At 37.2% G+C, this 68,875-nt stretch overlaps 8 protein-coding genes across 15 annotated transcripts; 5 read left to right on the forward strand and 3 right to left on the reverse strand.

Annotated features, from left to right (window-relative positions):
* The first annotated feature begins 13,058 nt into the window (after positions 1-13,058).
* Positions 13,059-18,546, forward strand: LOC124196735 (kinesin-like protein KIF14). Its single transcript, XM_046591916.1, has 10 exons — positions 13,059-14,414; positions 14,477-14,636; positions 14,733-14,937; positions 15,018-15,147; positions 15,210-15,575; positions 15,756-16,076; positions 16,135-16,473; positions 16,530-17,255; positions 17,325-18,104; positions 18,167-18,546. The coding sequence occupies exons 1-10, from the start codon at positions 13,449-13,451 to the stop codon at positions 18,326-18,328; spliced, it is 4,155 nt and encodes a 1,384-aa protein (XP_046447872.1). The 5' UTR covers positions 13,059-13,448; the 3' UTR covers positions 18,329-18,546.
* Positions 18,547-19,714: 1,168 nt separating this feature from the next.
* LOC124197392 (vacuolar protein sorting-associated protein 33A-like) lies at positions 19,715-22,100 on the reverse strand. 2 transcript variants are annotated; one of them, XM_046592834.1, is made up of 12 exons: positions 22,012-22,100; positions 21,869-21,946; positions 21,591-21,787; positions 21,420-21,526; positions 21,227-21,360; positions 20,974-21,167; positions 20,825-20,912; positions 20,657-20,761; positions 20,295-20,589; positions 20,096-20,222; positions 19,874-20,034; positions 19,715-19,789 (listed from the first exon to the last, which is right to left on the reverse strand). In XM_046592834.1, exons 6-11 carry the CDS (start codon positions 21,081-21,083, stop codon positions 19,968-19,970), a joined length of 792 nt encoding a protein of 263 aa, XP_046448790.1. In that variant the 5' UTR covers positions 21,084-21,167; positions 21,227-21,360; positions 21,420-21,526; positions 21,591-21,787; positions 21,869-21,946; positions 22,012-22,100; the 3' UTR covers positions 19,715-19,789; positions 19,874-19,967. The 2 variants fall into 2 exon arrangements, with proteins under 2 accessions (XP_046448790.1, XP_046448788.1); XM_046592832.1 differs by having other exon boundaries at positions 19,865-20,034; positions 22,012-22,099.
* A 513-nt stretch (positions 22,101-22,613) lies between these two features.
* On the forward strand, positions 22,614-26,342 carry LOC124197393 (protein lin-9 homolog). Of its 2 annotated transcripts, none has more exons than XM_046592835.1 (12): positions 22,614-22,683; positions 23,002-23,219; positions 23,291-23,462; positions 23,519-23,655; positions 23,714-23,925; positions 24,081-24,216; positions 24,302-24,472; positions 24,808-24,921; positions 24,986-25,333; positions 25,393-25,599; positions 25,665-25,856; positions 26,044-26,342. In XM_046592835.1, the coding sequence occupies exons 1-12, from the start codon at positions 22,665-22,667 to the stop codon at positions 26,296-26,298; spliced, it is 2,181 nt and encodes a 726-aa protein (XP_046448791.1). In that variant the 5' UTR covers positions 22,614-22,664; the 3' UTR covers positions 26,299-26,342. The 2 variants fall into 2 exon arrangements, with proteins under 2 accessions (XP_046448791.1, XP_046448792.1); XM_046592836.1 differs by having other exon boundaries at positions 25,393-25,578.
* Positions 26,343-28,425: 2,083 nt separating this feature from the next.
* On the forward strand, positions 28,426-30,019 carry LOC124197476 (centromere protein K-like). Its single transcript, XM_046592969.1, has 6 exons — positions 28,426-28,800; positions 28,874-29,143; positions 29,216-29,342; positions 29,404-29,569; positions 29,637-29,708; positions 29,781-30,019. The coding sequence occupies exons 2-6, from the start codon at positions 28,906-28,908 to the stop codon at positions 29,955-29,957; spliced, it is 780 nt and encodes a 259-aa protein (XP_046448925.1). The 5' UTR covers positions 28,426-28,800; positions 28,874-28,905; the 3' UTR covers positions 29,958-30,019.
* A 447-nt stretch (positions 30,020-30,466) lies between these two features.
* On the reverse strand, positions 30,467-32,513 carry LOC124197475 (cytosolic Fe-S cluster assembly factor nubp1-like). Its single transcript, XM_046592968.1, has 10 exons — positions 32,356-32,513; positions 32,077-32,127; positions 31,915-32,015; positions 31,760-31,849; positions 31,626-31,695; positions 31,518-31,549; positions 31,358-31,448; positions 31,007-31,250; positions 30,734-30,942; positions 30,467-30,662 (listed from the first exon to the last, which is right to left on the reverse strand). The coding sequence occupies exons 1-10, from the start codon at positions 32,375-32,377 to the stop codon at positions 30,637-30,639; spliced, it is 936 nt and encodes a 311-aa protein (XP_046448924.1). The 5' UTR covers positions 32,378-32,513; the 3' UTR covers positions 30,467-30,636.
* A 12,994-nt stretch (positions 32,514-45,507) lies between these two features.
* On the forward strand, positions 45,508-46,293 carry LOC124198376. Its single transcript, XM_046594207.1, has 4 exons — positions 45,508-45,519; positions 45,576-45,741; positions 45,805-45,929; positions 45,997-46,293. Exons 1-4 carry the CDS (start codon positions 45,508-45,510, stop codon positions 46,291-46,293), a joined length of 600 nt encoding a protein of 199 aa, XP_046450163.1.
* A 5,601-nt stretch (positions 46,294-51,894) lies between these two features.
* On the forward strand, positions 51,895-53,035 carry LOC124198476 (copper transport protein ctr6-like). Of its 5 annotated transcripts, none has more exons than XM_046594324.1 (4): positions 51,895-52,060; positions 52,203-52,328; positions 52,393-52,532; positions 52,607-53,035. In XM_046594324.1, the coding sequence occupies exons 2-4, from the start codon at positions 52,247-52,249 to the stop codon at positions 52,946-52,948; spliced, it is 564 nt and encodes a 187-aa protein (XP_046450280.1). In that variant the 5' UTR covers positions 51,895-52,060; positions 52,203-52,246; the 3' UTR covers positions 52,949-53,035. The 5 variants fall into 5 exon arrangements, with proteins under 5 accessions (XP_046450280.1, XP_046450282.1, XP_046450283.1 ...); XM_046594326.1 differs by having other exon boundaries at positions 52,447-52,532; XM_046594327.1 differs by having other exon boundaries at positions 52,462-52,532.
* Positions 52,972-55,849, reverse strand: LOC124198473 (AP-3 complex subunit mu-1-like). 2 transcript variants are annotated; one of them, XM_046594321.1, is made up of 10 exons: positions 55,539-55,849; positions 55,305-55,422; positions 55,114-55,226; positions 54,851-54,972; positions 54,650-54,777; positions 54,555-54,581; positions 54,461-54,488; positions 54,115-54,397; positions 53,846-54,055; positions 52,972-53,202 (listed from the first exon to the last, which is right to left on the reverse strand). In XM_046594321.1, exons 1-10 carry the CDS (start codon positions 55,650-55,652, stop codon positions 53,068-53,070), a joined length of 1,278 nt encoding a protein of 425 aa, XP_046450277.1. In that variant the 5' UTR covers positions 55,653-55,849; the 3' UTR covers positions 52,972-53,067. The 2 variants fall into 2 exon arrangements, with proteins under 2 accessions (XP_046450277.1, XP_046450276.1); XM_046594320.1 differs by lacking the exon at positions 54,461-54,488 and having other exon boundaries at positions 54,115-54,428; positions 55,539-55,848.
* Positions 55,850-68,875: the final 13,026 nt, after the last annotated feature.

The raw sequence follows: 68,875 nt of genomic DNA on the forward strand, positions 1-68,875 counted from the left end.
AGGATTGATATGAGATGAGAACCAACTGCGACATATTTTGACATAGGCAACGAATGGTCAAGTAGTTGTATTCAATAAAAAGAGAAAAAATCGAGACAAGGAACAACAGCATGCTAGCAAAAAAATCCACGGCGTCGTCTACCTAGCGCTTGCTGGCAGGTAAAAAACAATTAAGTCACTGCCTAGTTGTATTCAAATACTGCTTGATTCTCGCACTTTCTGTCCTGCACATACATCATTACCTCCTCATAAACACATTTTTTCAACTATCATGCTCCTTACTCACTTTTACCCTTTGCGCACTATCAAGATGGTCTACGGTATGAAGAAAGCCTATTTACCGCCATTGAAACTATTTCTTCTGACCCTAAAAATATTATCATGATTCCATGGGCGTCACCAATCCACTGTGTGCCAAGCATCGCTATAAAACTTAAGTTTCACTTTCATTTGCTTGATTTACCCCATCCTTTTATGCTTCCCTAAAAAAATTTGGTAGCCATTGACAAAAGTTTGGATTTAAAAAAGGATGAAAGTTTTAATGTAGGTTATGGCCAAATACTCCGAACTTGAAAAAATGAAAGAAATTAATTGGAATTTCCATGATATGCTTTAAAGAATATTTGCGTTTCTTGCTCAGTTTAGGAGCAATAATTTAGAAATTTACAGAGCCTTTGGTTTAATAGCCCACCTCATGGGTGATTGTTGTAACGGATTCAACTATTGATCTATTCTCCATATCGCTTATTTTTCCTTTCTACAATTTTTATCCTTTTCCATGCAATTTTTTACTTTTTTTATATTTCGGTTTTTCAAGTGAAATTGCTTTTATCACATTTGAAACTTATATTTAACCATTAAACACAAATTGTATACAAACGATTTCTGTTTCATCTTTTTTCAAACTCCATAAGCGTTCCTGTAAGTGATGTAATATAACCCATAAGTGATTGCGCGCAGGTAAAGTACAAAATTTTAGACATTTAGATTTCAGGAAAAATAAACATTTTCAATCTAAATATTAGAAGAAAGAAGCACAACACCGTCATCATAAAGGGTAATAATTTAAAAATACACTTAGGTACCTTTACATAATATGCACGTGAGTAATATCAGATGTGAGAAGACTAAAACGATTCTAAATCCAATCCACATTTCCGTTCTGTTGGCTTTTTCTGTTCTGAAGAGACTCCTAGTCTCATCAATAGAATAAGAAGATGAGTGAAATTTACTAAGAAAATATTAGTCTCTTATGGCTTCCATTGCAATTTACCTTGACATCTGGCAAGGGGAGGAAAATTGTATTCTTGGTCTCTTCCTTCCAACGATCATGATGCTTTAGTCAAAATTGTCAGAGCTAGTATTGGAGATCTTTTTTTGATGTTTTTTTTTTATTCTGACGATTATGTTTTAGCGGCCTTCTCACACCCAGCGTTTAAGTTTGCCTGACTAAAAGGTGACGCTGAAAATATCGAGCTCGACAAAAACTTTCTGTCCGAATCGCGACATCAAGAAAATCCGCCGTCTAACAATGAACTGTTCTTTTGAGGAGTATGATTCTCCGACGACAGACAAAATCTACCTCTTGGCCTATTTATGCGACAAGGATAAAACTCTCTTGTCAAACTAAATATCCTGAACACTCCTAAAGGGCTTTACTTTTAACTCAAACTCGATAAAAAAATTTTTGTGAAAAAGTAGCTAGCAGAAAACAAATTTCCATATATGATTCATAGCTAATATGACATATCTAGGGCAGTAACCCGGGTCATGAAATCCCTGGCCGCTGCCCGGTTTGAAAGAGAAAACCTAAAAAACGTAAACCCAATCAAGGTATTTTTAACGAGGCGGGTGCCAGGACGGTTTTCGGTCCAACCCGAGTGGCTTCGCCTAGGGTGTCCCATTTTACACTTTTCGTCGAATTTTTTATCGCGCTTCATAATTTGGGTTGCATTTTTAGTCAAAAAACGCATTCCACTAGTTATTTTTCCAATAAAATAATATTTAGGTTCCCCACAACGCAAAAACCCGTTTTTGGACTGTTTTTTTCTTTGTGTTTTGGGTTTCATAACTCCCGAACATTTAAAATTTTTAATACGGACTGAAGTAATTTATGTTCATTGGCTAATTTTAAATACATGTCCCAAGTCCCCGATTCAGTCAAGAATTTCCAAACATAAACCATCAAGATATTTCGGTTAGTAAACGTACTTTAAAAAAATTTCTTGATACTAACAACATATACGGACACCTTAAGGACCAGCAAATGCTTGATAAAGGTGAAATCTGTGATGAACTACGAGCTATAGCTGAATCCGTTGGTGAGTGGGGCAATAAACTGTTGGAAGAAGACGTTTTTACCCGCGAGTATATCAGGGAATTGCTGAAGCTTACTTTAGTGTATCTTCGCGTGGTTGTGTACCCTTTCAAATTTCGAAAACCAGGTGTGTTCTAGGAAGAATTATGATTGAAATGATGTGCTGTTTTATAAACTACTGTAGCTTAATCTCGTTTGCTCTCTTTTTTAAATAAAGGCTCCCACCATCGCGCTAGGTTTATGGCGTATGCTATATACTATTTGAAGATGCAGCTTCTATCCAATTCATTCGTCTGTTGATGAGGTGTGAGGCGTCAAAAAGATGGCGAATTTCATAGCTTTGTCTTATACAGAAGCATTTTTAAAGTCCCGCCTTGCATCTGCTGCCCCATCATCCGATCTAAAGTTTCCGTCATTGATGAAAATATCCGCCAGGGAAAATAAGTCGGCTGCAGAACTTTGTGTTAAATCTGTTTTGAACCATTTGTGGTATTTGTCAGAAGAATTAGTGGTTTTTGCAATATTTGAGTACGATCTACCTTCGGCACTTAGACTAGACATGGTTCCAAGGCTTCTGTGTATTCTCCGCCCAACTCGTTACATATCGCAAAAGCCTAAATTCCCGAAATTTGATCCATTGCTAATTGATTTCCCAAGGCAACTCATTACTTTTCTAGGACCAAGAAGCTGGTTGCTTTTTTATTTGCTGGAGCTTAAAGAAGAACAATTAGATTGGATGCATTCTACATCAGTTGATAACTGGGAAAAATGACCGGATATAAAACAACGGAAAAAAATCGTTCGCTCTCTCAAAGTCGTTAACCACACTTCCGGCTTACTACTACATCTGGCAGCCCAACCACCTCAATCACTACCTACCCGGTACTCATCATCTGGCCGGATTCAACTGATGGGAAAGTTTTAAAACCCTGCATGCTCACTGCCATATCTGCATGAACAACCTACTTTATTGCTGATTTCTGGCGGAGCTTACCCAGTTATTCTCTCATACATCTGCATATGCTAATTCCGATTTCTGCATCACGCTGCGGCTCGAGTTTTCAACTTTCTTCACTAGGTAGCCTCCATCCAGCACTCCAACAACGTCACTAGATGGCAGCTGCCGATGAGGCATGCCAGAATGACGCTTGGCATCGAGGAATAAAAGAAATAATGATCCCTGGAATGAATAGCTCTATCTGGATTGACGTTTATAGCCACTTTAACTATCGGAGTCTCTCGATGCTCCCTACATCTACATCATATCATCATATTTTATTACTCGGGCAAGCAAAATTTTAAGAACTTAGCTACATACTGATCATCTGGGTGCCAGCCGTCTCTTCGTTTACAGCTCTCTCCGACCACACCGATTCTACTACACCGACTCTACTACACCGACTCTACTACACCAACTCTACTTCACCGACTCTACGACACCGACTCGGGGCAGCCTCTGGTTTGTCCGCCCTATGGTGGGTGGTCAGCCTCTCGACGAACTACTCCGCCGGCGCCATTTTGGCCGATTGCTCCAACTAAACACCCGGATATTTCACCCAGCTACTTCACGGTGCTCCTTCTCTCAGCTGCTACACCGAAGAGATGGAAAAGGCTTGCGGGAACGAGGCATGCACCAACACTTTCTCCAGCTTCATCAACAGAAAGAAATTCTGCTCGGCTGCCTGCTACCCTTCATTCATCGCTATTGCAGCTGCCAAGCGTCTGGGCCGTGGCCAGAAATCAGTCATTCCAGCTCCAGCCTTTAGCCTACCAGCTGCCTCACCAATCTTCGCTGAGTCTCCTCCCAGCTCTCCAGCTGTCCTAAAAACGGTTTTTTTCATTGTGGGGACCCTAAATATTATTTTATTGGAAAAATAACTAATGGAATGCACATTTTGACTAAAAATACAACCCAAATCATGTAGTGCGATCAAAAATTCGACAAAAAGTGTAAAATGGGACACCCAGGGCTTCGACTTCTAGTAGTCGCATAGAGAATATCGTTATGCAATATGCCAACGACTGAAAGAAATACGAAAATAGAACAGCTTAACAAATTTCCGCCAAAAAGTAGAATTAATGGTAGAAAAGGACCTCCAGGAGTATCAAGAAGGCAGTATTGTTGTGGCACTCATAGAAAATTGAAGAGTTTATTTGTATCAATTTTCGTTTGTACTAAAATACAAATATAATTTGTAAATGTCAAGCAATAAACATTTTGCAATCCTTTTTGAAAAATCCATTGATAAATTTAGAAACCTGATTCCTAAATGAAACCTGATTTAGGTGACCTGATTTTTTTCCAACACAGTCTTCACCAATGAACTGATACTGATCCGGTTCCGTGTTGGTCAAAAACAGATTTTTAAGGGGTGTAGAACGGATTGGTTTCCGTTCTCGGAAGATGGGGTCGCACAAATGCAATAGCATAGATTACAAGAGGGAAAAAAAGAAAAAAAAAGAGAAGAAAAAGTTTTCCCGAAGTTAAACGACAAAGTTCATCAGTTTCCCCAGATCTCATCCAAAAAAGGAATAAACAAAAAGAAAAAGAATGAAAAGCACCCCTAAAAACTGATCTATTGAAAAAAAAATCCCCAGACAATGGTCACGGTAATTTAGAGCCTCATAGGATAACTGTCTTGTATAACAATCTAAATATTTCCTCGAATAATTACAACGTCACCTATTCAGAGTCAGCAAGAACAATATCTTAATCAAATTCAAACTGATTTCAATACTGATGCTGACGGGAGTATACCTTCGGGAGAAGAAGTAAAGAAACATGAGAGGCGTATCGGACAAATTTATGTTGATTGGGATGTGCACTGGGAGGAAGTTGTCTATGGCCTATATTTATTTTGATTGATGTTTACAAATTTAATTATTTTAAGAGGTTGCAGTTCCGTGCTTCGTTCTTCCGCATTGTGAGACTTGGTCGACCATTCGCATTAACTTTACATTGCAATTAAAGGCCCGATAAACCTTCCCATGTGCTCTAATGCTCGTGCCATACCAAATACTACCGCATTTTTCTCTTTTCTTAATCCACATTTCGTTCTTTTTAAATTTTTTTGTTTTCTAACCCCACCCACACTCGCGCTTGCTAAAACAAAAGAATTAACTAAGATACAAAAAAATAGAATTTTTACATGCCGCTGCAATGATATTTAGTATCAAGAATAATTGCAGCGGTATTAAAAAAATTCCCGCCGTTTGGGAGGGTCGGATATTTATGGAGACGGGTGTATTAACTGTAATGTGTTGCAACCCTGCACCCATGTTGTCTTATAGTGAAGGTCTCACCTCTAGATTGACTCAGTTTAAATACATTGGCGTGTGTTCAACAGCCTGTTTGTTTGTCACTTCATTACACTAACACGTACATTTGTTTAGCGGACACTTCAAATCGCTATACGAGGATGCGGTAATCGTCAGTGATGCTAAAAAGAACGAGTATGAGGAAGAGATCAACAAACTAAAACCACAAGTTAGTTTTTCTTGTGTCTTTTGATTGAATTGTCTTTTTCTTTAGAAAGGATTCGATAACTGTTTAAACTCCACATATGAATCAGGCAAATAAAATGCTCTGCAAGTCACCGCACTTAGGAAGAAACTGGTTTAGGACTTGCATGTTGTCGGCACGGGATTGTACTGCTGACGGCCAACCTTAAAACCGGAGAAAATTACCGCGTTGTAAACTTTTTCAGCGCTTTCTTTTTTTTGCGACGCACAGCAGACGATATACGACACACGAGATCAGTATATTAAGTCTGTGATTTTATGTGGAAGTGAAACCCTGATGTATGTGTAATTGTGTTTTTTTTTTCATTCGGTGGTCGTCGGAATGGTCGAATCATGATGTGAAAAAGCGTTCTCGGTTTCACGGACATAGATAGAAGTGACTGTTTTTAAAATTCATATTCGATTTAGCGTAAAAAGTTGAAGAAAGACTTTTTTTTTTATTATCGAAGGTAGTTGTATAGCATAATATTCGCCAGCGTGAAAAATCGTTTGGCGTGAATTACATCCACATGCACTTAAAATATACAGTTTTTGAATTAATATTTAAATTCAACTGAAAAAATTGAGTAAGAGCATTATTTCAATTATTTTCGGGGAGAGTTTGTCGTTTGCGACGAAAAAAATTCGAAAAAAGGTCGCCTAGATAAGGAAAGCGAATTGCGTCGTTTTGTTTGTTCTTTTAAATTCGTCGAAAACCAATACCGAAAACCAATACCGCAGGCTACCGCCAAAAACAATGAAATTAATGCTCGATATTCAAATTTGTAAGCTGGATTTAAATATGAATTCAAACACAATTCTATTTTATACGCATGTCCGTGTAATTCATGCTCAACGCTTTTTCACGCTGACCAACATTACGCTATGCAAACTAACTTCAATAATATTATAATTTATTTTTTATGCTGAATTCAAATATGATTAATTAACGACGAACAATTTTTTTTTATTTTTTCACGCAAACACATGCAATGCTATACAGTCTACCGCAGATAATAATTAAACTAGTACGCTGTATTCAACTTTTCATAGGGAACCCAAATATGAATTTAAAAAACAGTCTATTGCTAATCCATGTCAACAACGGTAGCGGAAATTTTATCTCGCTTCAACAAGTTTCTTTCAGTCGCATATAGACGACTGCCTTAATCTTATACATTAAATTCTATTTTAATGAAAGAAATTGTTGGTTACCAGACACAAGTTTATTAGTGATATACTCCCACATCAATGAAAACTTCTACACAGTCAATGCAGTCATGGTGTCAGGTTCAGAGACATCACGATTGGAATCTAAGTCGGAGTCTTGGTGAGAGTCACTGTTGGAGTCTTGATGATATTAACATCGGAGTCTTGGTCACAATCACGGTCTGAGTCACGGTAAAGTTCGAAGGTAAAGTTCAAGCTCCCGTAATGTAAATTTTGAAGAGTGAGACCGCTCTTGCAACTTTCCCTTTAATGCTTTTAAGTTCCAAGGTAATTATAACATATTATTTCCCTCTTGACATTGAATATATCGTGGATATTGTAAAAAAAACCTTGAAAGAAATAATATTTCAGCTAATCTTATTTGAAAAAAATAATTGTATACTTTCTTTCCTGATGACTGCTGCCAGCTCTGAACTATCGCTGTGCTGAATAGAAATGTCCTCTTTAAGTCTTAAGTGCATTTGGGCAAGTGTTTCGAGATAATTTTTCATTTCATGTTTGGTTTGTGATATTTCCTCTTTCCATCGTTTTGACATCATCCAAGTGTCAATTCAATTTTAATTGGCTGTCAGGATTACTACAATAAACCACACACATTTCAACGTTAGAAAATATATTATTACTTTGGATTACGAAAGAATACTTTCTGCGGTTTAATTCCAAGGAAAAGACCCCGTTGAATACATTACTTTCGTAATTTGATATTTTGATTGCTTATTAATCAACGTCAACAGAGAAGTAGCTTTAGTGTTGGCCTCTTGCATTTTAAAATCGCACATTTACATGAGCACATATACAAAGGATCGAAAATTTTGAAACTTGCATTTATTATATTTACCTCCATATTTCCTCATCATTTTGCGAACCCATCCATGTGTCAAATAAAACCCTTCTAGGTTGGCTTCCCGTTCGGCTTTAAAAGAATTTGGAATTTTCTTTTACTTTTTTTTTATTGGCGTTGTCATCAACCAATTTCTCTTCAGTGACGGACGCCACACTTAACTCTGAATTCTTTACATCTGACATACTTACATTACATACATACATACACACATATATGTATACATATATCATATGCATATACATATATACATTACATCTGTATCCTTCATCTATTAAATAATTTTTGTTTTATTTTTTGAAGTGGTGGAAATTAGAATTCTACTACCTTCTTCTCTTTTTTTGCTTTGAAAGAGCTTACATAGTATGCCGTGAAGGCCCACCTCAGTAAGCCCACTCTTTGATAGAAGCGGAACAGTAAGTTTTTTCCTTGTCTCAACTTGATTCAAATTAGCCTGCAATCAAATGAGAATTATTGAAATTGAATTATTGATTTGCCGATGAATTTTGATTTGATTAAACCTTTTAAGCAATTTTGTGTTTAGTATGGTACCAATGAGTAAGATAGGATGGTGTAAAGAGCGTGAATGTTCTTGTCGGCGATCAAGGCCAGTATCCTTAACTTACAGAGTCTTCCATTGAAGATTCATAAACTTTCCTACACAATGGATTGTAACATTTGAAGGACGCTGCACTTAAATCAAATCTGCCTTTGGGATCTAATCAATTGAAAAATGTTAACGGTCGCATTAAATTACGTCTTAGTCTAATTATATGGACCCGAAGGAAGGCTCAATTCCAAGAGTCAGTTTTAGTTTTAAAAATTTGATTACCTAAAAGTGTGACAGTAACTATCATGAATTTATTCTTCAAAGGCTCAATTGTCAACGAGTTTATGCTTAGATAAGATTGGCATTGCGGAGGAACAAATAAGCACGGAACTGCAACCTCTGAAAATAATTAAATTTGTAAACATCAATCAAAATATATATAGGCCATCAACAAATTCCTCCCAGTGCACATCCCAATCAACAGCAATTTGGCCGATACGCCTCTCATGTTTCTTTACTTCTTCTCCCGAAGGTACACCCCCGTCAGCATCGATACTGAAATCAGTTTGAATTTGATTCAGATATTGTTCTAACGGACTCGTCCTAATTAGTCGAGGAAATATTTAGATTTTCATACAAGACAGTTATCCTATTAGGCTGAAAATTACCGTGAAAGTTGTTGGCTACTTCAACATCTTCTCTATCCATTGTCTGGTGTTTTTATTTTTCAATAGAACAGCCTTTCTCATTCTTTTTCTTTTTGATGATTCCTTTTTTTTGTTGTGATCTGGGGGAACAGATGAACTTTGTCGTTTAACTTTGAGAAAACTTTTTTTCTCTTTTTTTTTCTTTTTTCCCTCTTATAATCTTTTTACTTTTGCAAATATAACTCTTTTTTAAATCTTTCAACAGATCATTTTTCTTTTGCGACATTTTCTTTGTTTGCTATTCAATAACACAATCACATTCTGGACGGAAACAGGTCCGTTTGCTGATTTGTACAACACGCTGATTAACGCGCGTTAACAATCTGTTAACTGATAAGAATCCGATTTCGAAAAAGGGAGGGGAATTGGGGGATAGCAAAATGTTATTGCCTTCGTGCGACCCCAGCGTCAGAGAACGGAAACCAATTCGTTCTACACCCCTCAAAACATCCGTTTTTGACCAACACGGAATCGGATAAGTATCAGTTCCCTGGCGAAGACTGTGTTGTTTTCCCAGGGTCGTGACCGTGCCGGTATATTTTTTGTGTCCCGTGGGGCTCTTTTTAATTTTTGCCCATCCCGGTCAAATCCGTGTTTTTTTTAAATCTTTTCATCCCTTGTAAGAAAAACTGCCCATTTAGCTCCGGGTTACAGTCTTAGACATGTAATGGAGTAAAGTTATGATTTTAAGTTATTCAGCTTTAGCCGTCGCCGCTAACACAACCAAACGAAATTTGTATGAGTTTGGGTGAACTATAGCGGAATCAAAATAGAAAAATAGCTTTATTTAAAGCTGAATAGCTTATAGTCTGATCAGAACAGCCAAAAATGTCGTCATCCGCCAGGAAGGCAAGGGAAGAGTGATAAAAAATGGCGACTATGCTGGTTGGGAAATTGGCCAAATCAGCCCTTTACTAGATTGCTTATAACTCAGCCAATCAAATACGGAAAAATAATTCCTTTTTGATTTGCATTTAGGGGTGGCCGAGTAATTTTTGGGAGAATTTTTTGTGGGGGGGGGGGGGGGGTTCGGGTTTCCCAAAAAGCGATATCGAAGACCCCCCTCCCCCAAATTGTCAAAATTTGAAAAAACCCAAACTTTAACAGAAAATATCTTGCGAACGGCAGAGAATATTTGACTTCTGAAAACACAGGCGAATTCGGAGTAGAAAACTGGATAGGCCTGTATTTTTCCAAATTTTTACGTTCCATAGCGAAATGGGAAAAAAGGGTTCCGGGATTTTTGTGCGCTTGAGTAGTGGATTGCTTGTTAAAAGGTCAAGATTGAACTACAAAAATACATGTAGTTTCAAATTGATTTTAATGTTAGTAAAAATTAAAATTTGGAGGAAGGGGTTTAGGAGAAGATTAAAAAAGTTAGTAGAAATAATGTTCATGAAAAAAGTGTGTTGCAATTTGTTTGAGGTCAAAGTACTATTCTGACCAGACAACTAACCATGATAAAACATATTGGCAAAGTAATTTTACAGTCTTAAACATTATTATCTTCATTATTTTTGTAGACAAATAAAAAAATTTTAAGACCAGTACATCTCTAGGAATAATGAATTTACGGAGGGACCGTCCGCCATAAGGTCCCTTGTAAACTTGTAAGCTTTTGGTGTCTTGACGAAATGTTAAGCATAGCTTGTCCATCACGATTTATTTTATTACAAGAACGTCGTTCATCAAATAACATTCAACCTTGGCAATATGATGAATAAGAGCATAAGGAACATTTAATAGATGTAAAAATAATTTGATTTCCGTAAATTTATTTCATTATAATACTTTTTGCAAATTTTACATTATATATTGTATTTTTTAAACAGTAAACGCAAACATTTTCGAAGATGTTTTTTACTATACAGTCATGCGTGGGTGCTAATTTCCTGAGCAAGCAAATTGCTCTATATGTTTTTATTTTAAATTAACGGACGGTATAGCTGAGGAAGCTTACTGTTCCTCTAATTTTTTTCGTTCTGGTGGGAAAGTTGAAAGAGGGAAAGGGAGGGAAGAAGAGAATGGAAAAGCGCAAAAAAAATCTAAAAAGGGGGAAAGGTGTGCTTTTTAGTATACCTTCCGTAAATTTTATATAAAAACATACAGAGCAATTTTCCTGCTCAAGAAATTTACACTCATGACTATATAAACTATAAACACAAATAACAAAGTTCATGAAGAAAATGTGATGATGCGACGTGCTATCCGTTAACAATTATCTTGACTCTTTGTTTTTTCTTTGGCGCGAAAGAAAATAAAGGGATAGGAGCGGAAAAAAGGGGAATAATAAAATTTCGTTTTTCAACTTGAAATGAAACCAAGAAAATATCAATAAAAAAATTGAAAATCAGACCTGAAATAAAGCTAACGCAGGCAAAAAAAAGGCCAAAGTGGCCTAATTGCATAAGGTCCTCTCGGCTTTCCAAAGTATTTTAAAACAGGCCAAAAGTACTTCAGAAAACAAAAACAAAAATCTGTACACACAAAATTTGTTTAAAAACTGTAGTACTGAAAGGACTGCAAAAACAGCGTTTTTGCATAAGGTCCTCTGCTTCCAAAGACTTTCGGTAGGTACTGTACGTCTGTAGGGGAGACTGGAGTAAGACGGGGCGGTTTTCGTTTGCCCCCTACAGTACCTACCGGCGAAGTTGGTACTGCGTACCAACTTCGCCCGTTTATACATGGCGTCTTATGGCACTACGCAACTTTATTTTTTATTTTTTTATTAGCAACCTAGTTGCTGTAGTGTTAAGATTTTTGGAGAGGGGGGTCACTACATAACTGTTAACACGAAAAAAATACGCCCCCCCCCCCTTTATGTACATTTCCCTACCCCCTGGAACTGGCGCCATGCGTAACCGCCGAGCAAAACTTTGGGCAGTTGCCGTGCTTTTCTTATGGCGCTACCAAAAAAGGGCCCTGTTTTAAAAAAATCATAAAAAAATAACCGCTATACCTACGCACTTCTAGCTTTTACTAAAAGATGAAGACCAAGTTTACCTACATTTTAAGTAATTCAATAAATTTTTTTGTTAAAGTTTAGGGGTGTAACAAAAATAAAAAGAAAAAAACGGCAAAATTTTCCCCGAATGATGAGTCTCTCTAGTGGTAGGCATAGCAACTTCTTGTTCAGAGACGAGAAATTTAGCGTAACAATTCAGTTTCTTTTTTAACTCATAGATGTCAATGCTCTCATGTTATAAAAAAAGGGGAGGAGTTAGGGGAGGAGCAATGGGCGTAGCTACATCATCCACAAGAGTCTTCAAAGCCCCATCACAGATAAAGACCACTGGTTGATTCTCTCCATAATAGAATTAAGCAATTAACATGGGCAACTGTCGCCAACATTCTTGCTACCCTTCCTCCGATTTCTCCCACCCCCAAAATATAATTAGTAAAAAGTAAACTAGGTTATATGGGCTTTAAAACTAGAGTATTTGGGGATTTTAAGGCTTTTTCGTTATTATACAGCATTAATTTTAAGATGGCGCATACTGCCATAAGCGCCGTGTTAAACACGGCGGAAAAATGTCGACGCGGAAACCGATACTAAATTCATTTAAAAATAGTAAATCTACATAAAAAACGTTTAAATTTTAAAAACACATTTATTAACATATCAGCTTTGATTTTTGTACTAAAAACTATAAAATATTTTCAATTAGACCACCATTTCCCATTTTCAAATTTTCAATTGTAAATTTATATTTCATCCCACCGTCCGATTTCGTCCGTTTTTTTTCACTTTCTTAAAAAGTAAGTATAAATAGTGCTCATTTAAAAAATTTCTAATTCTCTATGACCCCATGTCAAAATAAGATACAAGTTGGGCAACAATCTTTTCTATACCCCTGATCCAATCCAAGTCTCCCCATTTTAGCAATTTGGGAAAATGGCATCCCTGTACATTAAAATCAAACCCGTGTGAGCGCCAAACAGCAGAAGACGCCAATCTCGTCAACGGTTTTTTCAAAGTTTCAACTAGTGCTGGTTTCAATCAGTTTCTCTCTCTTTCAACTGTAGTGCAAGAGTGCAAGACTGAGCGTGAAATCGTTCAACTGGAAAATTGGTACTATAGGCGTAACTACCCGTATTTTCACAAGAAGATATTTTAAAACAGTGTTTAAGGAATCATATAGAAACTTCAAAAATTTAATTAATAGTGAAAATCTCGTGAATATTCTATTTCCAAAGTGACAGTCGTCTATAATGCGTGATTGTCAACGTGTTCCCACTGCCAGAAGTAAACAAATTTGGACAAAGAACTAAGTGGCAAGAATCTCAAATAGATATTTAAAAATGAAAGGTTCAGCATCTTCTGCAGGGTCAAGATCAAATCAGAACCCACGATGTACTACCACATCATCTTCTTCAACAAAGACACCACTTGAAGGCCACCTCAAACCAAAAACACCTGCATTAATAACACCAAGCCCTAAAATAGAAAGAATGGAACGAAGAGAAAAATCTAATGCTCTAGAAAATGTACAAAGAGATCTCTCTACAAGGTGTGGAGTCCAACAGTCAAACAAATTGAAAGTTCCATTTACCATGAATGAAAGACACTCTACTGGAAGTCCCAAACTAAGCACACCTATTAGGTCTGGTCCACGAAGCTCTGAAATATCTATGTCAACAATTGTGAGAACACCTGAAGTTTTTTCTACAGTACGTTTTGAAACCCCAAAAAGAAATCTTGCTAGTGAACAGGGTGGCTCTGGAGTTGAAACCAGCAATTTAGTAGTTGCTGTAAGAGTTCGTCCTCAAACTGATAAAGAGAAAACTGAAATAGAAATGAAACCTGTAATTAGTGTAAAGGGAAATGAAATGAGTGTGCTGACAGATTATGGGCAAACACACTCTTTTACTTACGATCACTGCTTTTTGTCAAATGCCGCTTTTCATGACAAACAACATGATCAAGACAAAGTTTATGAAAGCTTGGCAAGGCCATTACTTTCTCAAGCCTTCAAAGGATTCAATACCTCGTTATTTGCCTATGGACAAACAGGTTCTGGGAAGAGTTTCAGTGTGATGGGCAATATTGGCAGTAAAAATGAATTGCATGTGGAGAGTGGAATTGTACCACGTTTTTGCCGCGACCTTTTCCAAAAAATTGAACCACTTACGAGGAATCCCGCTGATAACTTTTCAATTGAAATTCAAATAAGCTATTTCGAAATTTATAAAGAGAAAATTCAAGACCTTTTGTGTCCTGCAAGTAAATTAGGAGGAAGCTTGCGCGTTCGTGAACACCCACAAAATGTAAGAAAATTATTTTTCTGTATTCGTCTCAAAAATTTTTAAATGCAACTATTTTTGTACAGGGTCCATATGTAGTTGATCTTTCGAAGCATGCAGTTAATTCGTTTGAAGAAATACAGCGTTGGCTTGTGGTTGGAAACCGGCAACGCGCAACTGCAGCAACATCTGCAAATGAACATAGTTCACGTTCTCATGCTATATTTACCATCACATTAGCACAAAGTAAGATATATTTATTTGAAGGAAGTCTAAATATACTTCTGATTTTACAGGACGATCATTAAAGCAATTGGTTAATTGCAAAATTCTTTTATGTAGGTCAAGAAGAAAAGTTAGATGGTAAATCGCACCAAGTTCGGAAGCAGAGCCGCATAAATTTTATTGATTTAGCTGGAAGTGAAAGGGTAGCTTCTTGTCAGTCCGTTGGTGATCGCCGAGAAGAAGGATTAACTATCAATCAATCGTTGTTGACTTTGGGACGAGTTATCACTGCTTTAGCCGAACAAAATTTCGTACCCTACAGGTTAAAATTATTCAAAATTTATATTGAATTCCATCTAAAATTTTTCTGTGGAACTAATTTTCTATCATATTTTAAAACAGGGAGTCGGTATTGACTTGGCTTTTGAAGGAAAGTTTGGGCGGTGATTCAAAAACAGTAATGCTGGCCACTGTTAGTCCATGCGCAGCTCACATAGAAGAAACGTTAGCAACCTTGCGTTACGCTTGTCAGGTTAGCAACATTTTTGGTAACTTATGTCTCTGAAAAAATGTTTAAATTGGAAAACAATGTAGGCTCGTAAGATAGTCAACACTGCAAGAATTTGCGAGGATCCCAATTCCGTTCATATTCGTCACCTACGTGATCAGATTAAGCTGATGGAAAATCGTTTACATGAGGCCAATGCTCGTTCGTCGGATGAGACAGCTGTAGCGGGTAGCAGCGCCAACGAGTCTTCCTCGCGTGTTCAACAACTTGAAACTGAAATTCAGTGTCTGAAGAGTCGTTTGGCAGATGTCGAATGTCAAAAAGATATTTCTTGGCAAGAAAAGGTGACTCAAGCTGAAATGAAGCGAGCTGAAGCGGAAGAAGCTCTAGCGAACTTTGGTATTTCCAGTGTAAAAGATCCTAAAAAACCCTGTCTAGTCAACGTAAATCAGGTGAGCATCAGTAATAAATTTTAACTGCACTATTATAAACTGTAGGCTTACTTCAGTTTTTTTTTTCTCTAATTCATCCTATAACGATTACATTATATAACGAAATTGCAACCTTGATATTTTTAGATATTTGTATAAAATAAATCGCGTGTCATTTTTAATGGAATGCCTTTTTCGTAGGATCCGTTGCTGTCTGGAACTCTTTTCTTCCCCTTGAAACCGGGGCAAAATTGGGTGGGTCCTCCAGTTTGTTCGGTTGAGCTACCAGCTATCCAGTTAACCGGTGTAATGATTGAAGATCAACATTGCTGCATTGAGCTCTCTGGAGATAACCTTAGACTGACTGCAAACGCGGAAACGTATGTAAATGGACAGCTGGTTACTTCAACTGGAGTAGATCTTCGCCATGGGGATCGAATTATTATTGGTGGAACCCATTATTTTCATTTGCACAACCCAAATGATTCCCAGTTTCAGGGGAAGAAAATGAATAACAATAAGGTAATTTCTTTGATCAATACTAAATATATTTGAGTGCTTACACATTTTACCCCAATAGGTTTCCGATTTTGAAAATGCGCACGAAGAACTGAGAAACTGTCAAGAAAAACGCTTGCAAGTAGCTATCAAAGAAGCCCAAGAAAAGGCAAGGGTTTTGTTGATAGCCGAAATGGAAGAGCTCCGCCAAGAAGCGGCTTTAGAAATCTCTTTGCAACGCCATAGTTATGAAGACGAGATCGCGTCCCTTAATCGGGTGTTGCAAGAACGGCAATCCAATGATATTCCTTCGCCACTCCTCGCTTCACCTTCTACATCGAAGTCTACGAACTTGGAAGAAATTGAATCGCTCCTTCGAGATACACAAAGAAAACTAGCTCAACCAACAAAAAACTCTGAAGTATAACCCATTTTTTGTGTGTTCTAACAATCCTCATAATCTTGTTTTAACTCCAGGAATCCTCGTTTGTGATTCAATCCATGTTAAATGAGACCAATGCCATTTGTCGACGATTTCAACAGCCTTATGCTTTCGTTCGGAAAGAGGCGCTTACGGAAGACCTACAGCCATTGATATGCGTTCAAGATCGGGATCGCCAGCTAGTAATGCACTGGAATGTCGATACACTGCGGCAACGTTTGGAAGCGCTGCGAGAAGCCGTCGATGAGACAGGGGATTTTCCCGTTGATGCTATTTTCGAGAGAGGCGATGTGTGGCAGTTGGAAGACGGCACTTCTGCACTATTCGTCCCTGCCATCAAAGAAAAACTGGATAAACTGCTTAAACGTCACGACAGCAGTATGAGCGTTCTTGATGATAGCCGATTCAGTTTCGATTCTTCTAGACGCTCCAGCTTACTTTTCTCAAGATCCCCAACGATCAACACTGGGACAGCTGACACATGTAAAGAACTGATTCACAAGTTGGGTGACGGCGACTTGAATTCCACATTTTGTGTTGCTGCTTCTTCCCTTCAGCGTGTGCTGGATATTCCTGATCGCACGTACACTTTTGTCATTCCACTCACTGTCCACGCCCACACACTTTTAGCCATTTACCCAGCATTAGTCAGCTTTTTCGTTCACAAAAGAGACGTACCATCAAGTATCCGAGCCAATTGGATACAGAGTACCAAGGAACTTGGACGTAAACTACAAAATTCCCTAGAGTTCGTCATGCAGGTTCGTTATTCGGTACAAGTATAAAAATAAAAGTTCACAAATGATTTAAGTTTATTTTTTTATCCTTAGGGTATTTCACTGGACTCTGTTGGTCTTTTCAACGATTGGGTCCACCGAACGCAGGACTCACTCAATTCCATTCTTGCTAGTTACTGCGAGCTCTCTGTCGTTTTTTGCAACGAAGTTCCGAATTTGGACGTTATCACGTCTGCAACCGCATTCACGGGATTTGTTTCAGCTCAAACCAAAGTGCATCAAGCAACCATCGGTTTCGCTGACGATGTCCGGATGAAAATTGCGCAGCTTCCAGATGAAAATTCGATCGATTATCTAGACAATTCCAGTTTGATGACGAGAGATTCATGGCTAGTGAAAGCTTCTCACGACGTCATAACACAAGTTCTAATCCTTCTTGAACAGTTTACGGAAAACATTGACAGTAAATTTTTGTGCGAAAAGGACGTCGCTGCCATTCACTCGAAATTTCATCAACGAATTGATATTTTGTTGCGCATGGCGAATACTGTCGAAAACTTGTTGTCGTATCTGGAACTGGCCGATCTGACCCAAGTGAAACTGTGTGCCGCAGCATTGGAAGTTCAGGCCACCGCTTACGCAAATCAAATGGGTGTCTCTGCAGATATAACGTCAGTCTTGTGCGATGTTTCATTCGCAGTAAATTCGGTGCACAAAATCGTAGCAGAAAGAAGAAGGATGACAGCTCTGAGAAGAGGGCGGGACATAAGTTATAGTCCACTCCCAGCGCGGCTACTAGCCTCAACACCCCGCAAGTCCTCACACTTTGATGACGTTATTGAATCCGAAATCAGCAATTCTACATTTGAAACGGTATAGTAAAATTCACATAAATTTAAAAACTGAACCAAAAAATATGATGTCATTTATTTTAGGTGGAAAGCGATGAGTCCTTGGAAGAAGTGCCTATTTCACCGTCAGCCATAAAGAAAGCATTACTTTTTCATACTCCTTCGAAATCGAGTTTGAAACCGAACGGAAGCTTAAAACGCCCACATAAATCTGTTCGCTTTAATGTTTCAGAGATGTCACTTTGAAGATAGCACAAATTCCTGAATTAATGTATTTGGAGCTTATGCATTTCACAATTATCCGTAATATAAGTCTAAATGTGCTTTTTTAAAAAAATTCTCCTACTTGCATGTCAGATTTTCCATACTAAGTCTTTCTTGGCGATATTGTGTATTATATTTCTCGCGATCTAGTTTAGAACTACTATTTTGTTTCGTCTGAAAATAAACAAAACTACCTATCATTTTGATGCGTTCCTTAATTATGATTACCGTTTTCAAGGGAAATAATATAGGACAGCTATTACTTGCAATTCTTCTTACAAATATGAAATATTCGTAAAAAATGTCTGATTTCTTGATAATGTCTAGCGTAAATGTCTTGAAAATTTCAAGAAGGTCATGCCAGACGGAAGGGTTCCCGGTTCCCCCTACTTCCAGGCCTGCGTCTTTCGAGAGACAATGCGAACAGAAGTCTAAAAAGCCGTTAAAGTGTGTTAGGGTTAAAACCTCGTGCAGACTTCAGCCTTTTTTAGCGTTTTACCTATTACGTATGACGTATTTTCGGTTTAAGCAACCGTAATATAGAAGACAACTGGCTTTCCGTTGGGAAGAACCGGTTGCTTAAACCCTCTACGATAAGTAAAACGCTCCCAAAAGGCTGTGGGCGGAACGAGGCTTTAACACACCGTGGGTTACCTTCTAATACACTATTGCATAACAAGAAGGGGAGGAAATATGCAAACTACGTCTAATTTATCGTTTGAAAGGCACATTTTAATTTTTAAGTTGATAGACTTAAACATCCTAAACAAAATTCTAGCTAGGACCTTCAAGTGTACTTTTAAAGGAAGTATTTATTTAATTTCATTTATTAGATGTGACGGGGGTATAAAATAGCCACAATAATTCAAATACCAGATAATCTAAAGAAAGTTCTCTTTTTATGTCCACAGCTCTGGACATACTTCATTTGCAGTGCTTAATGCGGAAACAAGACCCTTCCAGGTTCGCCCTCGGGTATTAACGTGCAAGATATCAGTTAAAAGCTTTTGCTTATATTTTCAAAACAATTAAAATGTAGGAATTTCGTAAGATTTTGTTTATTGTAATTTCCTGGATTTTTTTTCTTTATCATTTACGAAATAAATTTATTATTATTTTATCATTTATCATTTTACGAAATTCTTGAGTTAAACTCAGACAGTGGCCCAATTTCTCCATCACAAGGGCTGAGGTAAAAAGGCAACAGTTCAGGTTACAAGATCGAAGCCATATTTTAGGAAAAAAGTTTGAGGCAAGGCAACAATTCAGGGAAACAGATGGAGGCAACAATTCGAGAAAAAAGATGGAGGCAATTAGCTGCAGTCGATGTTTAAGGACGTCAAGTAATTAAGATCTTCAGACAATCAGTAAAAAAGGATTTGTTTACTGATTGTCTTTAAGCCACTCCCTCAGCTCCCTTTCATCAGGTATATCCGGGTTGATCTAAAGAGAATACACAAGAAAAAAAAATCCCGATGAAAAAAACTGCTGGAGAAATATTATTGAGTTTAAACTAACCATGATTACCGAATCATCGAAGGAGTCTAGGAATATTTCTCCACTATCGCGTGCGAATGCAGAAACCTTAACACCTCCAAATGCAACAATGGCGTTATCCAGGCTACTGAGCTGAAATAGCTTTAGCTTTGCGACTGAGTGCAGTACCCACGGCTGAAAAGTTCTTGTCCCTGCGAAAATAAATAACTTTAAAACTGTCGGAAGCAAAATTTGTCTGATTAAAAATTTCACCTCAAATCAGCGTAAAGCTCTTCGGCCGAGTTTAGAACAACAGATTTAACAGAGCTACCATCAGAGCGAGGTGACTGGCCCGCATTTGATGAGGCTTGAAAATTTTCTCCTGGAAGCTTGACTGTATCTAAATAACAATGAAACCACAAAATGCAAGTAAAATAATTGTTTTACTCAGAAGCTAACAATACTTTCTTACTATGTTTTATTCCATGGAATTCGTCGATAAGACCCTCATAGGTCAACTGAGTGACAACAGGAGTTATCAAATCTACAGTCCTATCAATGATCATGAGAGTGTCGAACAACGGAGACATGGGGGGATCACAGTCTACCCCAATATCACGTCGCATTCGAGTCATCAATTCGAATACGTTACGGGCATGGCGCCCCTTACCCACAACGTTGGGGAAAATGCCATATAAACTTTGGAGGGACATTAACCCATGAGCAATTTGGTGTAAGGAGATGATTTCATTGTCAACATATAAATCCTGAGAATAAATTTGAAGAAATTGATGACAAGCAATCCCTTTCAAAGTTTGGCTCATAAATAAATACCTTGAAAACATTATCGAGTTCCATTGAAATGACATCACTATCTAGTGGGAAAAAATCAGCAGGCAGTTCATCAATAGAAGTAAGAGTTCCATACACTCCTTTGTCCTAAATGAAGTAATAATTTTGTCAACAATTTCTTCTTCGCTGATTTAAGTAACTTTAACCAACCTTGAGCCGCTGTTCACATACTGCACTTCGTCGGGAGACAAAAATTAACTGATATTCCTTACTAGCAGAATGTCCTTGGCTTTCTTCGCTGAAATGTAAATTAACTTATTGTTGACTATTTAAAGTTAAAACATGTAGATTATTCATACCTGTGCAAGTTATCGGCAATACAATCCATCAGCTCAACTTCAGGTCTTGTGATGAACAGCATATTTTTAACAGATATGGAAGGCAAGCGCCCAGGTTTTAACTGAAACATTTTTACAACATCTAGTTCCTTAAGAAAACTGTATTCTGCCACCAAACCAATGGGGCCAGTGAGTTGTTCATCCCAAAATATTGCCTAGCATAATTGATGAATTTACGTACATTTCTTAAATGGAATAGCACACACCAAAATACCTTTGTTCCACTGAACTTCTCTAAAAGAGAAACAATATCCTGTAACAATAACAAAACTGTTGACGAAATTTATTTTTACTGAACAAGACATCAACAGACTGTCAACAGACAACCTAATGGATTTTGTGGTTGTCCTAAGTCACAAAAAGCTAATGACTAAATCCGCATAAAATAAAATAAAATTTAGTATTACCAATGCTCATCTTCTCCTGTCCTTAACTTTCTTTCTGAAACAGACACGTGCACATCCAAATTTAGGTGAGGACGATACATATTCATGTCTAACTTCTAATCATTAGCCTAACAGTCAAAATAAAATTTATCGTGAGGCATTACAATTATGGTAAATTATTTCAGTGCTTACCATACATGATGACTACTCATCATATGGTATTTATATCAGTGAGTGACTCACAGAAATGGTTTAGTGCACTATGAAAATCAAGAAACCCATTTTATGGTCATTTTCCTGGGCGTCACAACAAAATCAATGAGTGACTCACAGAAATGGTTTAATACACTACCATGAAAATCAAGCAAACCCATTTTATGGTCATTTTCCTGGGCGTCACAACAAAATTAGTTAGGCAAACAAAATACGTAAGAAAACTCAAAATAATAAATGATATTGCGTTGATTTACCCTTCATGAAGCATTTAGCTATGCGAAACAATTACAATGACAATGATGAATAAGGTAATCCATAGTATAGTCTTTTGCCTAAGAATTGAAACAGGAATGTTGAAATTATGCGTTACTTTAATAATTACAAATTGCAAGCTAACCATGTCAACATGATGACGACGTTCGGTAACTGACTAACTGATAAATCAGACAACAAAAACAAAACAAACAGACAATCGAATTGATGTTGTGGTTGTCCTAAGTCACAAAAAGCTAATGACTAAATCCGCATAAAATTAAATTAAATTTAGTATTACCAAATGAATCGAAACTTACCTATCCGCTGAGATAAATTACTGTAAGTTTACACAAACAGTTTGAAGAAAATCGATGCAGTAGTTTAGATTTCTATAAATTTATTCTGATTCTGAATTAAAGGTTCTGGAAGCCTGGCCCAGAACAGCGTACACTCCCCCCACATCCCTCCCCCTCCTACACACCCAGACACCCGCATTTACTTTAATGCCTTCTGGTAGTACAAGTACTACCCTCAGGGATAAAAATTTGCTGTGATTCGAGAGTGTTAATAGCTATGAGGTATCCAATAACAAATGCAAGCTACAATTTAAAATAGTAATAAAATATTAGAAAAAGGATTTAGATTATTATAATTTAGAAGTAAAAAAATCACTAAATCAGCAAGAAAAATGTAATATTTTATTAATTTTTTTTTTTGGTTTACAATTCGTCAATGCGGCAACGTCCCAAGCTTGACGATTCGAGCGATTCTGAAAGTTGAAAAAACTGCTTGAAAATGGCGGATTTACTTGAAAGTAAGTTATCTTAACTGCAAAACGTAAACAAACAATTAAGCTTTGACGGTTAATTATGTTTTTTCTTTAAACTCAGTTTGAAAATCTTTTGTAGTTTTAATAATTTATTATAAATTTCTGTCTGATACGATTTGGGTTAAGCTCTAGAACGGCTCCTTACTTGTTTATATTGTTACCTCATATTTGCTTAAGTTTGTAATTTCTCATTCAACCAATTGTTATGAAAATTGAGCATTAATAGATTTTCCAAATCAATTGAAGTACATTGTGTTAAGAGTTTTACTTAACTTTAATATTTATATTTGAAATTCTGTATAGCTGAATCTGCAGAAGCTTTACTTTCATTCAAAAATGGAGGATTCAAAGTGAAAAGAGAGCTTGATTTTGGAGATGACTCAGAACAGGCGAATCAAGCAATGACTTTAGGCCCAGAAATGTTTGGATTAAAACGGATCAGTGATGTAAATTCATCCTCTAGTTCAAAAATAACTGGGAGTACCACTTCAAATCCAATCACATTGAACAGAAGAGGCATTGTAAGTGAGACTATTTGGACTTTATTTGATTATATGATGTAATAAATTGTGGAAACTAATTTTTATTTTAGCCAGCAAGAATTCGAAAAAAGAATCCATTGTTCTTTGATGATGATACTATTGTCAACCAATCTACTAATAAATCTCCAAGGAAATCCACAAAATCCAACAGTGGTGTTAGTGGATCATCTCATTCAAACCAGTTAGCACCTCAAGTTACCACTTCAAAAATAATAAAGAGAGGTTAAATAAATTATTTTAAAAAATGTAATCATGATTAACAGTAAATTGTGTTACAGGCCACACAAGATCTGCACCTGGCAGTGCAACTGGTACTCCGGAACGTCGCAGTGGATCAAATGCTTCGACGCCGCTCAAAACTACTAATCGAGTTAAGGCAAAGCTAAAGAAAATGAAGGTTAAGCCAGCTTTTAAGGTAAAATTTTTATATATTAAATATTGCCAATAATTGTATACTATATCATTTGTATTAGTTGCCGGAAAAGCAGAAGAGTGAACCTTTAGTTGTTGGACGTCGTGCTCGGAGTATTGTGGCCGCGGCCGCTTTACCTTCGGTTGCAGCAACAACGGCTGAGCAAGAAGCCGAAGACTTGAAAAAACTTGGTGTCCGCTTACGCAATTTACTTAAGTTACCCAAAGCGCACAAATGGGTCTGCTATGAATGGTTCTACAGTAATCTAGACCAGTACGTTTTTGTGCCATTTATTTTATACCTTGCATGGGGAAAAAGAAATGGTTGTAGTTGTGTGTTTCGTCGATTTCCTTATAATTTGTGAAGCACTCCATTTTGCTGTAACCGTTTTTTTTTTTTAATTATTATTATTTATTTATTTATTTTAGAGCATTGTTTGAAGGCGACAATGACTTTATGCTATGTTTACGAGAGTCATTCCCCAGCTTGAAATTGCGACAGCTTACTAGATCCCAGTGGTGTACCATCCGTCGTCTTATGGGAAGACCAAGACGTTGTTCTCAGGTGCCTAAATTTTTATTCATGCAAATGGCTTGTCCAGTTTCTAACATTTTCTTATCCAATTTTTCCCCCTCTTGATTCATTTTAGGCATTTTTTAATGAAGAAAGAGGAGAATTGGCCAAAAAAAGACAGAAGATTCGTTTAGTTCAACAGCGCAAAGTAAGCGATATGGCATCTCTTTGTAGGGATTTGCCGGATCTTATCCCTATGCCTTTGGTTATCGGCACCAAAGTGACGGCCAGACTTCGGCAACCACAGGTACACTTAAGCACAATACTTCAGCTATTTACTTAAATTGTTATCGATTTTTCGTCAGTCGACGGCAATCTTGTGTGATCATACCAAGATGCCGTTGGTCTAATGAAATGCCGAAGTATTTTCGATTCCCTTAGTATATATGAGATGATTGCCGTAGTTATTCTAAGTGTTTTAAGATAACAGCGCAAGAGTTTGAAGTGGGTATACATAGCTCAATAAAAGAATATGTGGAGTGTGACGTTAAAACTATGACCTAGTGACTATAATTATTTATGATTTAAAAAGAAGGAAAAATAAATACGTAGTAATTATTTATTTTTTTCTTCCCATTAAAGGATGGATTGTTCGTTGGCCAAATCGATGCCGTAGATACGTCCAATAATACATACCGCATCACATTTGATAGACAAGGATTGGGAACACACTCTGTTCCGGATTACGAAGTTTTGGTACGTGTAATGTTCGTCTTGACAACGAAAGACATCTTCAACTAAAAACAAATTTCCTTGTTAGTCGAATGAAACAGTAGACATGATTTCGATATCGAGTTTGGCTCAACGGTTTCGCCCTCGCCCAGCTGTTTTACCACCGACCCCCGCAATAATACCACTGATGGCTTCACAGCAGCAAACACTAACAATCTCGAGTCAACATCAACAGCCCATTAAACAGTCTTCCCTTGAAGTTGCAATGCCTACTTTATCTTTAACTTCACATGTCAGTGGCACACGAATTGGACACACTTCTCATTCTGATTCTTCAAGTTTAGTCAGCGATCCTGTCTTGGGATCGTCTAATTCAAGATTGACACCACAAGAAACGACGTTTGGCTCCTTGCCCATCCACGTTCTGACACCAATCGTAAGTCCTTTGAAAATCTGCGTATTATTGGAAATTTGTAACATATATTTGTTCTATAGGTACGACTCTCGAAGATTTTAAATATGAAAAAAGATAAGGTTAGAAGACTGAGAGATATGAATACAGAAGTTGAACGCCGAGAGTCAGTCGGCGAAACTGTTGCACCCGATTTTCAACGACGCTATGCTCGTACCATCCTTGATTTGGAAGAATTGAATACGGAACTCAACAGCCTCCTAGTTAAGGTCAGACAACAATGCCATGAGGTATTTTGTTACTTTTCGATCTGAAATAGTCACATTAATAACTCTTTGGAATTTTTATCGTTTAGATTGCTCCGGATTCAGAGCATGGTCTATCCCCATTAGCTGGGCCAGATAGTATTCGCCAACTGTGTTATCAAGAAGCTAGAGATTTGGTTGAAACTCAGTTGGATACTCGAAGTGGTTCACATCCAAATGTTACCTCTGCCCCGATTATTGCACTTGTCACTGGTCTCACATCTTTAATGCTCCAAATCAAGGTATTTGTAATGTATTTATTCGCTCGTGGTTATTGTTACTGCGAGTTTTTATTTGCTAGATTTTTTACCGATATTTTTAGTTGATGATTTATAGTTAACTATATTGTAGTAAATTAAAATCGATAATCAGATTGTCGTTTATGTAAACTGCAACTCTTTACTTATTTCAATACTTTTTTTTTTTCAGTGCCTTGCGGAAAGTGAACGCAACGCTTACGAGCTTCAAGCTTTACACGACTCCTTAGATGAACTGCGGAAGTCCTTAGACAAATCGAATCTAACTTCTCTTAGGAACCATGTTTTAGTTCACGTGCAGCATATCCAATCTGGATTGTGTAACTTTGACCACATGACGCCGTTCAACGGTACCGAAACTAATGCACCTGCGGTCACCTCCACCACTAGGAACCTACCGTTACCCAATGATAACGATAACCATTAACTATTGTTGAAACAGAAATAAATTAACTCATGGCGTAGAAAAAATTTTGTTAGACATGTCTCTGAAACCTCTCGTTTAACAGTAAAAAAAATCTTCAATCAATTCAAATGTAAATAATGCGAATCAGATTGTCTAGTAAAATACCGAATGATTTTCAAATGTTCAGTGAAAGACATTTTTAAATTACAAAAGATACACACATAATAAAAATATTCATTTAACAAAATTTTTGATTCCCTTTATCATTAAACTCTTTAATGAATATAATACAGAAAAACGCATTGGGTTAAAACACAAATATAAATATAGCAAATATCTTTTTTTTTAGGAACCAGAAACGCCCTTTAAAAAAATCAAAGTTGGAGGAGAATTCATGCAATTTTAAGGGGTGTTCGACCGAACCGAGCTCGTTTGAGTTTATTCTTTAGTAGATTACTCCTTTATTTGCACTTTGATTGATGTAATTATGAAGGCATCTCCTAGGAATGCGAGGTTGCAGTAGGAATATGTAATAAGACATTAAATACAAGCAGGACAAGATGTTTTGTAACTATATTAGGATAGAATCCAATGAAAAATACTGAAATAATGAAAATTAGTCTAATACTATTATGGTGCGACCTTAGGTGTACCGGTGGGGGCTTCAGCCGCCACCCCACGTCGCACTTCGCTCTTAGCTTAAATTTTAGCATTTCCTCAATGAGTTTGAGAGATTAAAAAATGATGTCTCTTTGGTGTGGCTGCATCCCCCCCCCCCCCAGCAGCGTCTTAAATCAAGCACAAAGCTCATTGCCATAAAACATTTAATTTACATCGCTGTGATGAACTCTGCGTAATGATGCAGAAAACATGAAAACATGAGATGTATTGTAAACATCCAATACAAAATAATGAAATGCAAATAAGACGCTCATCTGACTATGTCTGGAGGGCATTATGGGACAATGGAAATGTTTAATTTTACTTCCCCCAGCATCGTGTCAATTTTTTTTACAGACAAAATTCGATAAACAATTTTAAAAGGAATTGCTGGTTGGTTTAGATCAAATAATAGTTATCAACCTAGTTTTTTCAAATCATTTTCGGCATCGTCGAGAGCAACGCGGATTTTACAGTCCATCGCTGACATTGACGGCAATTCGCAATTCCCACACGTTTTGGTTTGGCGGCTGGTCAAAAGGGCGCTCGAAATGAGGATAGGACAGGCCATCCTAAACTCCATCTGCTGTAAGGCGATGGTGATCTCATGAACTGCGACAAATTGTTCTAGGTGTCGCATTAATCGAAATACCCTTAAAGCATGGATAAGTTTTTAGTTTTCCCCCTGAAAAATATATATATATATTTTGTTTTACCGAAATAATTGGTTTTTTCTCTTTTTGTCAGCAAAAAGAGAAAAATTTGCCTTTTCCTTGTTCTTTTTCTTTTTTTCCCATTTTTCCTTTCCTATCTTATGTTTTGTCATTTCGCGCCCAATCAGCGTACAGCGTTTTAAAGATGCTGTACGCTGATTGGCCATTTTGAACACAAATTTGATGGAAACGCAGGATGTTAGACTGCTCCATTGAACATGGTTAATTGATTTCATTTTAAAGATGTTTTGTTGTTGCAACTGGTAATACTGAGCATTCACGAATTCACGCTTGTTTTATGGGAAAACCCCAAATAATACACGGAATTGAAATGCAAACAAAAATTGATAATAAAATGATTCTTTGCTCTATCTTCACAGCGGTTAACGGAGTTCCTCCCCGTTAAGCGTTAACCTAATATTAACACAACATAAACAGAAAGTGAACCACAGAGTGTAATGCTAGTAAGTTATTGACATAAATTTGGACTTAGGATAGTATGATATATATGATAGATCGATTCCATTGATTGTAAAGGAAGAAACCAACGGCCATGGTGCAACGGCTGACGCTGGCCTCAAAACATCAATCTTCTTATTAGGAATTTAGGACTACGATAAGAATATCTTGGACGTTTCAAAACCTGACAATTCTTTCAGTTTTTCTTATCTTTGTTCAAACTAAGAATACAAGTTCAATTTGTAACAATTAAATAATATTGCTGAATATTTTTTGCTCTTCGGATCCTCCATTTGCTTTTTTTTTTACTTGACAACGTAGCATTCGAAGCAATAACAGCGCGACCGCGACTGCTTGGAAATGTTACTGTTTGAATAAAATAGGGATTGGCTTGGCACCGCATAAAGAAATTGGGCGCGAAAAATGGCATTCATTATTGGAGGTAACCGAAGCATAACCCTTTGGAGTGTATACCGTGTGCTAGCAAAGTTAAAAAAAAGCTGCCCCCTCCTCATCTAAGTCATCTTGTTATTGAGTTCGAAACGTTTTATTGGAAGTGTGCTTACCCTCTCATTCTCATATGACTTACGAGTCACGACTAGAGAACATTCAGAACACATACACAGCCATACGATTTGTATATCGCTTCCTTGCTCTCAGATTTTGAGTGTTAACTTCGTTTTAAATACTGGTAACAAATAAAAACAATATTTCAAATATTTTTAGATTGATACACTATGTATAAATACCATCCTATTATACAGTGGAAAAGTTTAGTTTTGTGCATTGATTGGACATGGCAAAGCAAAATGATGATCTGCGCGAAGCTTGTTCGAAACTGAGAGAAATTATCACTAAAAACCAGATTCGATTGGATGCCATACAGAAAGAAATTGAAAAATCTAAGAAGCCTAGTTCGACAATCAGTAATTTACAAATTCAACAAGCTGGTCCTATTGCAGCATTCGAAACAAGGAAGCAGGGTCTAGCTTCCATGCAAGAAGGACTTACAGTGTCTGATTGCCAGCCCAATTGTAAATTACACACATTAAAGTTTATGATGGTTGTTTTACAAAATACTAATTTTTTTTATTGTTTCTGCATAGTTCCAGACAATAAGATGATTTTGATTAAATTAGCTAGATTGTGGCAATCACGTTCAAAAACAGAAATCCAAGAGCTATTAGTGGAAGAAAAACTAAAGCAGGCTTCACTAAGGGCAGAGAGAGAGAGGTAACAACTCCTGTATATTCCCTAAAATTTCATTCTGATTTGCTAATGACTTTGTATTCAGAGCTGTGAATTGTTTAAATGAAAACAAACAATTATTAGAGGTTCACTTAAAGGAGAAAAGGAGTCTTGAAAATAAAGAAGAAGAGCTTGAGGAAGAGAGGGTTTCAGAACTGAAAGAAAAATTGGAAAACGCGAAAAGACAGTATGGGGAAATGAAGAATAATTTGGTACAATTGACTTTAATTAGTAACTTAGCACACTGTAAAACTAACCAGCAGTCATTCTCTTTCATAGAAAAAAACAGTTGGAAAATATTTTCCTGAGCCAGAAATCCCTGGATTCACTGGAGTATACTCTCTTTTGAATGCAAGTTTCCTCTTCTTCATCTATCTACATTACTCGAATTCTAAGTTGACGTACACACTATATTTCTTATAGGACTTGACTAAACGCCTTTTAAACGGAGAACGAGATGCGTACGTTGAAGTACAAAACACTTGGCCTTATTACTTGGAAACATTGGAAGCAAATGGAATCATTGAGTACCACCCGACTGATCGCTCAAAAGTAAGAGTTATTGATTTTTCGGATGGTCGACTTGGTAAAACTGATTGATTCAAAAAATGTTTCAAATTTAAAAAAATGTTTCAAATTACAAATAAATTGCTAACACAGCCCTTCAGTTTTCCGAAGATTTTTTTTTTTTTTTGGTACGGGTGACCGGAAAAGTGCGTGATGCTTAAATGAATGATTAAATTTGGTTCAAAACTTTATCAATGCTACAATTCACATCCGATTATTGTTACCTCTACAAAGATTATTGCAATTATTGTTGGAAAACAAATGCCCCCTTATAAACTAAACCATGCGACAGCGTAGGAAAATTATTTTAGACATGTCTTTGAATCATCTCAACATAGAAAAAAAATCATAAATAGTTTCAAAAGTAAATAAAGCGAATCAGATTGTCTAGAAACATACTGCACATAATGTTTTTCGAATGTTTAGTGAAAGACTTTTTTAAATCACAAAAGATATATACTCAATTACTCATTGTCAAAATTATTTATTCGAAATTTTTCAAAAATTTTAAATTTCTTTCATCAGTAAACCTATCTAGTGTATATAGTGTAGATAAATGTATTGAAGTAAAACACATTACAGCAAATCTTTTTTTAAGGAGCGGAAACACCGATTTTCTGTAGAAAAATTAACGTTGATGAGGTTTGATTTATTTCTTGGTTGCGGGTGCACCAAGGAACCAATTGGCTCGGTGCACCGAGCTAGTTATAAATCACTCCTTGATGTGTGCTTTGATTTCTGTAATTATGTTGAATTAAATAATGAAGTGCCAGCATACTTGGTAATGATAAAAAAACAAAACAAAAAACCTTTAACAAGCTGAATAAATGCTGAAGCAGTAGCAGAATCTGAATATTCTTCGAAGAAATCGATCCCCTCGTCACATGCTTGAGTAAGACGATGATCGAGCGGAATTTGACCAAGGAAGGGCAAGTTAAATTCACTTGCCATCTGACGAGCACCCCCTGTAGTGGCAAGAAATATTTCGCTTTCTTTACTGCACTTGGGACACACAAACCTAAAAATATGAGCGGACATTAAGAAGAAATAGCGGGAATGTGAATTAAAAATTGAAAGCTTACCAACTCATGTTTTCAACTATACCAATTATTGGAATATTGACCTTTCTGCAAAAGTTTATTTCTTTGCGAACATCTAAAAGAGAAATCTCCTGGGGTGAAGTGACGATTATTGCCCCAGTAAGTTGGCAAGGAAGCATGTACTGTGCAATGGATAAATGTTCATCAGATGTTCCTGGCGGCGTATCCATTAACAAGTAGTCTAATGAGCCCCAATCAACTTCACTCAGGAACTGTTTGATCAGACCTAAATTAACACATACCACCACACATTTATTTTAAAGTTATTGCTGTCATAAAGTAACATTACTTATTATTACTGTAATAATAATTTAAAAAATTAATCCAAATTACCATTTTTTTTTGGTCCTCTCCAAATCACTGCATCATCAGGACTTGCTAAAAGTAGTCCAACAGACATGACAGATAAATTTTCACCTATGTACTGAACCCAAGAATTGCAATAAGTAATATTAAAGTAAAAAAGAACCATAATGTAGAATTATAAACATACAACAGGAGACCAGCCAGAACCACTTTGGTGAACTAAATGAATAACCAATAATAAATAAAAAGAATTATTATTGGTAATAAATGACTACTTCTCTTTTCCATTTTTTACCTGTTTCACCTTCAACTCCCATAATGCGAGGGGCTGATGGACCACAAATATCAATATCCATAACAGCAACCTTAAATCAACATCAGCAGTTGGTAATAACAAGAATTAATATTAATTTCAAAGTAAGATCATACATTTTTGGTGAGATCCTGAGCAAACACTCTGGCTATCATACTGGTTAATGTGCTTTTACCTACTCCGCCTTTGCCAGAAAGTACCAATATCTATATTGGTATAATAAAAAATAATGTGCAAAGTTTGATAACATAAGTTGTTAAAAAGACCTGACCTTGTGTTTCACATTCAACATGCGTTCCTGAATACCAACCATTATTTTAGGATCTTCTACTGTAACTTCACCAGAGGCACAGATCTTTTGATTTGGACAACCTTTACAACTCAAATTCCTGATTAATTTTGGTGTGCTGGGTACAAGATATGATATTCATACCATCACATGTAGATGCTTTTCCTGCAGCTTCACTCTGAACACCAGGGCAATCTGATAAGTAGAATATCGAAAACAATAAATCATACTATTTAGATCGAGACTTTTCAATACTGAAGCTCCAAAGAACTCGTAAATTTATAGTACAAAAAAAGGGAAAGCAATTGGAACTGCTCTAAGGATTAACAGATCTTAAAAAATCTTAACTAATACGTACATCTTTATAAATACGTATAGGTAAAAGGAACAAGAAACTGAAAAGATTATGTATAAGATACTAACGTTCCGGTATTTCGTTTTCCATTTGTATCGTGTAGGCTTTATCGTGTGCTTGCTGTCTCGTTTATGGCAGAAAGTGTTGTTTGCCGTTGTTGATGTTGTGTTCATTCACAAAGAATAAGCCTCTGGTTTTATGTCGAAAGTCGAATGTCGTCTGTTACAGGTTGCCAGGTTTGGGGAAATTTACACACCGGCCTTTCCACATCTTGCAATGGCAACGCCGCCAGAGCCATTAAGGGCGCCGCAATGCAATGGCCGGTGTGTTAATTTAAATCTTAATTTAAATTTCGCCGTTCAAAACTTCATACCGGCAACTGCGCTCAAACTTAGGTGTTAAATGTTTCGCATAGGTTCAGCCGTTTTCAGTACAAAATAAATATTTATAAATTTTTAAGCTTAGTTGGTCCATGGTCACTTCGGCCCACTGTATGTAGGCCGAAGTGACCAAACCGGGCCGAATTCGTCATACCATTTCGGCCAAAAAAATCTCCCTTTCGGCCAACCAAAAAAATCATAGCGCTGAATGTATAATATACAATTATATACAATTATTATACACAAAATATATACAATAATTATTATTATGTACAAGTACAAGTACAGATTAATACACAGACAAGATGCAATAAAATCACTCTTCATCCTCACGTTCATCATCAACATCCGCGTCTGTGACGTAAATATTATTATTGGTGTAGAGTTCAAATAATTTATCTAAAAGCATAGGAGTCCTAATCACCCTTGCGGAATAAGACCAAATACTAAAGAGCCTTATGAAAGTCACTTGTCTCCTGTCTTTGTTCCCTCATATCAATCCCCTGTCCTAACAGTTTCGCATAAAGTGGGATAGTTTTAGTTTCTTCAAATAAAACGGATATGAGTTCATAAAAATTAAGTCCCATTTGTCTAGTCCTATTGTTGACACGAGAATGCCATCCTTCCGCACTTCCGACCAATTTCAATTGGTTCTTGACACTTGCAACATAATTTTCTAAACTCAAGAGCGACATTTCTACAATTTCACAGAAGAACTCGCACTGAAATGAAAAGCAGAATAACTTAAATGTGTGTCGAACCGTTGTCATTCAGTCATCACGAACGGCTATAAACCCCTTGTAGCTATGCGCGTCCTATGCCGTATGGTGGCGCGTCAAACGAACTTTCTGAAAGCCATTATTTTTCCTCTTTTGCGTACTGATTTGGGTCTTCACACACCGTTAATTTGTAAGTAAACCATTAACATTTCAATAATGTATTTTTTTGTAAATATAGCTTAGATATTCCCCATGTTGTGAGAATTTTTTAAATTGCTATGTGATCTCTAGACATGACCCATAAATTCCTTTATTAAACCCCCTTTTCCCATTTTCAGGCCCATTTCAGAGAATCGTTAAACGCTGCATTGCTTATTTTTTGCAGATAGTTTCAGGAAACAGCGTTTCACGATTCTCTGAAATTTGCCTGAAAATGTGAAAAAGGGGGTAGTGACTTCCCGAAATCGCTTCGCCATTGTCAATGACTCATTTTGGAGCACTGGGCACCTGGCCAACTTGTCATTCTCAACGCTAGTAATTGATCACCCCGCCTCCCTCCCCGCAGTTAAATACACATGCGTGTGTTCAAATTAGGCTTATTCTGACTTCAGATTTTGATTCAGCGTAAAAAGTTGGGTAGAAATGTAAATTGTAATTTTCATTAATTTTCGTGGTTCAGCCGCATAGTAGCGTGCGTGAAAGTAAAAACTAAAAATTCGTCCGCAGTTAATTACACATGCGTATGTTCATTTTAAGCTTATTCCGGCCTGATTTCGATTCAACGTAAAAAGTTGAGTTAAAGTTGTAATTTCCATTCATATTGGTGGTCAGCCGCATAGTAGCGTGCGTGAAAATAAAAATTCGTTCGCAGTTAATTACCCATACGTGTGTTCATTTTACGCTTATTCTGACCTGATATTTCGATTCAGCGAAAAAAGTTGATTCAGAATTGAAATGGTAGTAGCCTGAAGCGTAAAATAAACACACGTATGGGTAATTAAATGCGAAGTGCGAACGAATTTTTATTTTCACGCATTTAAAAGTGAATGCATACCCTGCTAGCACGCCTCTATCTATAGGATATCCGTCGCACATATTTTCAGCCGAGTGAGATATCTTAACCCGACGTCCATAGGATTGCCTATGTCTATACTAATGTCGCGCTGTAAGACATCCAAATGGGTACGGCTTACAGCCGTCTTCAAAATACTTAAATTTAAGCAAAAAGAAAGAAAAAAGAAACGTTCCCCGATGGGCGCGAAACCACGTTAATTGGAGTGATACTCCAGTGCTCTACCCACTACAACACTCTTTGTTACTTTTTAACTGTATTTGGTTCAACGCGTCTAAATTAATATTAGCAGTTAAAAATTAAAATTATGAAAATTTAAAGTCCTTGTCTTCCTCAGCTATCCTGTGGACAGATAATTTGGACATCTCACAGACGTCATGTTACGTCTGTCTGTTAAGCGTCTGATTTCTAGTACAAATGGATATCCGTGATCGTATGAGAAACGTACATCTATAGTACATCTATACGAAGATAGCATAAGGCCGTAGTAAATTGATTATCCATGTGATATCCAATTTAGGTTGTAGCTAGATAAGATTTGATTTAGATATTAAGACATCTATATGATAGACGATGGATGTAAGTGTGCTACCAGGGTAATCGGTCATAATATGATTGGTTTTCGGATCAAAGAAATCATTACATCGAGTGTTTAAATTTTGGAACAGCGAATAGTTTTGGAAATGGACGCTTCCAGTAAAACCACCAAATACGCCAAAAATTTCTTCGTATTTACGTTCTTACGTATTTTACGGTTTTGGCAGCAGCTCTTCAATTTGGCATTTGGCAACAGCTTATGCCATCACATTAAAACAGTGAAACTTTTTTTAGTTGCGATAAGGTGTCTTATTAAGTGTTTTAGGGTAAAATGGAATATGGAAACGATCTAAAGCACACACAACACCAGAAACATTACTTTTTGGCGAAATTGTCGGGAAACAGTCCTAATATCCTGTCTGATAGGCAATTTGATAGCCAAATAACTTTGTTTTACAAACATAAAATGACAAAATTCACCAACTGCTTTCCAGATGGAAGATTCAATTTGATTAAACTTATCTGCTAGCAATCGTATGTTACCTTGATTCCCCAGTAATCTAAAACTATAAACAATACCTCATTAATATTCATCGGATGAGATTCCCCATGAGAAGCAATTTCAGACCTAAGCTTTCATCTTGTAAATAGGAAAAAACATTAAGGCTTGTTGTACGAGTAATCCTAAAGCGCCCATATGCGAATATAACGAGATTACATTCAGATAAAAAACTTGCTTGCCTTGGGTGCTTTCTATTTCAAATTGAAGTAATAAAAGCTAAAGATAATTTATTTTCTTCTTCATCACTATTACAACCGCCTCTTTCTGTGCTTGAGCCCTACATTTCCATTGCATATTGTGACAGAAACAATAAGCAAATGATTCTTTGATGAGTGCACTGATCACTTGATCACTTGTGGCCATGGCCATTGCGCCTACAATAAAAAAATGTACAGCACCCTACTAACACGACTCATCCGATTGACATAAGATGTAGGTAAATATTGGATGGATAGATCCAGGTAAAAATTAGAAGACGATAATATAAGTTAGGTATATATTTATTGGAATCTAGGATGGGATCAAATTAATAATATTCGTCGTACATTCACCATGTAACATTTATTTACTGATAATACGTCGAATTACACAGCAGGGTGTTTTTTAATACATTTTTTTAAAATTAACATTCATTCCATGCCGTCTGCTGTTGCGAAAGGAAAAAGTTGTAGCTGATAAAAACTAATTTCAATTCTCGGTTTTTATTATTATTAACTTATTTAGTCATTGACCTCCAAAGAATTTCCCTAATTATCAATTGTCAAGTAATTTTACTGACAAAATCAATCTCTACTAGCATAGTTACATTAAAAGAATATAAAATGAACGCACCTCAATGCAAGTGTGACATAAATTTTGTACACTCCCGTCAACATAATATCAACATCCAATTTACTCATCCATTCGATGCAGGTTGCGTACACTGCATGTCTGTACTAAGAAGAACCATGCTCAAACACAAAAATAGCCATCAACATACGTCAATGTACATCAGATTCCTACACACGATATGTAGGGGAGACCGGGGCTATGTGGGACTAGGGGCTAAAATGTACAGGGAAAATTAAATATGAACGATTTGTCTAAAAATTATGAAATAAATAAATCGTATGTTAAATTATGTTCTGTTAATCTTGTAAACTTTTTTTCCTGAAATTTCGATGAGTTTGTCGAGTATGGGAAAAACCAAAAAATCGGAATCGGAAAAAAAAATTTCTGACGTTTAGTTTTTCATTTTTGTAATACTTTTATTTATATTTTTATAAAACCCAGATAGCTGTTTGATAGGTTTTTTCCTAGTTTAAGATGGTACTTAATTTCTAGAAAAAATGTGTTCCTAAGTATGTCAAAATTAACTTTTTTTATGCTGTTTGGGTTCGGGTTAAACGGAACATGGAAAACAGGGTAAAACAGGTATTGCCAGATCAATGTTAATTCCAAAAAACGCCCCCTGGCGACAAAATCAAGGAAACTGATCGAAAAATACTTTTTTGATATTATCTCCACTTCTAATTTGTGAAAATAATAAAAAGAAAGCACTTCTGAAAGGGAAATGAATTTCCTTTTCACCAGTGCATTAATTAGTAAATATAATTAAGCCGTTGCAAAGTAAAATGATGTTCCATTTTACCCCTGGCTCTGTTCCGTTTAAACCTAAACTTTTTATTTTTCGGCATTTTTGCATTTTTGCATTTCATCCCATAACTATACAAATATTCAATCGAAAAAATAGAAAAAATTACCAAATGTAAATGAATGCCAGGGAATCACCCGTGTGTTTTTATTTTTTCATAATTCTCATTTTTTTATAAATGGCAGCGTAAAGAAAAAAAATGTCCCACATAGCCCCGGTCTCCCCTACCGTTTCATATAACAAGAATATACTGATTTGGATTCAAAACTAATGATTTAGTTTTCTTTGTATACGAATGTAAATTGTATGCTACAATATTGGTGCGCACGGTGCATTTATAATATGTATTTTTTTACCGAACTTGCTTTAGAAATAACAAATACAAACGCAATTTTATTTTTTAAGCACAGACATGTTATTTTTAAACACGTAAAACTAATAAAGTTAAGGTAAAATCTATTTCCCCCCGGAATCTGGGGGGTTATAGCATTTCTGGCTATTGCCCCCCAGAAAGGCAATACCCCCATCTAGCGGTGGTCGAAATGAACTGCAGCTATTCTCGTAGTTAGTTTTGGTGTTTGTTGATTTGTCCTGATTTCTGTGGTAAACTGTTAGGAAATGAACGAATAGTAAATGAATGAACTCCGGTTACTAATTTCTTTTTCTACATAGGTGCTCTTTGTTCGATCACCGATTTTAGTAGAAGCATTTTCCGATGCCTGCCAATTTCACTTATACTAGCTGTCAAGGTTGACGACGAAGCTGCTTCCCGGCTGCTCAAAGAACATAGAAAGGAATAGAACAACCGATCAATCCAAGCTGATTACTGGTCTCTTTCAATCAGCTGCTTTCACGAAATGAACTAGGGTTTTTTTTATACAAGTTTGTTGCAAACTTTGATTCCGACGTAATGCAAAGCGCAATCATCCTCCCACGCATCCTCCGCGAAGTGCTCAAGGTCTTTGAGTACCTTCACTCTGAACGCAAACTCCTTCGCGACATCTCAGGTTAGAGAAACAAAAACACAAATTTATGCCGATAAGAGCACGGTCTTGGACGTTTAGCTAATGTTGGCTTGTCATCATCATTACATCTCTTTTTCCCGCAGCTTCCAATGTGTTGCTGAACGAGCAGGGCGACGTGTCCGCCGACTTGGTGGATTTCAGCATTACCGGCCCGTGTACCAAAGCCACTAGTAAGCGCAACACCTTTGTTGGAACGCCGTTATAGAGTGTGACAATTCGGTGTTGTGCAACCCGTGTAATAAAATGTTTTTGAAAATAACGAACACATGTCAATCGTATGCTTTAGTGTCAAGCGACTGGTGAAAAATGGATGCAGATTATCCACGATGGTTCCAATCACTAGGTCTTGGCATCCAAGGGCTTCAGCAAGACAGATCACGATCACGTCATAGTATATGACAGCAGCGCCGGCGATTTTTCTGAATGAGAATGTGACCACGTTGTTAGCTGCATGTCTTCTCTTTTGAAGACCTCTAAGAAAGAAATGATATACATCATCGAATCCTGCCAGCAGCAAGGGAATGGGTACGACTTCGGTGTTTTCGCTATAGCTTTTGCCACAAGCTTAGCGAACGGCACAGACCCCGCGACACTACTTTACAATCATGAAACAATGCGAACTCACCTCGATTCGTTTATGAAATCCGGTGTGCTCCTCCCTTTCCCATCAACTACTTCCCGCATCAAGAGATTCCGTAAGGATACAGTAAAGCAGGTTCCATTGTTCTGCTACTGCAGAACAACCGACTACAATTTGACGAAAGACGTTGAAATTACGTGGATAGAATGTGGCAATTGCATGAAATGGTTCCATAAAATGTGCGTGAAGGAATACCCTGTGAACACAAATGATGCTTGGAGTTGTAAAATGTGCAAACAAATTTTTTTTAAGCTCTATTACATCAAATTGACTTTCCTTCTAATAAACCAGCCAACTGTGTCATCTTGTTCAGTTTTGAGACACTCAGATATAGTCCAGTTCGCTGAGCCGATCCTACCATGAAGTCTTCGAGACCACCAAGTTGATTGCGTGAAAGCACTCGGTAACAGCTTCTACTAAAATCGGTGATCGAACAGAGAGCACCTATGTCGAAAAAGAAATTAGTAATGGGAGTTCAATCATTTACTAATTTACTAACAGTTTACCTTAAGGTAAGCCCCAATCTTACTGCATCATCATGGTTAATAGCTTTTTGAGGCAGTCCAAGACAGGGTTAGACACTTGTTGAACAAAACATAAGGCCAGCTTTGCCATAGTTGCAGCCATTACAATGATGAAGAACTCACCTTCCATCAGATATCTACATAGAAAGGTTTAATTTAATTATGCAAATATAATGCCAAGGGAACAACATCCACTAAATTCACATACCCTTCTTTGCAGTTGTTGCAGCAGCACTAACGTAAGGCCAGCTTTGTCATAGTTGCAGCCAATAACTCTCCTTCCATCAGATATCTACACCGTTTCAATTGTGCAAATTTAATGCTAAAGGGAACGATATCCACTAAATTCACATACTTTCGAAGAGGAGGCCTTTTTACTTTATTGGCAGTTTTTAAGGCAGCACTGACGAAACGCAAATCTACGTATATGACTATTTATTTGTAACCATTTGTAACAGCAATCAGGACTAACAAACGTAAAAACTAACTAAGGGAATAGCTGCAGTTCATTTAGCCCACCGCTAGATGTGGGTATTGCCTTTCTGGGGGGCAATAGCCTGAAATGCTATTACCCCCAGATTCTGGGGGGCAATAGGCGCGACCTAAAGTTAAACTAGGGAATTTCAGAACGACACGGCACGCTGCCCAAACTTAACATGGTTGGTTCTTGAACATCGAAGTATTTCTTGGTTTTGGATTTTGAATAATCCATGAGTAAGAAGTCATTCTTTTTAAAAAAATGTTGAAATCGAATTTTAGAAGGTGAGCAAAGGCATGATGGTACTTCACACAACAAATACAATGGCGTTATTCAATCCATATCAGTGGGAAGTCCAGAGGTATCTGGCGTGCTTGCTAAGCGCTTTCTCGCGAGAATCTTATTGTGAAATTTTCAGGAGCACGAATGAATAATTGCTTGGTTTAAAATTCGAACATCGCATCTGTAAGATCTTTGTAAGTAGCTTTAATTTTTATTCCCTCTGTAATGATATAAAAAAAAATTATGTAAAAAGCAAAAAAGTGTATAAAAACGCTGACTGTAAACGGCATACGTGATCTATGAAAATTCGAGTCCATTATGTTTTTTCGTTATTCCCTCTTTTCACACCCTTCAAATAATTACAGGAAGCGTGACACTCCACTGAAGTTATTTTTAACTAAGCGAGAAAAATGGCATATGATTCCGACTGACCAACCAACTGAGACTACAAAGTTGAACATTTCAATATTTTGTTATGTGTAAATTGACGTTAACTTTTAACACAATGCGTCCTTTAGATTGATCTTCTAGTAATTTTTTCAAGACTAATGAATTCTGCAACGTTGGAAACAGGAAAACAGGTTGGTAAATTTTCCACGTCATCAGCTTCAACAGTTCCTGTCGGATTTTCAACCTTCTTGTCGATTGCTAAAATCTTACGATCCATCTCTTTCATTGTAGCGTGAACTTGCTTCTGGGCACGAAACATTTCAAAATCTTTGTGTGATACCACAAAACGGGTGGAAGTTTCCTGCAAGATGAACACTATTATTTTCATGTCATAAGAGAAAAAAATTCAATCGGAAACTACCACTGTGCCAGATGAACCAGAAACGACTATTTAGTCAAAGCGGCCAAATTCTCACATTATATTTGTTCAGGAAGACGCCAAGAAGAATAACAATCGCGTTTGAAACGCCATTGAAAGAAATGTGATATTCTTTTAAAGCAGCTCGATTATAAAGTTTTGCTCCAAATAAAATAAGTGATTAATAGAAATATTTCCATTGCTTGTGCTGCATTCTCAAAATGAATGTTCCGATCGAAATATAACGTCTGCGGGGTCAAAAAGATATAGTTCAGTAGACAAACTAGAAACCGAATCCATGCTGAAAAATTACTCAGCCCAAGTATCCATATCTGAAAAAATTTCGCCACAAGCTGCTTCTGTGTAAGGTTTAGATAAGTAAACTTTAACTTAGCTGTTTTGTATAAATTCTGCTGTGTATCGCCAGGACAGAATACCCTTGTGGTAAAACTGGCATCACTTCGTTCAATGTTTCAATTAAACATAAGTAAAATTAGGATTTTCAATACTGAAACTTCTGCTGCTACGGCGGTTAACTATTTAATTGATGACGTAGATTAAATTGGTTGATCCTTTTGTGGGTTTTGGTCCCTAAAATGAAAATACTCTCTATATCTCTGTTTCATCAGCAGGTAGCGTCAAAATTTATTATCAAAGTTTGACGTAACATAACATGTGAACTAAATCTTTTTTCTTTTCAGATATTGATGAATTTTTTGAGAAAGAACCTAGCAGTGAAGATGAATTTGATGACGCTGTTTTCATAAAATTTTGTCAGATGATGAAGACGATGAAGTGGCCTTACAATATCAAATTGCAATTGATTGGAGTTTGAACTGTGATAGTGAAGAAGAAGGTAATTCATCGATCCAAACAATACCAGTTGCGGTTGAAGATGATGCAGTTGCGGTTGAAGATGATGATACTACAGTGAAAAACAAGATCACCGAATGGGTCGCCAGTTTTCGAGTTCCACATCTTCATGTGAATTCTCTGTCGAGAATTTTAAAATGTCATGCAAACCTACAATACCTTCCTCTTGATACAAGGACTCTGCTCAAGTTTAAGCGATAAAAGCCCTTATTTATTGATGTGCCTCCCAAGTGCTATCACGTAGGAGTCGAACCATTTTTGATTGCATTTTTGCTGGAACGGAAATCTTAAGGAATTCCGATTCCGAATCAGATTTATTTATTCATAAATGTTGATGGCATTCCCTTGAGCGCTAGTAGTGAATGTTAATAACATAACAATTTATGCACCAAACTTCTAAGTTTTATACATGCAACAGGCCAGATGATTTTTATTAGGCATGTTTATGATTTATCTATACATCATTTTACTTTTGTAACAAATGTGATTATTTATACGTATAAATATCGGCATCCCTAAATATCAAGTCTGTTTCGTTGTCTTTTTCAAAAACGCTGAAGTCTAAATGTAGCTTTAGTTGAAAAATTGTTTTGATTAAAATTAATATTTATTTAGAAAATAAAGTACCTCTAATTTTGGATAGAATCAATCGACTTTATCCTAAAATCCAGATTACCATAACTTACCGGGAACGTTTCTAAATGACTTCAATGTTTTTAAGCTTTTTGTGATCCATTTCTTGTCAAGATCTGTTCGAAAAATTCAACTTCCTCCCTTAAAATGATATTACAATGGTTGAAACACTCCTTTTTAAACTAATGGTTGGTAAACGGTGATGATTTTTCAAAATTCTCTTTAAAAAACAGTTCTTAACTGTGAACTTGTAAGAACAACACTTTATCTTTTAAGTTCATAATTTAGAATCGTTTTTTACAAGCGAAGTTCATCGCCGTAACACATAACCCTCCTGTCCCGTGTTACCCCAGTTTATGTAATTGTTTGTGACACAACGATAAGGCACAGAAAAAAGCAACGTTATGAAAATAGCTCGTTGTAGTCGTAATGAAGAGGAGTAATAATGGTGGGCATGACAACGCCATTATCGGTTGAGGTTCACCTTCAACTGCAAGTTCAACTACTAAGTTCAACTATTTGTAAAAATTCATTTTCTCGTGAACATTCAAGTTGAAATTGAACAAAAAAGTTCAACAAACAGTTTACGCGAAAACGCGCCCTTCTGTCAGTCTGGCGTAACCGACTGTGTAATAGTTCTACGTGCAAGTGCAATATGTTTAATGAAGATCTTTTTGTTACTTTGTATAAAGTCGGTGTGTAAGCTTACTATCACATGTGCTTCTTATTTTTAAAACATGTTGGCTACACTTCTTTCATCGAATATTGCAAATTTATGCAACCAAATTGGGCGCATTGAGTTATACGTTCAAGGTACTATGGCTTCACATAGTAACTTAGCTGATAGACCGATGAAAAAAGAAGAAAACGTTCAGTCCAGTGCACTGGAAAAATACCTAAAAACTAGTCGGGGAAGAGCATGAAATTGCGGCTCCGACTAACATAACTGCCAAGTGCGACAGAAAACGGAGACTGTAAACTACTTGGGCAGGTCACAGATGAAAATGTTTTTGCTTCTTAATGTGTTGCCGTTCTGAAGCCCACCAAAAATGTTTTCCGGAAATTGGACCTGGTAACTCTGCGAGGAGGAGGGAATTGGAGACGAAGAGCGGAGCTTCTGACCACGAAACCAGTTGGAATGTTTACACCGTATGACACACACCTCCGCTTTTGTGCTCTCTAAGAAACGCTGTGTTGAAAAAGGGAAACATGACCATGCTTTGAAAATATTCAAAATTCTATGTTTTCAAAACGGAAACACAAAGTTTAAAAAATGGAGTAAATTTCTTTTTCTCATATTTACATTCGCGCCACTTTGGACATTAAACCTAATAAACGCCCCTCATTAAACGACACATGATTTAACTAAACATTGCGTTAAGAAAAGGTAAAAATGTTAACTTTTTTTATCTCTTTGGTGGGATGTAAAAAACAAACATTTTGAAACATCAACAAATGAAATAAGTTTGTATCGTGTGAATTGGTTTGATAATAAAGTTTATTGCAAACCTTATCTTTAGTTTGTATACATCCTAGCAGAAAATTATCAACGGCTTGTTTCGTCTAAATTTCACTAAGTCCCAACTTTCTCATTACAAAATAAACTTCTATTTTAACTAATGTTATTTTATAAGAACAAATAGCTCAGTTGATGGAGTATCAGGCAGTTAAATCAGTACTGACATTTTCATCAGTGGATTCGAATCCGTCTTTGAACTATTAGAAAACTTCAAAAATTATTTTGTGCGCGCTTCAAAGACTATGCACAAAAAAAGGAGCTAAAAGCACGACAAATAACATACTTATTTAGCATACTTAGCAGCATATTTAGCAATCTAATAGAACGTGAAACAGCAAAAGCATAAACAATCAGTTCAATTGCCTTGCCGGAATTGGTATGCCTTTTGATCACCGATAAAACGTTCTGCTCTTTTTCTGATCTCTTCTTGTGCTAGAATTTCCAGTTCACGGTGGCTAGCTAAAAAAATATACATGCTATAAAAAAGCCTAAACAGGAATGAATTACTAATATATACGACTATACTTGCTATTGCAATAACGTTCCCTCGTGCGATGGCAGGCTCCATGATACCAAAGAGATTCACTGAAATCTCGCCAGTTACAGAAGGGTCCGTTAACATACGTTTGTCGGAAATTTTATTTACATAAATAAAATTAAAGGTGTCCCTATAAAATGGTAATATAAATGGGACGGGTTCCCAAAACACAAGAGCCCAGATTTTACACGAGTAATCGTGCATGTAATCGCCTATCACAAAAAATGGATACATGCTGATTCAATTAGCTTATGACTAAATATAATTTCGATTCAAAGAACAAAGACTGAGAATATTTGTGAATAATGAAACGAAGAAAGGCGTTGTCAATTATATCAATTTTTTTTCAAAAATGTAAAGGGGACGGTACAAAATCAGCAAATAAAGAATGGCGGGAATATGAACTAACACCAAGAAACAGTTTGAAACATCACTCTTGCAGTATAGCAGCGTGTTTTGATTTTGTGCGTTGATAATTCTGTTTATTTTACTGTAGTGAAAATGTTTAATTGCCCTTCGTGTAAAAAATGTGTTGCAGTGAAGTCCATAAAGGATATTAAGATTCATTTAGGCCATCATAAGCAGTATGGAGAACTAGAATTTCCCATTCGTTGTTGTGAACCATATTGCCAAGCTACATGCGACTACATTTACAATTACGGTAGGCACTTCGAAAAATTCAATTCCTTTAATACAGAGGGTGGGGACGTTGTTATGTCTGAAAGTGAAGAAATTGATGACCTTGGTTTGCACGATAATGACAATTTTCAGGCGGAAAACGAAATCATAGACAATAGACCTAATAACCACCCCTCATTGAAAGACAAAATGATTGCAACAAGAATGGCCTTGCAGGGAGCGGTAACAAACATGGTGATAGATTTAAGAGGGAGAGGAAACGTCCCATTCAATGTAACAAAGCCGCCGGGCTTTCTTACAAAATGGATGCAAGGTTGACGCATCTGTATTTTGGAACAAATATCCTCGTCTTAAGGACATGCCTGAAGCCGTAATATTTCTACTATGCATGTGTATTATTTATGCATAAAATATTGTTTATTGCAGGTAAGAGACGATTTTTTTCGTTTAAAAGGGAGTGCTTTGGAAACTTTTGCTTCAAATTGGCGGAAAGCAGAATGTAAAATAATAGAATTTTGTAAACAGAAATTTACGAAGAGTTTAGCCGTCTTTGATATCTTAAGGAAGGCAGAGGAAGCTGAAGAAAACTTTGGTTTGTGTTTCAATGTATCCTGTCATAATTCAGTTTAAATTAATAAACTATTTTATCATTTAGATATTCCTGGACGCATGAAATGTGTCTTAAAGTTGACACTGCATGCAGCAGCCAATACGCAACCGTCCCAAAACAAAAAAGGATCAACTGCTGACGGATGGAATCTTCTGTACCAGTCATTCAATGTAAGTTACATCATTAAGTACATTTTTAATGTTTGTTTCCCAGTCTAACGATTTCTAATAACTATAGGAAATTCTTCTTCCGGAGGAGGCTGCAAATCCTGCTAGCGACATGGAGTTGCTTGGTGTCTTGGACATAAATGGGGAATATTACATCAAGATCGACAATTCAGCTGTAGCTCTTACTGAAACTAAATCTTTTGAACAATCAGTGGGTTATTTGCTAATGTACTATCACATCCTAGACATCAATTATCCCTCAAAATTGAAATTTGTTTATGGATTTCTTGAAACTATGTTTGAAATTGTCCTCTCAATGAATCCATCCAAAAAAATTAAAGATTTGTGTTCCTTTGTTTTCAATTGAAGTATATGTACTTTTGTCTAAAATAAAGTGACATATCATATAATAAAGGTGGGCCTGAACGTCGCGGGCCTGAATGACTGGGCCTGAATGTCACCTTATAGCTGTTGAAAGTATAGAATATTTTTTTTATCTATTAAAACGAATAAATAGAGATTCGGATTGCATTTTGGCTATAGATACATATAAATGCTGAGAAACAGCATCTGATACATCTAGGTATGATAAATCTATAGCAAAATCTAGAGAACAGAAGAGGATGCAGAGTATTAGATTTTTACCAAATTAGAGATAAATGCATTAGCTGCAAATTAATGTATTCAACTTTAAAGTTAATTCATTTATTTATGTAAATAAAATTTTTTAAGAATTTGAGAAATATGCAAATAAGAGGAGGGATAACAAGGCCATGGCTTCCAGCATAGCCTGGGGTTCTTTCGGTGCCGTTTGGTTAAAAACAAAAAGAAAACAAATGTGTTTGGTTGGGGGGAATCATTTTTGTTTCGAAAAAAATTTCTAAACATCGTGTGTCGGAGGAGGTGACAAACAAGTCTTGTTTAGATATAGCAAAACATTAGTTTCCTTTTAGAACACAGCGTTTCTTAGAGAGTGTCTTCTCCATTTTCTGCCCGCCAGCTCGTGCAAAATTCTTCTCTTGGGCCGTCACGTAACGTGGTGGTCTTTACGTCCGTAACTTTGTCGTTATTTATTTAAAGTGTGTGTGTTAATTTGTGTGTGTGTGTATCCTTTATTGTTAGAGCCCATGACGGGATCTCCTTTCTAGATAAACCTTGATTTCTGTCGAGACGCGTGGTTTGGCAGCCATCGTGTGCGTCTCTCGTCCAGATTTCCTGATTTTGCCTTTGTTATTCATGTTTACTGGCAGGCAACCAGTAGACTGGTTTACGAAAAAATCGGATCGATTTGCCGACATTTCCTTATGTGATTTCCGTTCCGTAACTCGCGTGGTGCGGCAACATAATGGATCAGAAAAAAAACAATAAACAGTGTCCAAATATGGGAGTGGGAGGCGTGCGTTAATGAAAAAGAAAAAGAAGCTGTTGGCGTCCTCTGCATTTGGTATGAAGTAGAGCGCAACAGAAAACCTTAACTGGAGCGATAACTCCGTCGAAGATGGAAACATACGTCCCCCTTAATCTATTGTCACAAATCCTGCTCCCATTTCAAAAATGAAATGGTGTTTCTACTGTGATGTTGAAAAAGGAGAGAATCAAATAATTATCTAAATATTTTCTCTTTTTGCAGTGCCGGTAACCCCGGTACCAAGACCACGTCAAAAACGAAAATCCGGTGTCTTGTAACATGCATGATATATTGCGACAAAGAATTGCTGTAAATGAAACTATCCTCCTCCGTTGAGTTTTTGCTTGCATTATATTATACTAAAGAACAGATAGAAACATGCAGCGTAAAAAAATTACGAGCAAGCAACTTTTAAAAACGACGAACAAGGAGACAAATGTTTTCCTGTCTTACAGGAATCAAACCGTCGATAGGCACCATGTACTATGTATGGTTGCTGAAGTATTAAAATTGGAACTTTATCTAGCAAAAAGGGAAAAGGGGGACATTTTTTCAAAGGTTAATTTCACCAAAGCTTTTGAAAGTGTTATCACTTTCTATATCTATTTATTTCCAAATGTTTTTATAGGGGCTGCACATGCACAAGGAAAGTCCCCTTTGCAATGCCCAACCCCTTGTCTAAAATGGTCATCTTAGGGACATGTATTCGGATAGGCTTATGCCAAGTATCCGAGCGTCCGGTTGAACAGTATCTCATCAGCGCCGTACTTCCAGTATTCGAAGGTATATGCTGTATTATGACCGGCCCACCATGCCTGTTGAAAGAAGGTTCGTTTCCAGTAAAAATCCAGTGTTCTCGCCAAATATAAGAACCGCTGAGTTTCCTTCCGTGACTAGTTCGCCGTCCAAACGAAACCAAAAGCATTATTCGGAAAGTGCGGCCGGACGAAGTAACCTCCTCGATCCACGCAGTAATCGAGGGGGACGTTTCATTCCTCAAGGATCGCGTTCCTTTACGGTGGTAGATGCTTTGAAAGAGTATCATCAATGCACAAGACGCTGAATCAATGGTTCTTACTACATTTTCCATACCGTCGGGACTCCACCAATACACCCGTTTACCAATGGGCATCTGCCACGCAGGAGATGACTACGGAAGCCGCCTTGCAGAATATGCCGCCAGGGCACATCCAGAATATTTCTCGATGTATCGAGGTTCTAGCAGACTACTCTCGCACATACGAAGAACATGCTTACGACTATTTTTGCCGAGTACGAGTGTAAACGACAGAGTTATAGGGAGAAATTTACATGTTTCCCTCTCTTTCCATATAATTTCGCCAGATTTTTAGTTCTTAGCCTTTGGCGAGAGGAGGGGGAAAGAACCACTATCCAGACTTGTCCAGATCTCACCCCCTACTACAGGTTGCCAGTTTTTGTTACTCCTCCAGCTATTTAACTCACGAATCTTTGTCGATCCTCAAAAAGATCGTCAGCTTTCGTTCGTCTCTCGGTTTCCTCGTAGGGATTGTCAGCCTTATTTCGTTTATTCCTCATCTCTTCAATTTACTGTTGGTTTTCCCGTCCTGAAAAGGTGGTCAGCTATTTCTTGTGTAAAAAAAAAAAAAAAATTATCTGATACCCAGTTTTCAGTCAGCCGACTAATTTATTGTTTAATTGTTTATGATGCAGGGACGTTCGTTTGTCACCTACGTAAGGCGCCGCCGCCGTCACGATTCCGCGAAAATATAATAGCCACAAGAGGAAGGTGCATGATCACCTGATCCGAAGTTACGCTCGTGTCACCCAGCCCTTAAAGCGGCAGTGAGACCAAACGATAAAGTTGGCAGCCACGAAGAATAATGGTTGGCAGAACGACCAAGCGGATCCCCAGGAAGCTGTTAAAGGACCGTTGAGTGAGGAAGCGACCTATCTTACCTCCCCAGCGCATCCATCTATCTCATTTTCGCCCGCCGCCCAATCCAAAACAGTGATCATTCCTGCCTCCATCTATACCACGGCCAGAATCTAAGCCGAAGCAAATAAAGTATCCGCCAACTCCTCCTGGATACCCTGAGTCGGAAATAGATGATTTTTGCGATTAAAGATTGTTAGGTCTTTGTTGAAGTTAACGCTTCTGAAGAAGAAGAGCCTCCGATTTCTGTTCCAGTTGTTCTGGACAGACATAGCGTCGTCCACATCCACCACATCCGTAAGAAAGGACTGGCGCTGTTCGCAATGCAGGAATAGCTGCTCTTCCTTCCGAAACCAAACGACCGCATCGTAAGGAACAAGAATATTTTTTGAAACAATTTCAACCCAAGAGAAGCGGCAGGCCCAGCAATCCCGGCAAGCCAGGACTGGCCGGTTCGCATACGATGGCTGTGTCCATCGAAAACTTGATAGTGGCAAAACGATTATTTGCCTTGAGACTCTCAATGAACCCTCGAGATGGGATGAACCGATATAATCGAAAACCTCCTCCAAGGCCCGAATACGGGTAGCAGTGTTTCCCCTAGATAATAACTAGGGTGAACCACCACCAACTCACCAAATCACCCGAATCCAAAGTTCACCCGAGCTATCTGCGAGTTTCCACTGCACGGCACGATTAATGACGTCCTTTCCTTTTTTTACTTTGCCAACAAGTTGCCCAATTTTCGGACTAGCTAGCCGTCGATGCTCGAGTTTGAATTTACATGGGAATGGACTATGAGGAGGCATTCACTGCTTTCAGAACGCTACTGCCTGCAGATTTTTGTTAGATCGTTGAATTTTAGTCTTTGTAGCTAACCATAGGGTAAGGTAATTGTATTTAGCAACACAAGAGTATACTTCCGAGTCGTAGCTAAACCCAAGGAAGACTGGCCCTCTCGCTTCGGCCCGCTGCTTCCTAAGGTGTGAGTCGCGTGACATCTGGCGGTCGAATACACAAGGATCCAACAACACAACATTTAAGATTTTGCGTTTTACGACCCAAGGTGCGATGCATCAAGCTCCATTTGTTTTGGAAGGACTATACCTTCTTTTGAATTGGTGACGGATCACAAACCATTAGTGCCTCTTCTGAACAGCTTAGTTGTGGATAAGTTGGGCAATCCCGGACTCCTAAGTTTGTGCTTAATGATGCTACAGTGTTCATTTGTTGCTCGTTGGGTGCAAACCGCAATCACTTAGTTATTTTGTAAACGTCCCTACCGTGTTTACAAAAAATATCGCCATTTCCTGCCCCATGGGAAGAATGGAAAGAAGAGACGAAGGAAGAAACTAAGAGGGAACAAAGGGGTGCGCGGGGTTCTCTTTCCTCGGGGCAGGATTTTGTCTTTGAAAACAAAATGCCTTTTACTTAAAAATTAATAATAAATAAACTACAATGACCATTGAGGGGAAATAAATCTTAAAAAGTTACCTGATAACTAAGGAATATAGTTATCTAATTAAGAATAGCAATTGAAGACGACTGAAATGGGAAACATTTAACTAAGAATGACACCGGCGAAACTCCGTAAGCCGCCATGCAAGAGCTGGCAAGAGTTCGTGTCCAAACGTTTTTTGACGCTTAAATAAAACCGGCAACTTCGGACGTTAGCCAACTCTATTCCAGGCTTAGACTTTATTTGTTGCTGTTGCTGGAAATAAAAATACAATTAAATTATTTGAAATATTGTATTTAAAACATTACTACTTAAAAAAGTGAAATGTGTTGCTTCAAATGACTTCGAGAATTATCTTCCGTGATAATTATAAAATATTTTCCTATAAATGAACTTACCTTTTATTAAGTAGATTTACCATCATACCTGTCTAAGTATTAAAAATAAATGTTTCAAATCCCGTTACATGTAAATTTGCCGTAAGAGCTCTTGAAACCGGGAGAAACGACGGTGGCGCCGTAGTGGCCTGCCTCAGCATACGCTTCAGTTTGACTGGCCAAATCATGGTGTATTAGTATGGTGGGGGAACTTATGGTTGGAATCGGCTATCTCGAATGAAGCCAGTTCCTGGACAAGAGGTGGAGCTTAGTGCAAAAGTAAAAATTCTTAACAGCAAATTGCAGGGCTGGTCGCACCTTCTCTGGTGCCCTCTATGAACCAAGATACTAATTTATTTTGTAAATTCGTCTGAAAAATAGTATATATTTTTAAAATTTACGATAGTTATTATCATCTGGTAGCCACAGTGATTAGAGTCATGGTCTGCAACTCTAAAGGGTCAAGGTTCGGTTCCCATTTATCACTTTTTTTTTAAATATTTTTTTCTATTAATTTTAAAATAATTAAAGCTGGAAAAATAATACTGAATTACTTAATTACTGACTCTTTTTTTACGATTTTATAGCTTTATAAGTACACAAGCAATGTGCAATCGGACTTAGAAAATTTTCAAACCGTTTATAGCTCATAGTTCACCCAATTGTCCACCAGGCAGCGCTGATCAGGTGCGACCACTGGCTTCAGCCGAGATAGCCGATTCCAACCATAAGTTCCCCCCACCATACTAATACACCATGGCAAAATCCCTATCCCGTGGCTCCACCATTCATCTCTTCCACCATGATTATACCATGGTCCTTACCATGACACAACCAAGCAGACGAACTTACTTCGTGTATAATAAATAATATGTTAGCTACTTAGTACTTACCTAGCTCATTCCGTCATTCGGCTGCGTTCGTTGTGCCTATGGCTGTGCACTGTGCAGGGTCCAGCTCCAGCCCCAATTTTTGGTTTGTTTTTATTAAGTCGTCTGTATTTTTCTCATGTGTATTCTGTAATCTGTACTCTGTAGGCTCTTTTTAGCCCTGTATTGTTTGTGTAGCAACTGATTAAAAATTTTAAGTCAAATTTCATATTGCTTGTTTCCAATAGTCGAAATTCTGCAATCTTCGTGAGCACGTATCAAATATAGCAAGATGCTAATGTATCAGTTCTTTTGGTTTGGTGATGAAATTGAGGATTTTATATTCAAAGGTGTCAACATCTCAGGATGGAAAGGTTGTTTTTATTCTATACACAGCTTATATTTCTGTGAAGTTATTGCTAATTCCATTTTCATCAGGTATGCTTATTACATGTATAGCAACAGCTCTATTGGCCTTTCTATTTTTCACAGTAACGTTTTGTAAAGAAATGTTCCATTCCAGCATTGATGCCCAACATCAAGGCCAAGCATTTGTGAGAGATGCACAAATTTTGCAAGTATTTAAATGCACTTCCACTAATATACCCAAACTTCATTGTTACTAATGATCACTACAATTTTAAATTTATAGATTTGGACATCTTCATGGAAAATGCATGTCTTTCAATCCATTGCAAGCTTCATTCAAATCACTTTGGGCTACTTTGTTATGTTGATAGTTATGAGTTTCAATGTTTACTTGATGATGGCAGTTATTATAGGAAGTACATCTGGGTTTTTTCTATTAAACCCATTGCTTCTGAAGAAACGTAGCATCTTGAATCCCCCACACATACTTGTTAAGTGTCAAGCAGAAGAATGTGGTTCATTAATTGATGGAGAGCAAGTCGAGACCCAAAGAGTTGGAAATTCCATAGACAACAGTAAAGCAAGTAATCAACTTATTGTTTCAGCCAGTATTAAACCCAGTTGAATTTCATCAATATATCAAGTTAATTCAATTGAATATAAGTAACATTTATTCCTGTGTAAGCAATACAATCAATATGGTTATAATGTACCATGGCTAGACATTTTCTTGTGATTATTATATTACATTCGAATCTGAAAATTGCCTGCTTTGGTGAGATATTTTACTCCTTTAAACGGTTTATAGTTTTCTCCGAACATGTCCAAACGATGAACTTTTAGACCAGAAATGGCTATTTGAGTTAACGTAAATTGGACCTGTATCGCAATTAATGGATGAAACGTAAAGTTATTGCATTGAAATTTGAAAACTAGTAATTAACAAAATGTCACGTTCTGAATGAATAAATAGTTATGAATTAAAAAAAAGGTTTACTATCGGACGTTAATCGACAAATTAATTTTAATTCATGATACACTAAATTTAAATTATTACTTCCAATTTAGAAAGGACAAAATAAAATCTCTTATATAAAAATTAAAATTCCTATTCAGTTTTTATCCAGGCGAAAAACAAGAGCAAGAGAAGTTTAAATTCACGATATTTTTTTAAGGCGATATTTTTATAAGATTTCGTTGCAAGCCTTTAGATTTCAAATCTTTAGTTTTATCTATCTGATGAATGATGGAAATAGCTCTTCGCATTGCTGCATTCTGACTGAAACGAGATAATTTAAGCATGTTTCGCAAATCGGAATTTCTCGTAGGGAAAAAGGGTTGAGAGATCCCAAGATCCATCAAAAAGATTATGTATAAAAGATGTGTCACCCTTCTGATCTAATTGATATAGCCATTGCTTATGAACGGGTGAATTTGATGGAAGTAAAATTATTACACGAAATCGTCGTAAACTCGTAATCTTTTACGCTAGGTATGGAATGAAGATAAATAATGAACTTACATTGACCGAGGGCGTAGACTGCAATATCACTGCACCGCTTTGAATGTGAATTTGCCCTCTCATGTTTGGCAATTTTGAAGGGTCAATCTTACCTACATCCCATAACAAAATTTTCGTAACGGGATCAAAAGTTGCACGACCTTGATTAACTGTTACAGTGCAGTTCAGAATAAATTTGGGCATTGGAATGCTCAATTGTAGGTTTTCCACCTATTTAAATAATAATAAGTAAGCAAGATTGAAATATACACACATTTTTAAGACCGTACCACTCGCCCCATAGTCTGACGTGGACCAACAGTGATTTCGATTTTCCCTGTTTGCGATTGGCTATTTTCTTTTGGTAGGAAAAAATTATGCCTTATGTAAATGGGAATGGCAACTGCACTTTGGCAGCCGACATGGTAGGTCATTAAACAGAAACTCCCATCAGGTGGAACGAAAGACAAAATTCGCTCGTTTTCCCATCGTTTTAGACGCACGCATGGATGGAAACTGACATCATCCATAAGGCGAGGGTTTATGAAACTCAGAGTTAAATCGGGAGTTCCACTATGTTGTTTTAAATTTATTAGGTTTATGACTACAATAATAAGAGCAAAAATTTAATGTTACCTTAGGCGGACACAGCATTCGATCTTACCTAAATAATTTGAGAGTAATGGCAATATTCATCATTTAGTTTCTAAATCCCTAATAAATTCAATACCTGCTATTTCAGCAAACACAGTTGAACCTGTATATTTGAAGAGAAAAGAAAAGTTAATTTTTATTTTGGTAACTTCATAAGAAAAATTTACTTACCTGTTTTATCAATTATAGCATCAACCTCTTCTATAATATCAAAGTATGCCTCATTATTTGTATACTTTACATCTGCTCTTCTCCAAGGGACATTTGACAGCTGTCCAGATGGGAGAACCGAACTCACACTTGTCAAAAATTTTAAAATCTGGTTAGAACTTAGAATTCCAATATACTATTTGTTCAAATAATATTACATACTTTGATTTCCCAGTAACAGTATTAATCAAATTTCCAATGATATTAGGAGGTTTAATAAGTTCTTGTAAAATATTTGGCTCTGTGGCCAATGGATATCCATTGTCAAGAACTTCATCCAATAACTAATAATAACAAAATAAAATCTAAGAAATATTTCTTCTCTACAACATGAAACTCTGAGCATTATTCAACTCTATAATAATTTTTGTTATTCAAGAGTTACTTATTTCTTGATGGAGGCAAAAATTTGTTATTAAAATTACCTCATACACAACCACATAATGTTCCTTGATGTTCGATTCATTACATTCAGTGAAGTATTTCTCAAGAATGTCAACAACAGTATGTAGAAATTCGATTACAAATAGTGGTGGAACTTCATGAAAAAAATGGCAAAAATAAGCTTATAAAGTAACTTGTAAATATTAGTAATTAATATAAAATAAAATTCCACCTTCAGACATACAAACCGCAACAAAATATAAACCATTGCGGTATATGCTAATAAGATAGTGGTGCGGTGTTGCTATGACACATGGCACATCTTCATGGCCTTTGTTATCCTTTACCACCTACATTTTGAAACAGTGAAAAATCTTTAAGCTAATTTGTGATTAAAAAGAATCAATCAATGTTTTACTTAAGGAGAGAAAATCTAATAGTGCCAGCAAATGTTTTAAATACTAACTTGTCTTTGAGCTTCAAAAAAGTAATCCATGACTGTACGTGGGATTATGCTTCTCCAATGTTTTTCCATAAAAACATCACCGGAATGATTGATGACAAAAAGTGAGTGAATCATTATTTTATAGAAAAATTAATCGAGGACCTAACTTTTTATAACTGAACAATTACCACCACTAGACACTGTAGACAGTCATACATACACATGCAAAGCGCAAAGCAGAAAATTTGACAGTAGAGACGAAGACGATAGAGAAAACTGAGAAACTCACTGACGGAAACGGAGTGCGACAGCGACACTTCCTAGTGCCGTGCACACTAGACTTTTCTTCCATGTTCGTCTCTATCAACGCCATCTGGTACAAGAAGTAAGTAGTGGAGTCCACACATTTTGAAAGAAGCAAATTTTTCTTGAACTTTGTCCTTTTTTAAGAATTACTTCTAATCACTAGTTTATCACTGTTCAAAACAGTATCCGTACGATTTTTTTCGTATCGTCGGCCGAATCGTACTGTATTCTTCAAAACCCTTCTGGCAAATATTTAAATTAAAAACTGATTTTATGGTTTTTTAGTAATCTGTTCATTTTCTTTATTTTAGCAACTTTCATTAAAAAATCGGGTTAGTTTTTCCTCTGGTTCTTCTTTAAAACTAAAAAATATTATTTTTTCCCCTGGGGCCGTCCATAAATGACGTCACGCGCCAGAGGGGGGAGGGGGGGGGGGCATGATTCTGTGATGGTCTGTGATGGCAGGGGAGGGGGGAGATTCTTAAAGTGTGATGTCACAAACGCAAAATTTAAAAAAAAATGAAATCGAAAAAAATTCTGCGATTTTTTCACTTAAATGATCTCCTGATCTATAGTTTTTTTTTTTACTTAAATGTGATGCGAAGGGGTGTCAAAATTCAAGATAAAATGCTTTTCTTTAATTAATTATAGCCTAAAATTTCAGGGGGTTTAGCGATTTGTGACGTCATTTTGATGGGGGGAGATGGTTGCCACCCGTTTCGGCACTTTTTTTGGCACTTTGAATTTTGGTGGTTTCGGCACCAATTTTTTCCGTTTCGGCACTGCGATTGTATTTTTCGGCACCGCCACCAGAGGTGGTCCTAAGTATTGGTATTTCGATGCATGTTTTCTTAGCCTTTTTTGTCCGTTTCGGCACTATTATTGTCTGTTTCGGCACCGTGTATATATTGTGAAATTTTGCCCACTTTGTTCTTAGACGCTTTATTATCAAGTGCTATATACATTTCTCAGATGTTAGATTATTTATTCATAAAGTTTATTTGCTCATTATCATTAGGGATGTCGATATATCGTCAATTTCAGATTTCAGGTGTATCGATATCTTATATCTATATTTTAAGATATATCGCTGCTCAGTATCGGTAAAAATGAAAATTAGCGTGATCTGTTCTCGTACTTCTTTAGAATTGAACTGAGTTTCTTGGCGTGTAAGCATAGTATTCAGCTTGAGTGCGGGACATCCGGGTTTGAATCTCTGATATAATATAATTTATTAGAGGAAATTCATTTTATAACTAAGATGCATATTTTATAACTAACCATGCAAAAATGAATGGTGTAATCGTAAGGTCGGAAATGAGATACATCTGTTTGTCTTATTTAGTAAATTTGGTACGATTTCTACTTCTAGATGACTTGAAAAATAATTTTTTGTTTTTGTGCCGAAACGGACACAGTTGGTGCCGAAAAAGACACAATTTGTGCCGAAACGGAGAATATTAGTGCCGAAACGGAAAGATTTTTTTAATGAACGAGGAGATTTTAAATACAAGGGGGGACCAAGCGTTTTATATGGGTGCCGAAAACGTCAAAATAGAAAGTGCCGAAAAAAGTGCCGAAACGGGTGGACACCGGGGAGATACATTTTTTGTGACAGTCTGTGACAGAAGGGGAGGGTGGAGTTGAAAAAACTGGGAAAACCCGTGACGTCATTTATGACGGCCCCCGAATAAAAAAAAATAGGTTACTTTTCATCAGATTACAGATTCTGAAAGATCAAAAATTTTAAAATGAAAAAAGTGTTAATAGAAATCATCATGGTAGAAGAGCTGAAGAGGGGATGGTATGTTCAGTAATAGATTAGATGGGTCTTCAGTCCGGCTCGGCCGCTCGGAAGTTCTCGATGAAGGGAGACATTTTTAGATCGATGGGGAGGCTGTTCCAAATCCGGGGCGCTGCGTAAGGGAAACGATTCCCATACGCCCCCGATAGCGTCACCGGAACCTCCATATCACGTGAGATCTCACTATAATTCCTGAGGCGACGATTAACAGACCTTGGGGATACAAGTTTACATAGATACGATGGGGCAGTACCATTGACACACTGATAGGCCAAGACAGCAATCTTGTACATCACACGCTGACGAATCGGGAGCCAATGAAGACTTTTCCGCTTGCTCGTAATGTGCTCACGCTTCCTAGTCTGAGTTACCAGACGGACAGCTGAATTCTGCACTAGTTGTAATTTGTCAAGAAGGTAATCCGGAAGGCCATAGAGCAGAGAGTTTCCGTAGTCAAGATGGGGGATGACGAGGGCACAAACAATCTGGTTACAGGCGGCTGCGTCCAGAAATTTTCGAATGCGCGAAATGCAACGAAGATGATAGTACGCATTTCGGCAAGCGGTGTTCACACGGGAGCTCCATGTTCAAATGGGAGTCGACAATCACGCCCAAAATAGATAAGAAAGATATAGAAGATAGAAATAAAATCGATACATAAAGAAAGACTGAGGTGGGATGAAGAATGAGAGTGCGGTATGTTTTATGAGACTATTGGTGGCTTGGCCAGCCGGCGAGACTTCTTGATGAATCTGATCATGCTAGCCCAAAGGGGATCAGATTGACTGATGGCGGACAGTGTAGGCGAGTCCAAATCGTTGGAGCTAGAATGAAATCCGTCCATTGTGAGTTGAAGATCGGACAGGAGAAAAGGAAATGTTGGACCGATTAAATGGCAGCTCCACATGATCAAATTGGGTGCTGGATGAATTTCATACGATGTTGATGGCAGTTTAGGCGAGAGTGTTGACCTGTCAGAATCTGGATCGTAAGATGGCTGATGTCCATGTTGTGTAGGGCATGAGCAGCGAATATGTCGGGTAAAAATAATCTGGTGATAGCTCCTGCTGGATTTATTGTGATGTTCCTGGAACATTACCTCATTCAGCCATAATTCTAAAAATACTAATGCGTATACAGATTCATATGAATTAGATTTAGAATAATAAGTGATGAAATAATTTAACAGCAAATTTGATGATTGATCAAATGTTTTTTTTTATTAGAGGGAAAAATGCATTCATTTTCTTCTCTGCACTACTACTACTGTATATTGCTTCTTATTTCAGAAATAATATCCCCTGCGGAAGAAAAAAATCTTTTAAGAAGGAACAGGGTATTACAGGTAGCAGGGATTACAAAAAAAGAAAAAAAAAGGAAACGACATCAATGAAAGTAAGTAAACAACCGGTCCTTTTTTGTTGATACTCAAAATAAAGGGGATCAGAATTCCGGGGCAGGTATGGTTTAGTTAAATATTCATTAATGTTTACGATGATGCTGCATGTTGTTGTGGAGGAATCACCAGTCCTTTGAGTCCTCTGCAATCTTTTAAACACGAGGAAAGTGCAGTTCCAGCGCGTGCTGACAAGCTGGAATTTGGGTTGAAGCCAATCGCGCATTAAGTTGGAAAAGTTAAGTTGGAAGAAAATAGTGCATTTTGATGGAAATATGTTAAGATATTTCTACATTTCATAGGAATTTATATTAAAAAATATATACCCTACAGGGTATATATTATTTAATTATTTCTACAAAGCGCACATAAATAACCGCTCTAGAAGAGTGGATGTGCGGAGCTAAACGCTAAAATAGCGTACGGAAGAGCGGATAGAGCTAGAATAGTGAACGGGCGACGTTAAGCGCTAGTATAGCATAAAATAGAATAGCGCATGTGCATCTAAGACCGTGAACACATGTTATTATTTATATAATATCGTAAAATCATTAATTAAAGTTAAATTCATAGCCTCGTGGTTACAAGGGTACAAGCCGCAAACCCTTAAACCACTTTGACCATACTTCAGTGACAAAATATGAAATACTTGATGCAGTGGGCCACGTTTCTCATTGATACTTGATTTTGGAGTTGCTGGCTTGCCCACTCATTAACTTTGATTTGCCTCGTCACAAATTATATAACAATTATCCACATTTTTTTCGTAATAAAAGTTCTAACACAGGAGGCATTTTATCTTTAACCATCCATGTTTGAAACCGTTCTTATGGTTGGACAACACAGGCAAAATCAATCAAGAAGCAGAAATCATGGCTAAAACCAAAACACCTGACTTTTATGTCAGCTTCAGTAGACGAGAATCATGCCCCTTCTTCCCATGCCAATACCCAAGCCAATCCTTTGTCCTTCCAGGAGAGATCAAGCCTGGAAATCTCATTGCAGTTGGGTCAACTAGATTCTTTGAATCTTATCTTTGAATCTATCTTTGAAATAAAGCTGGAATACTTGAAAAAACAAATTTATGTCATGAGAATATATTTTCTGCTATCGTTTTCATTCGAATTTCGAAATCGATTTCGAATCCCTTCTTTCATTCGAAGAAACAAGGGAACGAATACCATTGCAAAACATCATAACCATCATTCTCAAGTGATTTTGGAGGAAAAGAAAGAACCATCATTTAACCAAACATTTCAGAGGGACGTAACACAAAAAAATTTAGTACACGGGTTACAACCAAAAAAACACACGAAGACTTTCTAGAGTGAGAATTTTTAAAGATAATTGAATTTTTTAAGATAATTTGTACAACGCGACTATTACTGAAAAAATGATTGCAGCAAAAGCGTAAAATTGTTCATATACAGAAACACATTGTAATTCTCCTCATTTTCTACGTCCTCCTAAAGAGTCACCTGATGGTTCTCAAACCTGCATAAGATACCCATCTCAGTAAGGTCAATAGAATATCTTTTGCGTAAATATGGCTTTTCACGTGTATTTTTTATTTTCTGCAAACTTACCACCACAAGGGTAAAATCAAGAAGGACGACAAGGAGCCTTGAATACTTTTGTTGCAGCGAGAGAATTAAACAGTCAAGGAGGGGGGCGTAGGCCGATCAATTGCTTCTAATCGATGCACGGGTTTATTCGTCAATATAGAAAATGCACAGAGCACAAAACGCAAAATTGCCTAGCATCCACAATTAGGAGCTGGTCAATAAGGCAATCGTAGTCACAAAATGACACAAATCAAATCTAGGGCCTAATCCGGCCTAATCTCAGAGAATCAGATGGGAAATAGGGAGTCACAAGGTGAGAATTCACACCAATAGCACAGTAAAGAAAAAGAGTTGTCAATGGCTATACAAGCCCTAAAATGACCAATGGCTACCTTCTGTCTCTGCCAAGACACTTAATTAAAACATCAGCTGTTCTCTACTGCACCGACAAGTGGCCCACCTGGCGGATTACTTAAATAAATCGATACTTCAGACTTAAACTAAAATGGGGACATGATTTAAAATGTACATTTAAAATTAAACATTCTTTTTCTCTGGAATAACTTTCGGCATTGGCCTAGAGTGGCACGGAATCTTCAATCTAATCAAACTGACGCCATTCGATAGAGCTCGTTAAACCGATTCGAATGGTATAATGGAAGTTTGTGCAAATGAACGCATCTTTGAGTAAATCGACTTTAAAGTTTTTGGTTTACCGGGCTTCCGGCGTCCTTGGCCGCCCCTGAGCCCACCCCTGAGCCCACCCCTCGTCCCTTGAGGGATCATCCCCCTTTTTTTCGCGGTACCTGAGACCCTAAAAGGCTAAAAAATTTTGCCCGATACTGGAACCGAACTCTGAACCTTCATGTTTTCCGGCTGCTCTGACTGCGAGGATGACGTTGTCATAGAGCTCTTTAAAAATCAACCTTGTTCCATTACACACACCCTGTCTGGAATTAATATTCTTTAAAACAATAACAATGGCTCCAATTTTGAGTTTTGACTCGTGTGGCAGTATTTATGATACATCAATGGCTTTAAGAAATTTGGTTGGGAAATTAACAACTTCTTCGGTATCTTCTGGTGAAATTTAGTCCATACTCTTGTAGGTTTTCAAATTAACAGGCATCTAATGGACGATTGAATTGTTTATTTTCAAACAATCTTGATTTTTTACAAGGAAGTGTGTGGTTCGCAATACTCTCCGCGAGGTCTGTTCATTTAAAAAATGTAAAAAGTTGATTGATTCTATGTTATGAATAAAGTCTTGCATGCAATACCAAGATCGAGAAGACGCAATCAAAAACGTCTGAATAAGTTACTCTAATTTTTTATCCAATATGACAAATCCTACGGAATTTCGCATTGAAGGAATCCTAGTAAACGTAAATATTGTATTTGATTTGATTGACCCTTTTTAAGTGTCTTACCGAGGAAAAGTCTAATTTCCTAGTTTGATGAGCGAGCAAGCTCTTGACTACCAGCCACGGTCCGCATATTTTGATAAAGTTTAATTTGGTGGAAACTGTGCCAAGTTTGGCAAGTGTTGATCGTCGTTGCAACCAATTTAACTTTATTGCCATGCCTGACAACCGATAGATACTGACGAAAATCCCCTCCCAGTAGAGAAACTTTGTTTCCGTAAGGCAAATTGTCTCTTGTAACTTTCTGAAGTATCTTTTCTATTGCCTTTAGAGCGAAAATCATGGTTGCTTCCTTGCAGATTATTAGGCTTGCTTCGAGAATCAATTTTGCGCTGTTGCTATGTTCTTCTAGTTCTGATGTTTTGGTTTCAGTAAAGTGCGGATAGATTTTAAATTTGGAATGATAAGTGGCTTTGCTCGTCAAAAGCGATTCCAGTCGATTCCACCGAGATCACATTTTTCTCTTTACCTTCCAAGACGTTGATGAGAGTGTCGTACGAAAAACGTCTTCCCAGTGCCGCTTGGAACGTGTAAGAAAAATTGACGGGCTGAATCAAGGGTTGGGTGCATTTATGGCAAATTTTTCGAATGCTTTACGCTGGTGTAACGGAGCATTGCACTTAATTTATATTTGATTAATAATGTCATGCTGATTAATGTTTGTGAGCATTGTGGTTTTCCTAAACTTGCCTTATTGATCGTTTAGCGTTCTTATAAAGCAGGTATAAAGGATAGACGATTTCGAAGCACGTTACTTAACAATAATTATATTTCCGCACCTGTCATCGGTTGTAACTTGAGCGTTTCTATAGTTAGGCCGTGAAGTGAAAGACAGGAGAAACAACGACGTACTAAGAGTTTGATATCATGCTGAAGCCTGGCTGGAACTAAACCGCTTGGCGGCGCTGTGCGGTGGTAGGGCAGTTTTATTTTTGTGTTTACAACATTAGCAGAAGTTAGCTACTGTAGCAAAGTTTTATTGAATTTTCAACATAGCTTAAGTGAATTTCTTTTATGAAGAAGTGAATTTATGCTCTCGAAATGCCTATTTTAATCTTTTTTCCCTTCCCAGTTCCCACTGTTTTGCAAAACTGCCCTACCACCGCACAGCGCCGCCAAGCGGTTTAGTTCCAGCCAGGCTTCAGCATGATTTCAGATTTTGGTCTGTTAGCCATATTCCATTGTTTCTCCTGTCATTCTTCTTCATGGTTAGGCGCCAACTACGTGGCAATAGAAACGTTTGGGTATTATATAATGATAAATAGTTAGCTGTGCCATTGTTGTATTGCCTGCCATTCGAGAGACTAGACTAGTTACTTTGCACATTTCTTCTTCCGATTATTGGTATGTACCCAGTTTTGATTATTTTTGTTAAGTACCAATACACAGCATTGTGGGAAATCACCTCATGCGAGTTCTCTTGTTCTTTGTGAGGTTCTGTTTTCTTTATTCGAAGAAACGAACCTTTACACTGGCATGTGTGAAATTTGGCCACCATTCTTTCCCAAATCAATCTTCTTTCTTGCCTTGTACACTCACTGTTTTCACCATTTTCGTTAGCAAACAGCCGATTAATAATTTGAAAATCTGGTAATGGCAGATTAAACTCTTCATCAATTTCGACTGTCTTGAATGCACTTGAGCGCCAGATTCTTCGCGATTTTCTCATCGTGTCCGCTTCTATTATAATACTCAATTATGTGACGAAGATTGCTTAAAAAAGAAGAAACGCGTTCGTCGGCAAACACAGAAAGCAAATGAGAACAAAAAGTTGCCTCAATTCCGCAGTCATTTGAAATGTGGCAACCTTCTGCATCACTCGTCCCCAAGTACTGTCGTCTTCGAGAAGGTTTCTTGAGATGGCGACAGCAATGAAACACGATACATTTTATAGTGATTTAGAGAAACAATAATGTATATAAAGAGATTCAAAACTTACTTGATTGGATGCACAACACCGTCGTGAGTTTTTAGACTCTGAAAGTTTTGAGCCCCCAGAACCGTTCTATTTGCCGAATGCTTACAGATTAGATCCTTTAAATTACTTTGGTCTTTTTTTTGCGATGCTTTCAACTATTTGGTACATTGGCCATCATCAATGCACGGTTATTTATCATTAAGATCTTTCCCACGCGGTCCATGAATCATGTTAGATATGACGATTTCATAAATTCTGTTGGATGGGATTCCTTATCAGGAATTTCTGCACAAACAGTTTCGTCTATGTCGGCTGATGTTGTTGGAATGTTGGTTTGGTCGATCCAGATGAGCATATGGCAGTGAAGGAGACCACGCTTCTGGAATTCGATAACGTGGATTCTTGCAGTAACTCCACCCAAAATTTGACCTTTTTTGAATATCTTATATCTATAATCATATCATTGTTCTTCATGTTGTAAACTCTTTCTATGACATCAGGTCTATCCGAAGCTGAGTGGTATGAAAGAATGCTGTTTTTATTTGTGGCCACTTTGGATTGCACGTGAATGTTAGAAAGTAGGTCGGCTTTCAAAATTTCCCGCAGGTGGCCATTGCGTCCTGATATCCGTGATGCATGGCCCTAGGACTACCTTTGAAACTGGATGGTAGAATTAAAGTTTTTCCTATTGTAAGATTTTCTCTTTCTGCTCTGTTGTCCAAATAGTCCAGCATCAGGCCATTGTATTGGGCTACGAGTAGATCGGTCGAATTTTCACTTAGATATTTAAGTCGGTTATCTTCCGTCTTGACGTAGGAATCTACTAAGTATTGCTGGAAGAGCTGCCCACCATGAAGGCAGATGTTAAAATGGCCTTGAATAGACATCCGGAAGAGGTAAAAGCGTGAATCGTCCTTTTGCCTTGTTATTAAAAAGCACATTTAGTAATCAATTAAAATGAGTTATTATTGTTTTAACTATTTCATTACCACGTCTACTGCTTGCGCTTTGATCTTCGGGATCAACCAATGTTTCTTCAAATTCTAATTCGTGATCCTTAGCCCCCTTTGCTGCAGTTTCACCACCCGGTTCCCTTTGGATGGATCTTCTTCGTCGTCTTCTTCTCCTTCTGCTTCCCCCCGTTCATCATTCGTTCTGTAAAGTATGTTTGGGTTCAATCCGCTGCCACCGTTTGGAAAGAGCAAGGAGCACGTCATTGGGTCGCATATGGATTTGTGTGCGTATATTTTGATGAATCTCTGTCCTCTTGTCAGAATCAGAAGATGGCCACAAATGTCTCGATCAATCGAATGTGTCTCGTATGGCTTCATCAACACTTTTGAAAACGACGCCGATCTCATTACTTCTTGGAATATTATGTCACTCTTGATCTTGTTGGTTTTAATGATTGTGAATGATCATTGCAACAGCCAGTTGGTCTCTGTTCTCAGCTACGGAATTCCGCTATTCTTCTTCAAAGACTTGGCGCATTGATTTGTACAAATGCGCGGAAGGATTTACTTCTTGAAGGATATTATCCAATGCAATCCATCGCTCGCAGCTTGCATTTGCCTCGTTATGCAGTTGGATGTTAAAGTAAAGATCAGCATTTCTTGGGTTCTGTAAATTTTGACCAACAAAGCTCGTCGTGTGGTACACCATTCCGTGGATATGAAAGCAATGTGGTCCCACACTAGGCGCAAGAGAAACGTTGGAACCCCTCGAGCCAAACGCAAGTGTAGTTCCGTATTTTCTTCATGAAGTTCGCTGCTTGCGGATGACTGTGGGTCAAAAGGCTTTTATGAAATTTGGGACATTCCTTCACATCAGGGAGAATAACTTTGCCTTTGTTGCAACAATTAGCGAATTTTTATCGCTTGACATCTCTTTTTTGAAATGTAGAGCATGGCAGTATCAGGATTTTGAGTCCATCTTGCCACAGTCACGAGTGAGAATTTTGTCTTCACTTTCTACTTCTCTTTGAGCCGATCGGTGATTTCTGGCTTGTTTGTTGACGAAGTTCCATCAAGAATTCCGCGCGATATGCACGCTCGGTTTCTATTTCCATCGGAACTATTTCACCGTGTGGTTGAGTGTCGTACTCGTTTAGACCCTCTGTAGCCTCTTTTAAAGGGTCTCGAGGCCGTCAATTTTTTGTAACTAGTCTGTTTCCATGGTCTCCTCTAAATGTGCCTCCGTCCATTTCTTGTTGCTGGTCTGCTTCATCATCGCTTGGTTCTCCTTTCTGGACCGGTGTCATCAAGACAGCTTGCCCTGCTCTTCCGTCAGGTTCCGTAGAATTCAGTCGGTTTTTTTCGCGGTTATGCTTCGGATATTGTCGTAGTTGCTCCAATCGTTTCTCTCTAACGACAGGAGATTCGTTATGTCTTCTTTCTCGTTGTTTCTCAGATTTGATCCTCAGCTTGTGAAAGAATTCGTTTCGGAGACATTCTTCAATTGTTGCAAAAACACTACTAAACAAATACCTGGTCAAAAATGGATATTTGATTAATATGAAATGGACGTAATTACTAATCATCTTACCCAAATTGTAACGGTGGTGAAAGTCATAGGTTCCAGTCTTTTCGCAGACCAAATCTTGAATAAGGCGTAAACTGAGAAGATTTCACACTTGCGAAACAGCCTAATGAAAGGTAGTACTTTGTTATCATTTTTAAATTGAAAGGAGTACATTAGTGACCCTTAAGATTATATTAGGAAACAATATTAACCTAGAAACTAAATTCACACACACTTGGGTTCTGAAATTAACATGAAATTTAAAGCATAGTGGTTAGCAAGTCGGTGTGTTGACGTCGGATCTATGGAATGTTTGAGTGTTGTAAATGGAATTTATTTGTATATTAAAGTACCTAACAGTTCCATTCCAATAGCTGAGAGGTTAGCTAGCTGAGCTACGATGGTCATTTTAATAAGATTGTTTTTTTTTCAACATACAAACTTTTTTATAAATCAAATTTTGTGAAATTAAAACACTTAAACTCAACAACCTGATTGAAATATATTTCACGATTATTTAAAATGTTTCAAATGAATATTATATAGTCAAATATGTAGCCGCAAATTAAAATTGTGACGTGTTGATGAGATTGAGAGGGATTCACTAAGGGTTGGAGAATGTTGTACATTTTTCAAATAATAAAATTTTAAAAATTCTACTTGCGATCTTAATAAATCTGGTAAAGTATTTGCTAACGCTTACCTTAATTCATAATTCAAATCATATAAATAACTTATTTGTGATCTCATCATCTCAATAAACCCTGCAAAATATTTAACACGTGCAATTCAATATTGACACCGACTCGACGACACGACCAAAGGTCTGAACAAATTTTCCCCCACAAATTTTCGTACTTTAGTCTGTTTTGTACACAATAAATATCGCAATTGATTACGTCATTGTTGCATTTACAAATATATTTCGTAACAATGTTGCTTTACAAAACCCCTCTGTGCTTTCTTGCTGATTAAAAATATCAGCTATAATTAAGTTTTATAAAATGACTGAACGAAGCAAAATATCTGGTAAGGGAAAATTATTTTGTATTCATGGTGTTTTAGGTGTTTGTAATTAGTAGAATGTGTAATATTAACCAATGTTTTATTTTTAATTTCTAGATTCCAATTTTTCGGAGGGTTTAAGCGATGATGAAATGAAAAAAGACCGGTCCTCACCGCCTTTCCTAGCACGCCAAGTGCCTCAACTTACCTCCTCAGGTGCTTCTATCGCCTTTATCTAAATGTGTCTTATTCTTTATAGTGCTATTTCCGTCTTATCCCTCTTTTTATCGGCTAGAAAGCAGTTGGTGGAGGTTGGTGAAGATGGAGGAAAAGGAGATGTTGGAGTAATTTTTAAATGTTTTTTTTTAATGTTTGTTCGTTTTTTACATTTCAATTCACATTCAATTCAATCAAGATTATTAATACAAATCTTTTAAAGCTCTCCTTTTTTAGATTACAAATCACAGAATATTTACTAACCCTTTGAAAATATACGCTTTTGATTTTTTTATGAAACAGAAAAGAAGTTGTATTAGCTGATTTTCAACATGAAACCACATTACAGACTGATTTTTGTCTGCAAGCAAAGCATGCGTCGGTTACGTCGATTACCGTGGCAACGCAATGCTACAGCAACTCGAGGCCTACATTCTAGCTCATCCGATAAAAATTTATATAATAACGGCGGATAGGACGGCCCTAGCACTAGAAAAATATAATTCTAGAACATTTAACAATAATTATTTAGAACATTTAACAGGTGGAAAAACATAATTACTCGCTGTTTTACGATTGAATTTCATTTCCTCAGATTTCCGCTTGCCGCTTGCAGCGATGAAAGGCGTTGCTAAACGACAACAATCCAACAGATTCCAACTGGCGGTGAAATTTCCGTCTTCCAAACACGTTTAACGAAATGGAAATTCCTCAATCGCAGGAAGAGAGAATTATGAATACCGGATAACTGGCAGCAATGACTATAGACAGATTGAGAAATTTCCTCCTTCATTACATTTCCCTTTTGGAAAGCCCCAGAGTTTCCAATCTAATTTTTTTCTAAACCTTTCCGTAAAAGGTACTGAACCTCAGAAAACACTGGTCTATTCGGTGCATATTTCTCGCTTGTTAATTGCTTGGAATGAAGTAAGATTGGATTCTATTATGAGCGACATAAATTTTGTACAAAAGATTCAACACCAACTGCACTAGCTTAGGAGGAAAAAGGCGACGTTGCCAAGTTACAACAATGCCTAAAGACAATCTTGGCTTCCAGCTTCACAAAATCGTCAGTAAGCCTAGTTCCGAATTTTGTTACTTGCAGCCGTTGCTCCCAGTAATTTTTACTTCAAATTAAAAAAAACAAATGGCTCCAGAAAGAGCAAAGGTCGGCAAGGGAAATTTTTGAATTAAAAGTAAAGAT

The sequence above is a fragment of the Daphnia pulex genome, chromosome 7 (genome assembly GCF_021134715.1).
Source record: "Daphnia pulex isolate KAP4 chromosome 7, ASM2113471v1".
Classification (NCBI taxonomy): Eukaryota; Metazoa; Arthropoda; class Branchiopoda; order Diplostraca; family Daphniidae; genus Daphnia; species Daphnia pulex.

What these genes read in the sequence shown, in the direction of transcription:
- LOC124196735 (XM_046591916.1), top strand. Translation starts at nt 13,449, where the DNA reads ATGAAAGGTTCAGCATCTTCTGCAGGGTCAAGATCAAATCAGAACCCA. An exon ending in TTCGTGAACACCCACAAAAT is followed by an intron (nt 14,415 to 14,476) that starts GTAAGAAAATTA and finishes ATTTTTGTACAG; the next exon opens with GGTCCATATGTAGTTGATCT. An exon ending in CAAAATTTCGTACCCTACAG is followed by an intron (nt 14,938 to 15,017) that starts GTTAAAATTATT and finishes ATTTTAAAACAG; the next exon opens with GGAGTCGGTATTGACTTGGC.
- LOC124197392 (XM_046592834.1), bottom strand. Translation starts at nt 21,083, where the DNA reads ATGTTTCAGTTAAAACCTGGGCGCTTGCCTTCCATATCTGTTAAAAAT. An exon ending in ATTGCCGATAACTTGCACAG is followed by an intron (nt 20,913 to 20,973) that starts GTATGAATAATC and finishes TTTACATTTCAG; the next exon opens with CGAAGAAAGCCAAGGACATT. An exon ending in AACTCGATAATGTTTTCAAG is followed by an intron (nt 20,590 to 20,656) that starts GTATTTATTTAT and finishes ATTTATTCTCAG; the next exon opens with GATTTATATGTTGACAATGA.
- LOC124197393 (XM_046592835.1), top strand. An exon ending in TTCAAAAATAATAAAGAGAG is followed by an intron (nt 23,463 to 23,518) that starts GTTAAATAAATT and finishes ATTGTGTTACAG; the next exon opens with GCCACACAAGATCTGCACCT. An exon ending in TTCTACAGTAATCTAGACCA is followed by an intron (nt 23,926 to 24,080) that starts GTACGTTTTTGT and finishes TATTTATTTTAG; the next exon opens with AGCATTGTTTGAAGGCGACA.
- LOC124197476 (XM_046592969.1), top strand. Translation starts at nt 28,906, where the DNA reads ATGGCAAAGCAAAATGATGATCTGCGCGAAGCTTGTTCGAAACTGAGA. An exon ending in GGGAAATGAAGAATAATTTG is followed by an intron (nt 29,570 to 29,636) that starts GTACAATTGACT and finishes TCTCTTTCATAG; the next exon opens with AAAAAAACAGTTGGAAAATA. An exon ending in GAGTATACTCTCTTTTGAAT is followed by an intron (nt 29,709 to 29,780) that starts GCAAGTTTCCTC and finishes TATTTCTTATAG; the next exon opens with GACTTGACTAAACGCCTTTT.
- LOC124197475 (XM_046592968.1), bottom strand. Translation starts at nt 32,377, where the DNA reads ATGGAAAACGAAATACCGGAAC. An exon ending in AAAAGCATCTACATGTGATG is followed by an intron (nt 32,016 to 32,076) that starts GTATGAATATCA and finishes TGAGTTGTAAAG; the next exon opens with GTTGTCCAAATCAAAAGATC. An exon ending in GAGAGGACCAAAAAAAAATG is followed by an intron (nt 31,251 to 31,357) that starts GTAATTTGGATT and finishes GTGTTAATTTAG; the next exon opens with GTCTGATCAAACAGTTCCTG.
- LOC124198376 (XM_046594207.1), top strand. An exon ending in GGAAGCTGAAGAAAACTTTG is followed by an intron (nt 45,742 to 45,804) that starts GTTTGTGTTTCA and finishes TTTATCATTTAG; the next exon opens with ATATTCCTGGACGCATGAAA. An exon ending in TTCTGTACCAGTCATTCAAT is followed by an intron (nt 45,930 to 45,996) that starts GTAAGTTACATC and finishes TAATAACTATAG; the next exon opens with GAAATTCTTCTTCCGGAGGA.
- LOC124198476 (XM_046594324.1), top strand. Translation starts at nt 52,247, where the DNA reads ATGCTAATGTATCAGTTCTTTTGGTTTGGTGATGAAATTGAGGATTTT. An exon ending in CAACATCTCAGGATGGAAAG is followed by an intron (nt 52,329 to 52,392) that starts GTTGTTTTTATT and finishes CATTTTCATCAG; the next exon opens with GTATGCTTATTACATGTATA. An exon ending in GAGATGCACAAATTTTGCAA is followed by an intron (nt 52,533 to 52,606) that starts GTATTTAAATGC and finishes TTAAATTTATAG; the next exon opens with ATTTGGACATCTTCATGGAA.
- LOC124198473 (XM_046594320.1), bottom strand. Translation starts at nt 55,652, where the DNA reads ATGATTCACTCACTTTTTGTCATCAATCATTCCGGTGATGTTTTTATG. An exon ending in TGCGGTTTGTATGTCTGAAG is followed by an intron (nt 55,227 to 55,304) that starts GTGGAATTTTAT and finishes TTTTTCATGAAG; the next exon opens with TTCCACCACTATTTGTAATC. An exon ending in ACTGTTACTGGGAAATCAAA is followed by an intron (nt 54,778 to 54,850) that starts GTATGTAATATT and finishes ATTTTTGACAAG; the next exon opens with TGTGAGTTCGGTTCTCCCAT.